General features: G+C 37.1%; 1 protein-coding gene across 1 annotated transcript; it reads left to right on the top strand.

Annotated features, from left to right (window-relative positions):
* Positions 1–19,982: 19,982 nt before the first annotated feature.
* Positions 19,983–45,972, top strand: RBPJ (recombination signal binding protein for immunoglobulin kappa J region). The gene is made up of 10 exons (XM_009586003.1): positions 19,983–20,020; positions 23,427–23,522; positions 32,930–33,095; positions 34,245–34,419; positions 35,945–36,082; positions 36,296–36,408; positions 38,665–38,805; positions 43,639–43,794; positions 44,507–44,610; positions 45,444–45,972. The coding sequence occupies exons 2-10, from the start codon at positions 23,434–23,436 to the stop codon at positions 45,757–45,759; spliced, it is 1,398 nt and encodes a 465-aa protein (XP_009584298.1). The 5' UTR covers positions 19,983–20,020; positions 23,427–23,433; the 3' UTR covers positions 45,760–45,972.
* The last annotated feature ends 15,389 nt before the right edge of the window (positions 45,973–61,361 follow it).

Raw genomic sequence — 61,361 nt, 5'->3', positions numbered from 1 at the left:
TCTATGATTCTATGATTCTAAGATATTTTTGAAGTAGATGTGTAACACTGGTGCACTTTTTCTTTCAACGGTGAGCCTCGTTTACTCTCAGTGATTAAGCTGCTCATGTAGCACTTTGGCTAAAGCACTCCTTCCCCGTTCATTTTGCAACAAAATTTAAAAAGTCAAATAGGCATGTCATTTGGATATCAGAATTGAATAATAGTTCCAGCCAGCAAGGCTCAATGTGTGCAACCTTTCTCCTTTGGTAAAAGGAACCTTCGAACATTCAGTCTTGCAACACTGGACGGGAGAAACAGGAAGCAAACACTTAAGCTTTGTCCCAGATCTTCATTGCTCCTTATGTCCGTGGCCTCTTCCTTTTTTCAGCTGCTTTCTTAGTTTCTGTCTTGGAAGCCAAAAGTAACTTCATGCTGTTCTCCTAAGAGTTGAGTCATCTATCAGCTTCTCCTTTGCCAAATAATCTGTAATGGAATCCACTACATTTTCTTCTGCCGGAGGCCACTTACTGCATTGTCTACTTGCTTTTGCCTTTCTGTCTCAGTCCTCTGGATTCCTTATTCTGTCTGTTTTCTACAGTGTCTACAGTTAATTGTAGTTGTTAGAAACATCTCCTTGAGGACTCCGAGTTCAAAGTGCCCTAAGTCTTGGCACAGTATTGTTCCTGTAAGTAGCCGTAGCCTCTATTCACCTATAACTCTACTGCTTGCAAACTTTATCTGTTGGGTGGCATGCAGGTTCAGGGAGCCCTTTTAACAGGGGCTCTAGCATACCTGAAAGGATGGACTCTGTTGGTTTTCATTACAAAACCAGTCAGGGTAACTGGAGCTCTCGGGATCTCTCTGTACTCCTTGTGTATTGTGAAGAGTGGTGCCCTGATAGTGAGTATACTTTAGGTTTGTGCCAAGGTGTGCTGGCATGGTCGACCAGATCTTGTAACTATTAAAAGTAGCATAGTCCAGCAGCTGCTGGGTGCCTGTCATGGCATTGTTTGTGTAGTTAATGAAGATATATTTCCTAAAGGACATTGTGCTTTGTAGTTGCCAGTCTCCAGGGAAAAACGGAAAATCCTTTCTTTGGGGAAAAAACCCCTTAAATAAACCAAACAAAACAAAACCAAAAAACCCCCACAAAACTCCCCAAAAAACTCAGCTGGATCTGCAGCTTCTTTTTTTGGTCTTTAAAAAAAAGGTCCTATTTTGTTCTCAAAAGTTAGAAACATCTGGTAGCATGGTACCAAAGCAAACTGCTTGGGACCCTCAAATGTAGCAGCTCTATTTTCTTATTTATTTAAATTAGCTTTCTGAAAAGCAAATACATGACTAGTAGAGATTCATTATGCTTTCCCTTACTGTTTGTAGTTAATTTTATTAACAAGCATTTGTATTATCATTCCACACTTGACAGCTGGCTTTCTGTGCATACCTTCGGACAGCTGTGGCATTCTGTCGCAGCGCTCAGGTCAGTGGTGAGCATCTGTGGCTTCTGAGCCATGTGATTTGCAGGCTTTTCCAGTGTCATTCCAATATGAAACTGGCTTGGCTGACGTCTTAAAACTGAATTTTAGTTCTGGGGCGGGGTGACCCTTTGAGGCTGATCATACTGATGATGCCAAGTTGCCTTGGGATTCCCTTGCACATCTAGTGTAGCCCTGTTCTATAGCAGGACTCTCCCTTGGTCTCTTCTCTGCCCCACTGGTCTCCAAAGAACATAGTATGTGTCCTTTACTATCCACAGTACGCTTGGACCATGTGAGGTCCAGTTATTAGTAAAAGCTGTGTTCATTCCTAGCATCAACATTGGGCTCAGAAATCCCCTGAACTGAAAATAGTCATAGACAGGAGAATGTTCAGGGGAAGTACAATTTAGGCTTGTCTGGTTCTTACTCTTCTTCAGCTGTCCATTAATCCTGCTGTTGGAGGTGGACAAATGGGTTTCTGGAGCCTTGGCCTGAATAAGAATAACCTCTGCATCCACTAGCAGTGGGAGCAGAAGGCCCTGCACCTCTGGGTGGACTGTCTTAACTCTGCCCTTCTTCCTCATCATTGCCTCACTTGCTTTACAGCAGCAATAGGGAGTGGAGGGGAACGGATGGACAGTAGTCTGGGGTTGGGGAAGAGAATGAACTCTCTAAATGTGAAGATAGATGATGATATGTGTGTGTGTGTAGGCATCCTAATCTTTTGTCATTTGATTCTCTTGAATTTTCTACTACTGCAAAGACTTTGTTGTCTGAAGAAATTTTGGAGGTGGGAAAATTAGATTTTGCTATCTTAGTGTTGAAGTTTTTGTCTGATTCTTTAAAATTTTTTTGTTAAGGTGTGGAAACATTGAAGACTTTATGGCTTTTGTGTTTTACACATGTTCTTGTATTTAGCTGAAGGGAAGTTGGTCTTTCTCCCCCCGAGGGAGTTTTCTGTGTATATGGAAAAAGTACAAAACAGAAGTGAAAAATACCTCAGGCTTCCAAACCTGCTGCTCACATTTCACTTCTCCCACTACCCTTCTCGTCATAGAAACAGTCCAGCAGTTCTTCCTCTATCCCCATAGCAATACCATCTATTTAAAGAGCTAGACACCATCATAGCTAATATGGTAGGTAACTTGGCACACAAAATTATTACAGCAACCTGTGAACCATTTGGGAAGTAAAAAAAAAAAAATTAAGTTACACAGTGAAATACTTTTCTGGTGTTTATCTTTAATTGCCAGAATGTTTTATTATCTTTCTTCAGGCTAGTAAACATAACATAATTTGATACCTGTTCTAAGAGGTTTATATTCATAAATAAATTTAGTATGCAACTCATGGTTTTTTTATTTAAAAATCCACTTAAGGCAGGGGCCCTAAAATTGTGTGTAACTCAACAGTTAAGTTGCATTTCGTAATTTATTATTGTCATTAGAAATTTTGGAGACCCTCTGCTTATGATCTGACTGTAGGGCTAACAGTTGGTTTCTATATTTCTTATGCCTGGGTGAACAGCATGTAGATAACAAATTAAAAAGACTTGTAAGATGAAATGCTGGTGTTGTATTCTATAAGTGTGAATGCTGTTTTGACAGTATTTAAACTTTCCCATAACCATACAAGAAAATTTAAGCACTTTAAAATTGGCATTCTGAATTTTCTTCATTTGTTTACACTGCATTTTGCATATTCTATTGTCAAGTAACAGGGTTTTTATTGGTCTCCAAGTTGTTCTATAAACAGCAGGACTAAAGAACTATACATTTGTGTCCTCTGCGGTGAGGAAAGTTTACAGGACAGTACCATGAGTTCCTTCATCCCTAATGGGCAAAGTGTAGCTGTAGTATAGCTAAGGCATATGCTTACTATCTATCCAAATGGTATATGCAAAGTGACCAGCTGCGAAACAGTATGTAATTTCCAAGTTCTGCTTGTCTTTTTCAATGACATCAGTACTTTGGAAATGTCTATCCAGCTTCCAGTTTTCATAAAACTCATAGCAATTTAATTGTCTTTATAAACTCTTTTCTTCTTTTTAAACTTCGTTGGAACTGATTTATGGGTTCCAAAGTTATTGCAAGGATGGCTAATCACTTTTATAGCATAAGCTTCAGTTTTTGGTAAACTGGGAAACTAAAGCAATGAAGGAGTATTAGCTGTTAGTAGAATACTAAGCCTGCTCTGTGGACACATTAGTGTGTCCATATTTTCCAGAATGCATTAATGCCTTGGAAGAATAGATACCATCTCTCTAAAATGCTGAATTCTAAGCTGTAACTTTTGATATATGTCATCCCCCAATTTTTTTTAGGATGAGACTTTTTTGTTCATTTATCTTGGCTGCACAGGCTTCTGCATGTTTTAATTCAGTAGTTCAGCTTATCTATCTGATTGCTGAACCTTAATGATCGCATTTGTCCATGATTTTCCCATTTTTCTTGGAGAGCTCAGTCTGCCCTGTTTGAAGCAGCAATAGACAGGAATTGCAGGAAGGAAATCTCCCTATTGATTAGTGTGTTCCACGTACTACACGCTTGGCAGTCCTGTGTTGGCAATCATTCTTAAACCAGTCAAGATACGAGTGAGACAGCAGTAGCTGCTAACTGAAATGACTTCTTAAATTTGGTTGTTCAGTACTTCAAAACAGTTTGACAATTTACTTTCTCTTCTGGCTTGAATGTACTTGAAAGGATGAGACAATGTTTTGAAAGGAGGTTGGGTTCAGAGCTCAGCAGTTGCGAGTCTTCGCAACACTGCTTAGGCATGCTTATCATGCAGTAAAATCCCTACACAAAAATTGGTGCCAGCACAGGCATTATTATGGGAAACTAGTGTTGTAGCAGTCACAGGTTCAAGATCATGCAGAAGTTAAGTGCTGTAAAACTTTCTTTTAAATTACTAGTTCCTTAAACACTTAGAATACCTAGGTCAAGTAAAATTTGTCTCAGAAACATTCTTGTTTTCAAGTTAGCTTCATAGTTTATAGTGTACCTCATTACGATGCAGGGAGAAGTTTTACCAGTAATTTGCATCTGTGTAGAGTTTAAACTTGACAAACCTGAAAAGCAAGCCTCCTTGAATTAAGTATGATTCACACAATTTCCATTTAAAAAAATGGACAATAATAACTGCTTTGCATTTGTGCTCTGCAGATTTTTTTTTCTAATGAAAAATGCCCCGTAGTAGCTATTTGGGCACAATAGGAGCATGTGTAACTACGTAAGAGAACTGCAATATTATAATACCAGAAGAAAGGGTGATAAGGTGTTAGCCTGCTGACATCCCAGACACATAATCTAATCTTTTCATATGGTGATTGTAAATATACTGTGATAAGGAGGAGTAAAAGTGTATTTTTGGAATGTCTGTTTAATTATCTTGTTCAGGGATCATTGACCCATTTACCACAACAGTTATTAAAAGTATTATCGTATTTGATGATAGGCATTGTGGAGATTATATTTCTCTAGCAATTTGTTTCTATACTTGAGTTTTGCAACTGAAAATAGCAGTAATTGAAAGTAACTTCTAGCTTGTATCATTCAAACAGAAATATACTTGTTGTAATACATACCCTATTTTCCTCTTTCTCTTTCAGTAATCAAGTATTGATAAACGGGAGTCTGAATTTCTGTGTCTTTCCTATGTGGGAATGCTCTATTAATTATTGCAGGGCTGTAGCCGAAGTGTAGATTAATCTCTTAGAAACATAGAAATAATTTAACTATGAATCACTTCAACAACAACAACAAAAAATCTTTTAAAACATTTACTATTTTATTAAAACACAGATTTGTAAACTGCAGAGGGAATATCACCTAACTTTGCTGTCTAGTTATGTGACTTTAAAGGTTTAAGAATAATTTGCTTGTATAAAATGCTCCCTAGTTGGAGACCGTTAGCACGACGACAGTGAAAAAGATTGACAATGAAGAATGGCCTCCATATGATTTAGCTGTCTTAGAAAGTTGAAAAAGAGCCTTCTAATTCTCCTTCTTTTCTGGGTTGTGTGTTTATTGCTACTGTTTTTATATTCATGGGATGATGTATTCATAAGCTTAATTACGGAACAATATACTTGAGATTGATTAATTCTAGGATACTGACAGCTCATTTTGCAACTGTGCCCAGTTAATGTTAGTGTAACCATATAATTCCTGGGTGATGCAATAAGAAAACATCTGAAATCTAGGAAAACCTGTAATTTTGTAAAACAGGTTGGTGCCAAATACGGCTTTGTTAAAAAGTATATGTATTCACGGGTTTTGTATCATCATTTTAATCTACTGAAGAGATGAATTTTATTTGCCAGTTTGGACATTAATGTGTGCATGGAAACCTGCTTATGAGCTGATAACCTATTCTCTGCTTACGTACTGGTATAATTTGTGAATTGTTTTACGAGTCTAGAATCAGTGGATGAGACAGTTGCATAGAAGTAAGCTTATATAACTGTAGCAGTTTCCTTTTAATGGATATAAGGACCTGCTTTCATTTGCATTGTGAAGGATTACAGCAGTAGGGAAGTTGGAGGAAGAAAGGGAATGGAAGGAGAGGGTACAGACTGTAAAAATACTGTGTTTCAAAAAAAAAAAAGAAATATTCTAAAATATAAAAAGTTGACTCAACTGACTGAGTTGCTGGAGGAAAGAGATGATAGGGAATTGTCCCCATTTCCTAAAGGTGTTGTTTAGAAGTATAAAAATACAGTAAATATTTTTAAAAATGGCTCTTGAAACTTTTGCTTTGGTTGGCTAAGCACTGTATATACTATTGCTTACAGTTCCTTAAAAAAAAAAAAAATCAGTAAAGGGAATTTATGAATTTTTTTTTTATTATTACATTATTTAAAATACAATGAAGCGGGTCTAAGCTGAAGCTATGGGTGTACCAGATTTCTAATGGTGTGCTGCTACCGAAGTGGGAGGTCACGTTCTCTTCTTGAGTGTTCCTGTTGATGGCATTGTGGTGGCGCTGGCACTCACTGGGTTCGTGACTGAATCAATAAAATTCACTTTCCTTCCTTCCTTTCATCCTCTTCCTCCCCCAAAAGATAGTTTTTGTTCTGGGTTACTGATTTGAATGTATCTGTGGAAAGGTCTGACGAGTGCTGGAGTTTGGTGTAGGGTAGGTCAGTGTAGCCAGGGGGAAGCTGGCAGGCAAGACCTGTGTTTGGTGGTGATAAACAGCTCAGCTGCCTGTGAAGCCACAGTCCAACTGTGAACTGGAGCAGCTGGGACACAGACACGTTTGCTCACCCTGACCTAGCAGAGAGGTGGGAGAGGCATTTGAGACTGTGGTGACTTAAACTGTCACGCAAGACTTGTCAGAGTTGGTCTGCTTAAACCTTGGAGATGTTAGTATACTTAGCTGTCGTTTTGCATTAAGTTCTGACTGCATTTGGGGTGACAGTCTTATAACTATCCTAAGCTAAACTGACTAAGGATGTTAGTCTGCTGGTAAGATCTCTTAATTACGCTTAAGACTTGTTTTTTGCAAGTCATTTTCCTGAAACAAAAGGAAACAACTGACTGAAGTCATTAAAAATTAAAGTAGTATAGTGCATACACTTTTTAAACTTTCTAGGTTACAGAATTCTTCTATGTTTTATTTTCTTACATATCATTCTTTTCCATGAGAGTTACGGGCTCGCTAGAATGTAAGAGAAAACAAGCTTAGCTGCTCCTTCTGTGTAATCTTTTTTGTCTTCTGTTAAAGTTGAATTCGCTGAGGTGACCAAACAGCTTTCTGCAACCAAAACCACTGGTTTCCTTCTCTCTCCTGCTTCCCAGTGTATTAGTGATATGACAGATTGATGGGCTGAGTTGGCTCCCTCTGAAGGTCTGAGCTCTGCAGGTGGTGCCGGGGAAGCTGGTTGAGGAGCTTGGAGCAGGACAGTAAGCCCCTTAGAGACAGATTAATACGTTCTTCATGTTTTTCTGCTGATAGGAAGCAGTTGCTGTAGTAATGAAGCTCCTTTGTTTATGTGGGTATAGAGTAAGAAAAGCACATGGAAAAGTGATTAACCTATTAGTTTAATAAAGCAGTGGTTAGAAATTTTAAGCTGACCAATGACTATCCCTGTCAAGAACCTGTTACCTCTTTAAGAGGTGTTCAAAAGAAATACATATTTGCCTTTATGGTTAATGAGGTTAGGCTGGCCTTTTGCGAATCTTCCTCCTTTGCAAGTTCGGTATGGTTCTTTATGACTTCCTTGCAAAACCATTCACAATTTCTGCTTCTATTATGTATTTTTGGCATTACAGTGAACGGTGGCAATTCAAAGAAAACCATGAACCTGAAGTTTTTGTGCTTCTTTTTTATTCACTTTTTTGTTAAGTTGCCTTCTGCACAGAAGATGAATGCTTATCTTCCAGTTAAGGATGGAAGGTATATTTAAAGAGGGGAAACTGTTCTCTGAACACTGCACGCATTCAATCATTGAAAGCAAGGCTGAGCAAATCCTCAGGCACTATAGTATGGTGGACGGTTCCTATATTGGCAGTAAAGTAGTCTAAAAAGTCTCATCTTGTGTCCAATTTGTGACTTTTGTCAAGTAATCAGGCAACAGAGGCAACAATCAATAAGTTTATTAAAGTTGATTCCTCATGCATCTAAAGAAATCCTTCTTCAGACTAGATCTTATTTTCAATTGTGGGCAGATGGTAACTGTAAAAAGCACTGCTTTATTACTCAATAGCTCTGTTCTTACCATATTTAAAAATTTAATTTCTTAAAAGGTAGCTGCTTGTTTTTTAAAGGCCCATTGGTACTTAAATTATGGTTTAGTAGGGGACATAAAATCACTTTCTTAGGAAATAAAAGTCAAGTTCACTTGTGAAATACGATTCACAGATGATGTGCAAGGTGAGATCCAGGGGGAATTTACTGTGCTAGATGGACAAGAAGAATCCTAATAACCATACACTGAGCAAAGTAGTTGTCACTGGAAGCTGTGAATGTGGGACATTACCTGTGGAAGCATGCTTCAGACTGTTTTTATATATTAGCAGTTTACAATTATTTTAGTAGCCAATTTTGTGAACTACGTGCAGTTGTTATCCTTTTTCCTAGCAGTCACTTTTTTGGTTTGAGTGGATGTAGATAAAATTAATGAGCCTTATATTGCACATTCCCTATGCAGTTACAATAGCTGGGCCAAATTATATTGTGTTTTAGGGACTGAGATTCTGTTGGCATGCTGATTTTTCAAGCTGGTAACTCTTTCAGTTGCTAAGGTAAGCGCATGCAAATCTGCGGTTTCCACTGAACATTCAAGCCAACGTTATTAGGGAGTCAATCAAAAAGAAATAATAGCTTGTGAATATAAAGGAATCTTAATAAATGCAGTAATTTTTGATCATGTTTCTCACATTCTACAGCATTCTAACATTTTAATGGCATACTTAAAATTGATAATATCTAAGTTCTTTAGTATACTTAAGATCTGTGGGCTACTGTAGCTTCTTGCAGCAGGTGCCTGCAGCAAAAAGCAAAAGCAAGGAAAACACATGTCCAGATATATGTTTAGGCACTTTCTTGTTCGTAAATAAGCTGTTATTACTGACTTTCTTGCCTTAGTGTGGCAGAGTTGTGCGAGTTCTATCTGGATCAAAATTATGTCCATTTTGGACTAGACCTTTGATTTTTAGAATCATGTACAAGTATAGTGATTTACTGGATGAAGTTTTTTCCCAAATGTGGGTAGACTAGTATAAAGAAGTGAATTTGTTTACTTCTGTAAGTTTTTTAAAAGTGAGCCTATTTACTGATACAGTGCAAGTTGTATTTAAATTGCAGTTGTGGTTCTGTGATTTTCTTTTTTTGGGGATTGGAAAAGAGAGAGGACAATAATGAAAGCAATGTGGGAGGATGAAAGCGGGTCAGAAAAGGGAGAGGGAGTTTCTAATTGAACCAGTGACTTCCAGTGAGAGGGCGTGACTAAATGAAGCTGAGCTTTTTCTGTTTTATGTCAGTATTATTTGATATAGTTCCAAAAGTGTATATAGTGCTGTACAGTAGAAGACTTGTTTCAAACACGTAACATGTTCCCTGTGCTGGAGGACTTAAATTCTTTAAGTATAGGCTGGAGCAGTACAGGATCATGCAGTACAAAGATGTAATAGTGCATGGTTGGTGGCATTCACCCTGGAGCAGGTGGGTCTTTTTTTTTTTTTTTTTTTTTTCCTCCTTCCTTGGAGAGAGGGAATGTTTTGTGTATCGATCAAAAACTTTCCGGGCTGCTGTGCCCCCTACTTCCAAAGAGCCACAGTGCAGTTCGACCACCCATCATTCGCTCTTTACAGGAGAGGAAAGGACTTTAGGAGTAGGAGAAACGCTAGCATTGTTCATGTCCCTTAGATATTCTTGATTGGTGAGGTTTTAATTAATTTTATCTCCTTTTGTAGGACGGATAAGAAAGAGGGTGTGTTGGGTCAGTGGTATTTTGAAGCAGATTGGCTGAGGTTGGCTCTTTGTACATTATGTGTGGATATGGAAACTGTATTTATTTTTTAAAATGGGTTAGCTTTTAGTTCAACTCCTAATTTTCAGGACAAAGTCTTTATAGCAATATTTATTACAATAGACACCCTAATGAGAGTCAGGGCCTAAGTGCTGCTGGCAGGCGAAAGTGAGAGTGAGTTGATGACTGCGTGTGACTCTGTTAGTGCATGTGTTCATCCTGAATGATGAACCAGTCTGCGGCGTGATGGGTGATCTGGAAACTGTCATTTTGCTGACTTCATCAGCTCTAGAGGATCGTGCTTTTGAACGCAGTTGCACCTGGAGGGAGCAACGGGGGAGATAAGTGTCATTTTTTCAGCAGTTTCCATACCTCAGGTGTGTGATATTATAGAAAGAATAAGAGCCTCTGAAATGCATAATTTATCTGTGTATTTAGTTGCATATGTCGTATTACATAAACTGAAGTATGTTCATAGCAAAAAAAAGAACACTCCTAAGATACATGTATCACTGCAAAGTAATGGATCTACATAATCTTCCGTGTCTTCTGCGCCTTTCATAGAACTGAGTAACGGCTACAGTGGGATTTTTATTGAGGAAGTAGCACAGCAACGACTTCTGTGGTTCGGCTAAGTGAAGGGAAATAGTAGAAGACCATAAAATGTTTAGGGTATTTGTAGTCTAAGGATTTAAAAACTCCTCTTTCTAAGATGCTACGCACATAAAGCCACAGTAGTTAGGGACACTCACAGTATAGGTTGGGTCATATTAGGCTGTATGGCATTAAGTTACAACTATAAAGATCAGTGAAGTGCAAAGAAAAAGTATGTGTGGGACATGGAGGTGCGTAGCCTGAGAAAAGTAAATCTGCTCAGAACTTTGTGAAGAATTAAGGTTGTGTGGAATCATAGGCTGTGGAGTGTAGAGTGGGTGAGAGAAGAATTTCTTCATCACCTGTCCTTTCTTTTGACAATACAAGTTTGTTTATTTTAGTTCTTTCCATTTAGTTTGTGTTTCCAGTGTGCTGTTTGTTTAGCGATGGATGTTACTGGTAGTACAACTAACTGTTTCCCTTAATGATCAGACCTGTGGATACTGAACCCATTTTTATTTTGGAGAAGATGAAATTCTCTTTTGTTTTAGCCATTTGTATGGTTCATTTATTCAATATCCTCATCCATGGAAAAGATAAACGTGAAATGTTCTATTTGAGCGTAAGTAATATTAATTGCTTGTGTTTACTTCCATCTTAACTCAATTCATATATCCAATTATATGTCTTTTGTCTTAATCTCTTAGAAATTGTGTCCTTTAGGTGTTTTGGTTTTTTAATCATGTGTTAAACCTGTAGAACGTGACTTTTTTGAGCTGTGTACTTTTACCATTGGCAAATCATAACAGTGCCCTATTTTCAGCTACATTTAAAAAATAAAGGATATCAGTGTGGAATAAGTTGCACTTATAGAAACCAAATGCATCAGTTATGTCCAACAGCAAACAAATATTAAAAGTGATGTGAATTAACAGCTACATTTAATGTGTATTTCATAGACCAATCATAGCAGAAACCACTGTATGAAATTTTGTGATCTTTTTTTATATGCCAGCTCATGCCGGATCATAAATGGCCATTTTTTTAATATGTAGGAATTCTCTTTGTGTCTGTGAAACCACCAGATGGGATAATGTTTCCTAGTGATAGATGATCTTTTCCCTTGGGAGTTGTGTTCTAAAATGTTTGTAAGAGAATATGGTTGTGTAGGTGAATGCACAGAAATATTTTCAGTATTTGCATCTTGTCTTCACAGAAATCTGTGTGCAGGAAAATATACTTACATTAACAGAAAATTCCTGTGTTTTAAAATGTACATCTGCTGCTTTGCTTTTACTGTTGATGTAACATGTTATTCTAAATGTAGAAATCTGCAAAAGCAAAACAAGGCTGATGTGGAGTAGCTGAGTCTTACCGTGTAGGTTGCAGTATACTGCTTAACCTGTATGAAACGTTTTTAACGAATGGAAGATTAAGGGATAGCTCCTGAGAACTATTAAGTGTGTCCTGTGCGTGGGCACTGTTGTGTATATGTTGGCTTTGATAATTTTAAGCATGTTTAAATTCCATGTGTGTGAACCTTCCTCAGTGCTTCTTCAGTTCCTCACTAACTTTTCTGTGGTAAGCAAATTGAAGCTGGAAATGGGCAGAGGAGAGAGGATTGTAAGAGAGAAGAGTCCCAGCTATCTTTTTCAGCCTTTCTAGATGATGTCTCTGTTAATGGCTGAAAAGGAATACTTCTATATTAATCCTCAAACTTTAAATGTAAAACTAGAAAACGTAGTATTTCACTTTCCAAGATCTTAGATAACCCCAGTAGGCAAACTTAGTGAGCTCACATACTGGTGAGCTTGTAGTACACCACGTTTAATAGGTTTGTGATAACTGATCACATAGCAACTTGAAATGAATTCTTTGAAAATTACATTTGGTTTTTTCAGTAGAAGCAATAGGCCCTGTTATGATGAGGGTCATCTTGTGCTAAAGGCTGAACGTACATTTGAAAGACTTTCTAGCTTTCCAGATATGTAGCAGTTATTTTAAAGTTGAGGGAGAATGATAAAAAATACCTGTAAATAACTTGTCTTATTTTCTTTCTTTAAAATGCTTCACATTTCTTTCACATGGCTATGTAAGAGGTCTAGGAGAAGGTTGCATCTGACAGTTGACTGTCACACTTAATGGCTTTTGGGATACCAGCTATTTGGTAGATACTAGAAATGTTGGAACTTCAACCTCTCACCAAACTTCATTGTCACTTCATACTGTTGGAGAGCAGAGGTTGGAATTTCTTGTGTTCTTTCTTTCTGAATTGCATAGTGTATTCTGAAACTTCTCTAGAGATTATATAAAAATCTGAAATTCTTTTCATTAGACTCCTCCTGTTTCAAGCATTGTTTCCCTCAGACCTCCTCTGAGGAAGTAAAAACTTTCTTTAGTCACTCTATTCTATATTTAATTTAGTATTCTTAATCATCTCTATCCCCTGGTAAGCCTATGCAAAGCACACTGTATTTGTCTCAAAACCCATTTATTTGACAGCTTTGTTTAAGGCAAGTGGGACTTGCCACTCAATCAGTCTCCAGGGTCTTATACTGCCCTGGATTAGCGATTGCCATATCTTATTTCTGACAATGTTGAGAGGTTTGTGCTTCAGGAGAAGGAGCTGGAACGATTGCACTGAACAGTTATGGGATAACTTCCTTCCAGGGAAGTTTCCTTCTGAGCACTTGTCTGGGGATTGTTTCCAGAATCCATACTGAGGTATTACAGTCATCTCTTGTAGCTTATTAAAGAGTTCCTTTAACATGTTCTGCAGCAAGTACTGTGATATGTGCTGTCATATAACTGGACTAATAAAGAATTGGTTTCACTATTCAGGAAAAATGTTAGGCCCTTGCTAGATCAGTCAAAAGCACTAACAAGTATGTAGGTCCAGTTGGAAATGATTTGACAGTGGGACATTTGGGAGTGAAACTTTTCCAGTGAACAGGGACTCTGTGCCTTTTCAAAATCTGGCACTTGCTTCCCATGTAGAAAGCATCCGTTTTTCTTTTGTTTTCTCATTGTACTGCGTCTGGCTGGGATGGAGTTAATTTTCTTCATAGCAGCTGGTATGGTGCTGTGTTCTTTGTGACCAAAACAGTGTTGATAACACTAATGTTTTAGCTCTTGCTGAACAGTTTTGCACAGCCAAGGCCTTCTCTGTTTCTCACTCTGTCCCGTGTCCGTCCCCCCACAGTGATGAGGGGAGTGCACAAGACGTTGGGAGGGGACACAACCAGGCAGATGACCCGAACGAACCAAAAAGATATTCCATGCCATATAATGTCATGCTCAGCAATAAAATGCGGAGGAGGGGGCTTTAGAGAGGTTATCCAGCTTTTGCTTGGGAACTGGCTGGGCATCGGTCTACCCGTGGGAGCTGGTGAGTGATTGGTGAATGTTTCATTTCTCCCTTCTTCCACTTCTCCTTTGTTTGTTAAACAATTTTTATCTTGACCTACAAGTTTTCTTGAAATGTCTTGAAATGTCACAAAAAAAGACGACAGAGAAAACAGTAACTGTAGTGTATTTTTACTAGTCTTTGTGTAATCTGGAATTAATTCTGAATGTTTTGCCTTGCCACAGGCTTTTCTAGTGCCTCATATCCCATGATGTTCTCAGGCCCGTTCTTCTCACCTAGCAAGTCTTAGTTTGCTGCTCATGTCTTCCCGTTCTCACTCCTCACTCTTCCTGCTATTCCCCCCATGTTGGCTGCTCTAACATGTTTGCTTTCTGCTCAGCTGTTATTCCTACTGCATTCAAATTTGACAACTCCCTTTTGCTTTTTGCCTCTCTGGAGAGCATTATTTACAGAAAGATCCATGCTGTTCCTACTAGATGCCAAAATTTGTGTCAGTCTATAGGCCAGGTGAAGATAAAATTCTTAAGGCAAATTGCTAAAGTTTGCCTCTATTTGAATGTTGTGGAAATTTTTTTTTAAGGCTTCTGTGCTCAGTAAATAAAGGTGAATGGACTTTCTCAGGGACTGTAAAAAGGATATTCTTGGCTGAAGGCCAATACCGGAAAATTTGAAGTTCATATTCCAGGCAGGATGATGCTAGAGCAGTTTAGTGACTACAGATCTTCAGTTAAAGTTGAGGATGGGACAGCATGTGATTTTTAATTTCTTTTTTTTTTTAATAATTTTGTTCTTGCAAATGGCAAAACTGTCTTTGTTAATTTTAATTTATTTATTTTTCCTTCCAAAGTAAATGCCGGAAACATGGAAATTCATACTCCTGCAGCCATAGAAAACTATAGTATAGTACGTATTGTATCTGAGCTAGGAATTCCAAATACGATTTGGCATTCTGCTGTTTTCTGAAAACGTTTGAAACTTAGCCTATATGTTGTGTCATGTTTTTACCTAACCTGAGAATATTAAAAGTTTGAGCAAAACTAGTTAGTGTACTTGTTCATTTCCATAGTTACTTGAGGGACAGTAAAGGTAAAAAGAAAAAGAGTAAGTTCACTTCCCATTGTGAATGGGGAAAAAGAAGTTTGAATAAAAGTTTGAATGGCAAACTGAAACTTGCTAAATGAAAAGGATGGACTTGAAAAGAAGAATGATTTGGGACATGATGTGGGAGAAAAGTTATTCCTACAGTGCAAAATGTGGAAGTGAAATTAATTTATGCAAAGCATCAGAAGACAAAATACATTAAATAGTAGCATATGAACTAGTGGTTGGAAAAAATATAGGACTGGGAAAAGAATTATTAGAACAAGTATAACTTGCTGCAACAGCAAGTGATTATGGTATGACTAATGCTCACACTCATGTTTGCAGTGCAGTGTGTTAGGGAAATGCTAATAAAATACAGTTTGCACTGAATTAGTTTTGTGAATTGAAATGGCAATTGACTGGACATTGACTGTATGTCCAGAATTCCAATACAGTACACCTGAAACACCGCTTAGTCTTGTATAGTAAAATAAAAACAGGAAAGGAAAGGAACTTGGTGAGCATTCAGATAGAATGATATTTAACTTATAATTAGGATTTCAAATTAAATATATATTTAGCTTGTATAATAACCACTATAGGAGTAGAACTGTGATACATTTTTAGTTTCCTCTCCTGTATATTTTTGTTATCCATCAATCTGCATATTTTCAAGATGTAAACAAAGAGGAGGAATAGAAATACTGAATAGAAAAAGAAATTCCAGAACAGTGAAACCCAGGGAAAACCTACGCAAGAAAAATGTTGCAGTCCCTGTCATCTCTGACAGGTAACCTTGAAATGTCTGAACTGGCTCATTTTTCAACATGCCAGTCAAACACGAAAGTTTGAAATAGCAGCAATCATAGCTTGTACAATGTCTGTCATTTAGTACAAAACCATAGATAGTGCGTTTCTTGCACTTTCAAATGGGCTGTCTTAACATCAGAAAAATTAAAAAGCCTCAGTCTTTTCTTCTACATGGTAGTTACTGGTAGTTTTTGTACTTCAGGTTGCGTTGTCAATACAGGTATCCTACATCAAGTTGCAAACATATGTAAGGAGTAAACTAGAAGAACCATTAAATGAAATACATGTGATACTTTTTTTTTTTAAATTTTCATGTCTTGTTTGTATATCTTGAGTTTTGCAATGTGATTGAAAATCTGGCATCCTGGATGCAATTGCTGCTGCGGAATGTTATCAGGATCATAGGAGCATACATACTGGACGGTGCCTGCTAGTCATCACTAATGGATGATTAAGGAAAGAATATGAAAGACAGGGTAAATGTAGACTGTTGTTTTTCCTCCTGGTAACTTCTTTGCTGCTGGTAGAACATGGTTTAGGTTTTCCTGAGAACAAGGTTGTAAAAAATAGGTCATTATGCTTAATAGAAGCTAATGGAGTTCTGCACCAGACTTTTGTTTAATCTTTTGAGTCCATTTGTGCTTTCAGCCTCCACAATATCCTCTAGCAATATGTTTCACAACTTAGTTATAACAGTGTTTGTAGAGCAAGGAAAAAATTCTTTATTCTAAAATGAAATTTTCAGAAATTAGATAAAATTCCTAATTCCTTTGTTTGTGAGAGAGAGAGAATAACCATCTCCTTTTCACATTTTGCATATCTTTTATTAGTCTCTTAGGTCTTTGCCTTCGTTTGTCACTTGTCTCTCATGCTCTCACTCTCACTAAAGGCTAAAGAGTTTTAGCCAATTGCATATGAAAACTATTGATCATCCATATTGACTTTTGTGGTATCTTTTATTACTCTGAGATAACTTTTTTCTACTACGTTTTCAGTGAACTTCAGGCAGTTTTCAGAATTGTGGGTGCATGACAGAATAATGCTATGACATGGTAATGTTTGTGTTTTCTATTCCATTCTTAATCATTCTTAAATTCTAACTTCTTTGACTATTGCTATTGAGCTAGGGAGGTTTTTTACTGGATGTGTAAGAATGCAATGTCAATCAACCTTTTTCATGTACATATTGGTCGCTTATTTAAATAATTTGATTTATAGCATTCCTGTACAAGTCACATTAATTTTTCCTAAAATACAGTTACCCCAGTGAAAATGTCTACTAATCTAAGTGGTTTGTAGGTCAAGTCTTAGAGTTCTTAGTTCTGAAGAACATTTATGGGATCTTCGAAATGATTTTGAGATGGTACAGGAAAGTGCTGTTCATTGACACAAAGGCTAGGGTATATAACCATCAATCATCTGCAAAGATGGCATTATTGAGGAAGAAGTAGCTGAATTTTGATTTAGAAACAGTAAAACGTTGGACTTAAAGTAAATAAATATGAATATGTAATTTATTCCTATTCTACCTCTTCCTGTAATGTGTATTGAAAGAATAATAAAAGATCTACCAAATTTAGTTTGCATCATCTCTTTGGAGGGTTCATGTTGCTAAGGGTAGCATTTATGTGTGTTCACAAGTTGATTACAGTGACATCATTAACTTTATTTTGGATGGAGGAGGCTAGGGAAAGCTGGCGTGTGATTTATAAAGGTACTGCACTGAGCATGAGATGATCAGTTTACCCTGTGCATCTCCAGAATGACTCAGTACTTTAGCTCTGCCTCTGAAGAATGGGGATTTTGGTACTTTTTCCTGTGCTGTATATTCAGGATTTGACTAAAGAAAAAGATAGTTTATTTCTTTAAGTAACTGCAACTGGTTTGTGTAGATTCCGTGTTAATAAAGCTCTTTTTAGGCAGCCATAAGCGTGTATGCAAGGGGAATGTATCTGCTGTGTTCAGGAGTTCTGCATGGGTAGATGTTGCCTTAGGGGAGTGTAAGATTTTGTCTGGGAGGTTTCTTTGTGTTAATGCAGTTTCTGATGTACTAGCGTCCTCATTTTGGATTGGATCTGTTGGCCACAGTACAAGCAAGTGTGGTGTGCATAATGCCTCCTTTACTCTGAAATAGGCACCTCTTAATTTTTTTCATGGTGAATTAAAATGTGCAGAGGGATTGAAACAAAGACTGTAGTTCTACTCAGAATCAGGGAGCTAATCTATAGGGATGTTGTTTGTCTGTAGAGTATTGCTTAGAGGTAATCTGTTGTCTAGTCAGTGAGTCACAGACAGGTGAATCCTCTGCCAGATATAATGATCCTAGGTCTTCAGGGGAGAACAGTAACTACATAGATAGAACCTGGGAGGGTGGGGTGCGATACGCACACCTACTCACACTGTTATCCAAGAGAATCAGAGGCACAGGGTGTGCTTAGGAGATGAAGCTAGGGAGATCCTGAAAAGATAAGTGGTAGAAGCAGAAGGCTTTGGGATATAACTTTCCTGCTGCCAAACTCCAAAGCTGTTTGGGTTTTCTAGTTACCTGCCTGCGTTATAAATATGACAATGCAGTGATACATACCACAGAGAAAAATATAAATGAAGTACATGTGCAATACACCTCGAAATTTAAAACATATAAAAACAAATCTTGCACCAAGAATTTTAGTTTCATTGTTTCATTTGAAGTTAAAATAAAGCCAAACATGTGAACAGTATACTAACAACAACGAAGTAAAACATGAAAGGAACTTATGTCTGGTTGGAAAAATAAATTTCAATTTAATTGTTTAAATGGAAAAAAAAAATTTGGCTTCATCTTGTTTATTCAGTTCTTCTACGTAGAGTGGACTAACAGTACTTTAGAAGTCTAATTTCTCAAGTCTTGAAAAATAACTTCAAAATTTGCTGAATGTTCTTGTCACTGTCTTTTCAGGAGAGTGCTATTCTGCTCAACTATATAAATGGCAATAGCTATGTATTTTTACTTTGTACACTTCTAGAATTACTCAAATGAAATTGGAATGTATCACCAGTTGCTGTAGAGTTAGGACAGATCCACTGCACGAACAGGGGAATTTCTTGTCCCATCATTTAATGATCAAGTTCTTGTTGTCCTAGGGAGCCTCCAACACTATTGTAGGGCAGTATTAGGTGAGGGTTTTTTTCACTGTCCAGGAAGCATAAAGGTAAGATATGCCCACTTATCAAAGAGTTTGGCAAGTCAGAGAGATATTTATGAACACTGGCAACAGTAGGACAGTCTCTTATGCTTCAGTTTATTTTTAGATAGAAGGGTGTTAAGCTAAGCCTGCTTTTTTTTTTTTTTTTTTTTCTTCTTTGTCCTCATTTTAGCTTGTGGTTATATTTCCTTACCAGGTTGAGCAGATGTACATTGCAGATGTACGTTGCTGGGTACAGCCTTCCTTTTTTCAGGTCTTTTACCTGACCATTTTGGTTTAATCTGAGGATGTTTTTGTTAATGAAAATGTTTCTGCCCTGTGTAAATTCAGTGTCTTATGTAAATAAAGAGTTTTGTGGAAGGTCTTAACCTAGTGTAAAGAGTATACTTTCTCTCAAGAACAGTGTTAAAGCACTGAAAGAAATACAGCTGTCTCAAAACACTTTATGGCTAAAAAAACGTTAAGTGTATAGCAGGATATTTCTGGATCATGCTTGGCTACATTCCATGAGAGAGATTTTTCTTATAATTCTGTACCGGCATGTATGAAATATGTTGTCATCCTTTTTGTAAGAAGTCATTAAGGAAAAACAGATTTCTGAGAAACTGTCCTGATGGGAAGCATTCTCTGTGATTTGTCAACTCAGAGATAAGTCTGTTAATTTCTGTATGTTGATAATAGCTGCTTTTGTTGGCACTTCTGGTCAATGCTATGGCAAAGATCTCCTAGTTTATTTACATACTTGTGGTATCTGAACTTTTCAAAAGTGATTCAGAGAGAAGGTAAATGTGACTTTAGCAAAGAAAGTTACCTAATTAAAAAAGCCTCTGCTATTGTGGGAAAAGCTGTTGCAAGGAGGTGGTTGATAGTAATCTATCTAGGAGATTACAAAGAAAAGACACCAAATTGCAATACATTTTCAAAAATTGTAAAATTGGGATAGTATTTCACTGTAAAATTATGACTAAACACTTTTGTTTTAAATTAGCAACTTCTTCTTTTTTCAGGAAATTTGGAGAGCGACCTCAACCGAAGCGGCTCACCAGGTAAGCATTGAAGAAATACTGGTTTTAACAATTTTCTAAAGTTACCCTTTTCATTCTCAGGATTTCTAAGTTAAAAAATTGTGGCTTGCTAATCCTAGAATTTTAAATAACAAAGCTTTTCAATTATTGTATGCAGTCAGCAGCCAGACGTAAAATTTTGAACAAGTGGCTTGTTTTTAATGAGATTCTCAAAATGCCTTTTTAGAAATGGTATTGACTTCACCTATCAGTTATTGTAGATTATTCAGTAGGATGTGAATCTGCTTAGTTTTAAATCACCAGGAATAAGCCAGATTACTTTTCTTGAGTAAAAGTGTCTCGTGAGGTCACGTGAAATAACACTTTTTACTGCCAAAACTCAGCTATTACATTACTGCTGTCATGCAGCAGGTAAGAGCAAAATGAACGTGGTGCTGTCAAGGAGTGATCTTAACCCATTTTTGGTGAAACCTAAACAGTCAGAGATAGCATCAAATAGGACCATCAAGTCAATCCATTCTGAAAAGTGTTTAGAGTGACTGGAGTACTGTGCCTGATTTGCTCCTGGTCTGCCTGGGAAGTATTTATACTAGAAGCTCTTAAGTAGTCACCATTTTTTCAAACTGTTGTAACACAGTCTGTGCAAATATTTATTACTCTGTGCCACAAACTGTGCCAATTACAAATAGTTCCCGAGTCTAAAATCCACTGTTTGCTTGAAGTAGAAAAGATGTGCAATTTTTTTATAGTTTTGTGTGCTGCATAAACACATGGAAACCCATTGTCACTCTGGCCTACTTCTGTTTTGAATCAAATTATGATGTCTCATGTAAAGCACGGGGTTGCGGGGAGCATTTACATTTTGTGTTGGGGATATCTGTCTCATTGCATTTCTGGATAAGCTTCAGGTTAGCTTGTGTCATTGTTAAACTTCATTTCAATGCAAAATTGTTCTATACTGACATAAGTAATTGAACAAACATTGCTGTTTCCTGTTGGCCTACCTATTTTCAGATACCAAGTTTTAAGTAATGAACTGTTTTCCATCTTGAGCAGTAACACCTGTTAGTATCACCCTGAAGTTACTGATAGAATTTATCTTCTATGATTTAAAAAGAACAAAAATAATGACTATTCAGTGTAAGGTGTTTTAACGAAGTTGTCTATTAACTATAGTGATTCTAAATTTCATGTGCAGGATTTTAGCTACTAGATGTGCCAGGTACTCTTTCCTGTGAGCACAGGGTAGGCATCTGGGAACTGATAGCCATCCTTCAAAGCAGTAGCTTGTAAACCTTTTCTGTACTGGTAGAGGCTGGAAACAAGCAACCTAACTTTTTTCCTCTGAAGAGAAAAATGCTGAAACGGAAAAACCATCACACAAATTTTTAGGAGTATGATTTGTTTATGTATTGCTAAAAAATTTATAAAGGCATTTAGTTCAATTATTGGAAAATTATTCTGCTTTTTTGTGTAAAGGCAGTCCTGTTTGCCTAATTATCCATTGTCGTGCAAGCTCTAGCGGAACACTACTTTGTTCATACTGTGCTAGTTGGTTTTAGATGTAAACTATAATAGTACTACCTTCGTGGAGAGTTTTAAGATTTAATAATGAAAAATGTCATGTAAGAATTGCAATGGTTGTGTTTTCTTTATCAGTGGGGGGGTTGAAGGGGAACATTCGTACTTCTCCTAGGATCTTGGATTGTACAAGTCCACTGTAGCAACAGACCAGTAGAAAAGGCAGAATTTCTTCCTCATACAATGCTCAATAAACATTAGATAGCACCTAGCATTTATTGCATGGGTTGCTGGTTTTGAGTGGTTTTTTTAATGGTAGTCAAGTCAAAAGTTTTTAGTATGACAGATGTTCTTAATTTAGTATGACAGTACTCTTAATAGAGTATTTCAAATTGTCAGGAAAAAAGTTTTTAAACCACTTGAATGCAGCTAATATATATCATAATGAAATGTGTAATAATAATTTCACAGTGAATTATGTTTTGTGGTTTAAAATACATTCTTAAACAATGGTGGTAAATAAAGTAAGTCTGTGTGCTTTGAGACAGTTCACGGATAAACATCTGTTTTACCAATGTCAAATGTAAATAGATCAAGTTAGTCCAAATTTAAAACAGTAATTCAGGTCTTTGCTCTGCTCTTCTATCCTGCTATTTACACAGAAAATCTACCACGCTGATCACTGTCTTAGCAGGCATGACAAATGCAAGAACTTAGAAAACATCATCAGCAAAGCTGGATTATTGTTGTTGTTGTCCGTCCCCCGCCCCCGCCCCCCCTACTTGCTTTCCTCTGTGAAACTTTATGTGGGGATTTCTTTTGGAAAAAGTTTTGTCAACAAAATACTGCTTTTTATCTTCCATCTTTTTTCACTGGGAATGTTTGGTTTTCTAGATCTGTCCAAAGGGAATTCAACAGTTAGGTGCAGTTCATTTAAAAAAAAAAAAACAAACCCAACAACAAAACAAAACAAAAACCAAAAAGAAAACCAAAATCCCTCTTCTGTAGGGTTTCATCTCTTCATATAACTTCCTGTCAAATTCATAATTTGCTTCTCTGGTTGATGACTTTGAAGATGAGTGCATTGGTGGGCATTCAACCTGCAAAAGCTCCTCCAGGGACTGAAAAGTGTTCCTGTCAGCACTCTGACATAGCTAAACCCTAGGGTGTTGAATTTGGCATGCTGCTTAATGAAGAGTTAGATTATTATACAGAAGAATGATAGGGTATATTGTTCTCTTACTTCTCTCAAGGAATTGCTGTTGGTGTGTTTGAGGTAATTATAGCTTTTATATGACGTCTGTCATTACAGTGATAATCAACAATAGAAAATCTAAATTTTTTTTTTAACCTGATTGTGTGCAGGAAGTAGAGGCTTTCTCTAGAAAACTAGATGAAGAAGCTGAAGAATTTAACTTTTTTTTTTAGTATCTTCACACCAAAAGAAAACTTTTTTATAAACATTGCATGGATTTAGTTAATAGCTTAAACAAAATTTCAGAACAATTTGTCGTTATCATGAGAGATTAAACTGGTTAAGGAGACAATATTGAATTAATAAAGTGTGTTCTAATCAAATATTTGTGGCACGGTACTTTATAGAATTGGGCTTTGAACATGGTGTAGTGATTGGCATTGGTATGATTTTACATCACAAGCATCTTTTTTTCTGGAAAATGTGGTAGTTGTAAATGACCACAGACCCCTACTGCTAGCTTCATGCAAGATAGTTGCTTCTTTTTGCTGTGTAATTGTCTTAAAAAACTCATCTTGACCCTATTAATGGTTTCCTTTTTTGAATTTCAGGTGTTTGGGTTTTTTTTGTCCCAAAGCTGTCTTTGGATTACTATTATTATAAACAAAACCAAAAGAACTTTCAAAGCTTATTTTGTCTTTCAATTTTTAGGGAAGCAATGCGAAATTACCTAAAGGAGAGAGGCGATCAAACAGTGCTAATACTCCATGCGAAAGTTGCGCAGAAATCATACGGAAATGAAAAAAGGTAAGTCTCTATTCTTTCCTGGCTTCCCTTTACAGTTCCCAGCTAGGGAAACTATAGTGTGTAGTCTGGTGCGTGGTACATTGCAGAATTCCTCAGATTGTACTGTAGTCTGAAGAAATGTAAAACAAAATGTGTTCTCGTAAATCATTTAATTATGTAACAAGTGCTGCAAACCTGTGGCATTCAATGTAGTGGTGCCTGTTTCTGCCAATAGGTTCTTTGTGGGTGAAATTTTTCTTCCATTGAACTAAAATGGCTCTAATTTTAAACCTTCCATTTTAAGTCTGGAGTAAACAAGGTGATTAATGGTGACTATTAGTAGAAGAGTTTTTTCCTGAGTAATTTCAAATTAATATGAAAGGGAAATTGCTAGCCTCAGTAAAATACTTTTCTGAATCAGATCTGTGATAGCTTTAAAAAGAATGACAGGTCAGTTATAACCATATTTATGATAAACATTCTCATAAAAATCAATACAGTACATGTTACAATAGTAGGTAGTTCTCTAAGGGACAGGATCTACAGGAAAATGTGAGGACGAATGCTTTTTAGGCAAAGGTGAATTTCCTGCAGTCTTCTCTATGTGATGTTTTTATTGCATGACTAGTAGAAGCAAATAGGATGGTCCTTCATATGCAGATTTCTAGTCCTCTCATGATGAAATAGAAGTATAAATGATACTTTTCTACCTTAAATTTCCCTAAAATAAATAGCGCAGTATTTGGTTAGTTTTCAGGTATTTTGTGTTACTACTATTCGTTCACCGTAAAAGACCACATATTCAGCACATTAATGGTTTTGAAGTTTTAACCTTTTTTTTCACCACTGTTGTGTAAGTCCTGTTACATCATTATGGTTTTTACAGTTTTCTGAGATTTAAGATTTTAACATATTTATGTATGAAAGTGCTAGAAAACAGGAATGTTAGAATTAAGCCTGCAAAGTTCTCAGTTAGTTGCTACCAATCTAAATCACACTGCCTGATGTCTGTGAATCACAGAGATGCAGACTATATTTTCAACTGTTCTTCAGTATTCTGTGCCTGAGTACTTGTCTTTCAATATGTGTTGTCTTTTCTGTTAGCCAGGCTCAAGTCCTTTCTTTTGGGTAGTGTCCAGGTTCTGTAGCTCCATGGAATTGTTTACTCAAAGTGCTTTTTAGATTTTTCTGAAATTCTTGATGAGTCAAATGGGAAGTCAGTGAAAGAGGAAGGAGGAAGGGCACGGAAGCAGACAAGTATGCTATCTGCTATATAACTATACAGCCCTCTTGCTCACTGCCACGCTTAAATGCAAAAGGGTTGCCATGCAAGGCCTTACTAGCAGTAAATGATAACTTTAACACTTTGCAGCAAACTCAACAGCCAAAAAGACCTCTGATTGTTATCTTCTCTTAGTTAACTCATCTCTGCAGATGAGTTAAGCTTACTACTCCCAAAAAATGAGGGGTGTGCCTGCAGATAAGAAAGTGACTTTCTAAACAGTGTGTCTGTAACTTCAGTCAGTTTGTTCTCCTGTATGAGGGCAGGAACATTTTGCAAAGTTGTCCTGTGTATCATTATTTTGGAGAACAAATTGCATCAAAAGAAGGCAGAAAATAAAAAGATAAAGTATGTAATTTTGATTATTAAAAGTTCCATTACTGTTTGGAAAACTTACATAAGTATTCTGAAGAATACAGGACAAAGCTTCAAATTGTTATTTGCTAACAGTTTCTGAAAGCTCCTATGTGCATTTCATAGCGTTGCCATAAATCGCCTTGAATATATGTGTATACTTCACTTGATGCTGTTAAAGTCACTGTGGCACATACATTACTGGTAATGTTTGGTACAGTAGTATTGGTTTCTTACTGCTTGAAACAATTGCTAACTGGAATTAGGCATTCTTTTACCACTTTAGATTTTGTGAGGTGCAGTTCAGTTGCCTATCTCAGTACAACTGCATTTGTTTATGAAAAGTATCTCAGATTCACCTGTAAAAATGGAAGCATGTCAAATGAGTGTAGAGAATTTCAGAGCTTTGCAAAAGACGACTAGGAATGAAAATGGTTGGATGTTTGTTATAAAATAACATGATGATGAAATCATTGCCATTCTGGTATGGGTATGAAACAAAAGTTTGGAATACATACTAAGATTTCATTTTCCAGTTTAAATATTTTAGTTTTTGTTACATTTTAATGCACCATTTAGACTGTCTTTGGTACTGTTCTGCTAGTTCCCAAACTGTTGGCATCAGTAATGATGTCCTGTTGTTATCAGCATAAAGAAAAATGCCAGTTATTAAATCCTTCAATCCGCGTGTGCCATAAGGTACGTAGTGAAACTGGATGATGAATTAGCGGCTTTTTTTTTTTTTTTTTTTTTAATTGCTTCTGTTTTATTCATAGCAGAATGTGCCCGTTGGTGGTTCTTATTACTGGACTGAGTGAAATTAGTAAAGGTTTAAGGCTGCTTTATGCAACTGGTCAATCAAGCTTTCACCATTTTTACATTAAATACCTTTTCTGAAGTGAGTTGTTCTGCATACATCTGCTTTATAGACAGAAATGTATTTCATACCTGTTTTTATGGAGAAATTTTGTTTTCCACGGGACTTCATTATGGCATGGATATAATCTGGTTAATTTTTGATCCATAAAGAAGAAGTTAAATCGCACTATCTTTGTAACTAAGAATTCAAGTTACAAAAGGAATTATTTCTTAAATTTGACATGTCTTTCAAGTAAATATAGAACCTAAAAAAATCCTAAACTAACTTCCACCTTTTGTTCCAATCTTTAAACCTTGTTTGTTGCGAGGTCATGGAAAATATTTATCATTAATAAACTTTGCATAGCATAATTAAAAGGTTACACAATAACTACCTTCCAGTGTTTTGATGAGTCTTCGTGGATGGTGAAATACTCTGTTGAAAACTCACTGTAGTGGGCGCAGATCTCGCATAGTGTGGTCTGGTTTAAAATAGGCCTCACAGAAACACAAATCCAGGTTATTGCCACGTGGATGGAGACTTTCTTGATGCTTGTCCCTAAATAACAGTAATGAAAGGAGGCTTCTTTCTTTTTTGAGTGGACTCTTCTTATTGGCCTTGCTCTTCCCAAAGTTAATGTTGTTTAGTTTAAAGAAGCCAGGAGGTAAGAAGCTCAGGGATGGACTTCAGTTGAATTTAAGACTTTTTGCCTGATGTTTCCTGTTGGATGGCTGTCATCTTTCAACGGTATTCAGCTGATAGAGACTCAGGTGATGTTTAGTCCTGATGAGCGTGGGTGTTTGGGTTGTGCTTCTTGTATTTTTTCCATATTTACCATTCACTGAGACTTCTCTCTTCAGAGTCTGAACAGTGTGAACATTCAACAGTTCAAAGGACTGAAGTGTTTTGCATTCCAAGACATAGTTCATCAAAGACTGTTGGACAGATTGGTATTTGTGGATTACATTCTGTTCTGAGTTTAAACATTATCACTACTGATTAGCCTGAGAATGGTCTAGCTGCTAGTGAAGGAGCTCCTGTAATTTCTGCTCAAATACTTCTCTTCATCAAACTGAGTGTGCCTGCCCTCTGGCTAATGCTGCTGTTATTGAGAGCATAGCCTTTTCCAGGGTTTACCCCGTGGCTCCAATACTTCATCCTTAGCATTCTAGCACCTAATGATTTTTCATTTTGTATTGAATTCTTTAGTGGATGTTGTTAGTTCTTTCAGCTCCTAAGAAGGAGAGAAGACTGCTGCGTAGTTTCATGCTCAGAACAATGCAGGTAATTGACAAACACACCTCCTGCCTTCACCAACTCAGAATTGACCAACAGGTACAAAGGAAAAACTTCCCTGCTAAAGTCACATAAAGAACATAAAGAAAACCAGCTGGTAGATGCTTCTAAATCTTCCTGAAGGCAAAGACTTCTGCAAGATGAACACAGGGATGACTTGGATGATTTGAAAAAGCAAACTTTTGTGAACAGAAGCCAGTGGTTCGAAAAGAGCATTGAGTGCATCAGAACTAGGTAGCAATGACATGAGCTGATTCTGTTTTACTTTCTGTCCCTTGTTTCCTGGCAAGTTCAGTTAGGGTACTTGAAGTACCATGTTTTCTCTGTATTGATTGGCCTGAATTGACTGAAGGGACTGAAGGTATATTGTTCTCTTCATCGGTGATTGTCTGATTTAAAACAATATTCCAGGTGGTGCCAAAGACTCAATCTATTCCACTTTCTGTTGTTGCAGTCAGGACTCAGAAACCACTAGAAATTATCTTGTTCTTTTCTTCAAGTCATTTGGAATAAAGGGGAGCATCCTTTGACAAATCTCAGCTTGGTTTTCTTGCCATGGAAAAAAGTTCAGTTTCCAGTTGGTCTGATGGAACAGATCTGTCAGAGCAAATGAGTAACAGCTTGCTTCTGTTTGCTGTACTGAGTTACTGAGCCTGGAGTCTAACATGAGGTTGGTCTAACGTGAGTCTTTCCTCACTTGCGGCCCATGAAATTATAGCGTAAGCAGGCACTGTGGGGACGCCCTTTAATTTTTGGAGATTGATCCTCTGACCTTTCATGGCTAGTATCAGTCCCAATGTTAGCTTTATTTAAAACTGTCCGTCGTTTTAATTACACTGATCACAAATTCTTGGAAGATGCATAGGAGGAGCATCACAGAGAGCCTCTTCTGAGAAACTAGGAGTCCACAACAAAGTGTTGTAGAAGTTTGTTAAATACATGAAGTATTTGCAGAGACCCAGTATCCCAAAATGTTACAGTCACTGTGCTTTACATCAGCAAGTAGGAAGCACTGAATCTGCATCTCGTCATGCAGCTCTAACAAGTGTGGAATAGGTTTTGTCCAGGAAAGACATTCCTGGTTGTTATACTTCCAGAATGAAAGAGCTCACGGTTGATCCTAACAGATCTCATGTGTTTTTTAGATCAAGTTACTAGGTCTTTACTTCATGGAAGAATGTCCTGTGTTGTTTTACTGCTCATTCAGTGAGGAATTGCCAGTCTGCTCATGGCATAGAGAAGAGGTATTAAGAGAACATGTTACAAATCCAGTGAAGAGATTACATCCTACATGATTTTCCACCATTACTTCTTGTACTGAAAATTCTGAACAAGCTCAGAAGAACCAGCCACAGCTGCCTTTCCCTCCAACATAATTTTCTTTTTACTGTAGGTCAGAAGAATTTTTACCTCCTTCAGAAGGATTTTTACCTCCTACTCAGTCTTACTTCAGTTTTGTGGTTAAAGAAAAAAGAGAGGTAGGCCCTGTAAATCAAAGGTCGAAGGAAGAGTATTTTCATTTGTTCCACCAAACATTGTCCTACCTTATTTCCCATCCATCAGTAATACTGGAAATTACTTTACTGAAATTACTTATTTTGGGGAGGTGATTTTCTTTTTCTCTTTTCCTCTTTATAGTTATCTGAAAGCCAGCCTCTCACATAAACATTTACATTCCTATTTACATCGGAAATGTTTTATTAATGAGAGAACCTGTTTCCAGCAGTTATTTTATACACATCAAAGACACTTTCTTTAATCCTCTGTGAAAATTAGAAATATGAGGATACTCATGGTTTACTCGCACTGTATTGGAAAGAAAATTTATATATACTCTCTTGTATACATGAGTTCCTGGGATTGTAAAAATGAAGTAAAAAGCCCCCAAATTGTACTTGTCTGTATCTGAAGGGTGAGTAAGAGGCTGACACGTAAGAAAACCCATTCAAATTGTGAATGTCCAGACTCCCTTTGTTCTTGTGTGGTAGTTTTAACCAAACTTAAAATTGTCTCAGCTTCAAAAGTTTCTTTCGTCATTCAGTAAGTCATCGTTTTCCAAGGTGTTTCTCTGTGTTCTAATTTAGAAAGAGCACTTTAATTGTTGTGGCCTGTTTTCTCTTCATCAATGGGTTAAAACTTGTTTCTTATAGGTCTTCATTGCCATCTAGTGGCCATAAGTATTCAAAGGACTTGGTTTAGAATAAAGCTGAAATGAAAAAGGATATGAAAAAAGTTTGGGATTTTTTTCTTGTGTTCTAACCAGTAAGATAAATACAAAAGAGTACATGAGGAAGAAAGGTAAATGTGCAATGTTTGTTTTATGGTGTTATACCTACTTGGAATACAAGGGGTTTGGTTTCTTTTTTGCAAAGCATTGCTCCATTAATAAAGGCTGGTATTGATTTTTAGTCTGTATATAATTTCTTTTTTGGAAATAGCTTATAATTGTTGAGAAGAAAATTAGTGGGATACATCCATTAATACTGAAAGGATCTTGTATTGTCATTTGAGTTCAAGAGTTCAGAAGCTGACTAGATACGTGGTGTGCTTTTTCTGGCAATCTGAGCTTGTTTCCAGAAATCAACTCTTGAACAAATGCATCTGGTACTTGAAGTTTCTTGCCCAAAAAATTGCATTTCCTAACATTGGAGTTAGTTCATAACCCTCATTTGAAAAGTATTGTTCATAGAGGACCACCGTCATGTTTCCCCTACCTGGGATGGCAAAGTAGAGTAGGCCTCCTAAACAGTGCTTGGGCATGATCATTGCCCTCGCTTGACCCCTTGTCAGTCTAATAAAAATGTGACTCTTTCTTATCTTCTTGCTTCCTTCCCACCCACATATGTATCTGTGTATATCTTACATAGTTTTTAAAATGTGATCACAGTTGTCTACAGTAGAAATTTTCTCAGTGTAATGCTAAAGCTTATTTCTTGCTTTGTTTTGGTATTGTTTTCCTAAAACATGCTGAAAGTTGCAGCAACCAGTAGATGAGCCTCAGAATAGATTTTTAACAACAATTACAGTATTTACATCTAGATGTGGGGAGATATAGGGCATATAAATTAGACTGGTCACGTAGAAAGTAAATGTACACCTTGTACTTTAATATGAATTTTATGATCTTGACCATTGTCATTGGACTGTCTCCCTCACAAACATAAGTCCTCTTAAGATCATTTTTCCTTTACAGTAGAGAAGCATTTGAGGGAAATTAGGTCATGTCATCCTGTGCTGTTTGAAATAACTGCAATGGAAAAGAAGGAAGTGCATTCCTGGTTTTGAGATCAAAAATTTGTAGTAGGAAGGGGAGGATTTAATTGGCATGTAACAGAAACTCATGGTGTTCTTAAACATACCCCTACTGCATCATTCAGCATCTTCATGAAGAAAGCTGGAACAGAGGTCAGGTAGCAGAAGGTAAGAAGCAAAAGGCATAATAGCAAGCAAAAAGAGCATACACAGTGTGTGCTGCTTGATAACATTTATTACTGCTTACTCTTTCTATTCATGGTGATTTTCAAATTTCAGAACTTCTGTTCTTACAGCAATAAAGTTATAATAACCCATTCTAATGGCAGATAACTATAAATTTCAGCTTTAAGATTAATAGCTGGGCTAGTGGAAGTATTCTCTTGTGCTGCTACTGTGAAAGTGTTAATTTTACTTTTAAGGTAGTTTATTGTGTAGTTTCTCAAGTTGACAGTTCCATCAGGAAACATCTGCTTTGCAAATTGGCAAATTTCTACCTGTTGCCTTGGTTCTCTGTGTTTTGCATTTTCAATTGGAAGAAAAGAATTCCAGAGCCTTTGTATGACCCATAATTACCCCAAAGAACAAAATACAAATAATTAAAACTGGTGCAATAAGCACATGAAAAAATGTTAGTTGTTAAACTTTGCGTAGTTTGCTTCTACAAGTGGCTTTCTGTTAATTCATAATTCCATATTTATCAAAATTTCTATACTTCAGAACAGTGTGAAGGCAATAAAAGGAGCAAATAATTGCATTTCTTTCTATTTCTTTAGAATTTTTAAGTTTAAAAAGTAATCTGTAGGAGCAGTTTCCCAAATTAATTTAATGGGCTTCTCAAACATGCAGATCTTTTGATGTCACATAGCGAGCTACTTTCTACAAATTCTCTTTTGTAGGCAGTCTTTTTTCAAACCAGAGCATGATGCTTTTGAAAGATATTCATAGATATTTAAGCTGTATGCATATTGGTATATCATTAGTTTTGTTGTGTTTTTTAAAAAAGCTAAAGTAAGTGAAAAATTTTCACTGTGAATTTATTGGCAGGATAGAAAGTTTGATTCCCCCCCCCCGCAGGGGGTAATTTTTGCTCATTATCATAACCACTGAGACATTTTGAATTGCAGTAAAACTTAAAATTTGGTTGGTTGTTTGTCTAACAAAGGATATACATTAATTGTGTGTATTGACTGAAATGATTACAAATCTTTGCATTTATATGGATTCTTAATATTTAAAATTCATTATTATGTGATTATTAACTCAGGACATGGGTTTCATCTATTAAGAATTCTGTTACTTAGGAAAGCATTTTATATCTGTTAAAGAAAGGTAATTTTGCTGAATAGGTGAGACAAAGAAGTGTATTAGACTTGCTTTTCCTACTAAAGCTGACTTCCGCTAATCGAGGTTTATATGGCATTTAATGGAGATAATCCATTAATTCAGTTGTCCCAAGCCAAATTTTAAACAAAAAATCCTACCTACCTACCTATATAAGGTAGGAGTTGTCTTTGCATTTCAGAAGTGCCACGTTAAGCACTACTCTCCAATTTGAAATAAATAGAATAATTAAAAACTTTTTCAGTTATCTCTCCCTTCATGCCTCTTTTGCTACCTCACAACTGGGTGTACTCATTCTGCTTTTTTAACTTTGATCCTAACTGAACAAAACACTGCAGCTGTTGGCTAAGCTAAAACCAAAAGTGATTAGGATTTGCATTTTAACAATTTGCAGAAACTTCAAGACCAATGCATTGTATTATAATGCTGTATTTAATTTTGAACATGTTGCTGTAAGTAGCATCTAGGCTGATTTCAGTCAGTGCTGCTGAAGACTAGATCATATCTTACAGTTATTGATGAAGATGTAAAATCATCTATTCCATTTAAAAACTGAAGAGAGATTTATGCTTGGATGGAATAGACTCCCTCCTTGCTAATGATGAAACACTAAATGTTTAGGAATTGTAGTCAGCAGTTGTCCATTGAATTAGTTTGTGGAACTGTTCTGTGTGTATTAATTGCTGCATCATGTTAAGCAAAACACTGTCATCACTTTCAAGGCCTTTTTACTTTCTTTGAGAATCTCTTCTTTGTAAGGGTAGAAAGTGTTTTAATTTTATAGAGATGCAGACTGTTACATATAATATATTGAACTGGAAAGATACTCAGTGACAGTGCATCTAATGCTGATTTTCCTTGCTTTTTCTCTTTTTTTGATTTGCATTTTAGAAAATCTTCAAGGCAAATGAAGGGCGTGCATGTATAAACTCAAATGCAAAGTGTGAATGGGCTGAGAAAGCTTGGGGTACACAACAGTTTCTGTCTCAAGAATTTTCTTGAAAGCTGCGTGTAATCTCATAATGCATTTTTCATTTTCAGGTTCTTTTGTCCTCCTCCATGTGTGTATCTTATGGGCAGTGGATGGAAGAAAAAAAAAGAGCAAATGGAACGGGATGGTTGCACTGAGCAAGAGTCACAACCTTGCGCCTTCATTGGAATAGGAAACAGCGACCAAGAAATGCAGCAGCTGAACTTGGAAGGAAAGGTAGAAGAGTTGTAATAAACCACTCAGATTACTGCAAAGGATATTACAGCTACATGGTGCATATTTCAAGGAATACCCTTGCTTGTTTTTGATAACTTTTGTTATACTGTAGCAGATACTACGTAAGTGGTTTAAAAAAATCCCTCAAAAATATGTAGGACAATTGAATAGGTGGATTTAGTTCATGGGATCATAGCAGGGTACTAACCTTTCATTTGTAGGTTGTTGATTCAGAGTCAGTAAACTGTTAGGTTATTTGGTAGGCATCAATGGTTAACTGAGGTAAGCTTTCTGGCCCAAACTCCGTGTCCCTCTCCCTGGCTTGCATGAACGGATAATCTCATCAAGGAAGTATCTTAACAACATATGCTGCTAGAAGTGGTCTTTAAGTCCCTTTGCATAAAAAATACAATTAAAATAGCATCTTAATAAATATAGTAGATTTTTTTTTACAGTGATACAAATTGCTACAAGATTTTTTTAAAGATATTTGTGATGACTTAAACAGTTGGAATAGAACTGGCAGCACGAGAGTGCTCATTTTAGCTGGTTGTCTTATTAAGCAATATTTTATAGCTACTTAGTATTACCAGCACAGTGTAGTTAGGAATGCTTCATATGTTGCTTCTTAGGAAAAGAATAATAAAACTTTGTTTTGAGATTTTTTTTTTTAAACCCCTGTTGTCACCTAGCGTAAATATTTAGCCGAAAGTAACTTTCTAGTGTTTTAAAACCCAAGCATCTCCTATCCTTTCAAGAAGAGTTTGGCTCAACACATTTTCTGTACAGGCAGCCTCTTGTGCATGCCCAGTGCACTGCCTGTATAGCTCTACTCAAATGTAATTTTTAGTAGTGCTCTTAGCCACTTGGAGATGGCTTTGACACAGCTATAGCCTCTAATCATCTGTTTTCCAGTCTTGGTAAGAGTCTTTAGAAAGACACTAAAGTACTGAAATCGGGTGCTAAACTTCACAAAGCTAAACAGTAGTCATAAAAGATACCCATATGGAAGAGATGGAAAAAAGCAGTTTCTGATCTGTTTTAGAAACTGTTGCATCAGTTTTCCTATTTTGTTCATAATTAAATATACATAGTTTCTTGAACTGGGTTGACTTGAAAGAAGAAACAACAGTATGTTTTCACCTACAGAATTATTGCACTGCCAAAACATTATACATATCAGATTCAGACAAGAGAAAGCACTTCATGTTATCGGTAAAAATGTTCTATGGCAATAGTGATGACATCGGTGTGTTCCTCAGTAAACGGATCAAAGTCATCTCCAAACCTTCTAAAAAGAAACAGTCACTGAAAAATGCAGACTGTAAGTATTTTACAGTTCTCTCCTTTATGTAGCAATTCCTTTTGCCTTCTGCTAATTTTTCCTTATGTATTCGGGGTCTGACTACAAAGTAAATACAATGAAATTTTCAATTTCTTTTTTTTTCTAATGTATTTCAGAACCGTACACATCAGTGTATTTTAAAGTATTCCAATATAGATAAGTTACACTGTTGAGTTTTAGGCAGTCACAGTTAATTATTTAGTAAATATAAAAGGTCCAACAAAAAAACTTTATTCAGAGGAGTGAATCCTTGTAAACGAATGCATAAAGAATGCTCTACCTCAGCTTCCTAAGCTGTTGGATCTCTTAAGCTGCCACGATCTGGTGCATAGGATGTTTTGATCAGTATCAGAGATAGCTTTCAGATTGTGATAAATGAGGAGCATCATGTTACCTAAACTGCACTTCGTCACGCCACAGCCACCTTCTTACTATCTCATGCCATTTTCATGTTGTTTTTATTTTTAATATCTTTTGCATGGTTCCTTTTAAGCAATTGGTTAAGAAATCTGTATGGTGATATTTCACCCAGATTTATTTGCTTACCGTGTTTTTCAACTAAAGATATCTCTGGTGCTAATGTATAATTGGGAGCATTTTTGCTTTTCCTCCGAAGTTTTTGCCTGCATACCACTGGAGCACCTCAAGAGATACCCTTTTTTGTTTGTTTGTTTTTCTCTCTCTCTTCACTAGTGCTTTAAAAGGCTCTTCCATCTGTGTTGGGCTGGAACCCATTCACCTATGGAATGTGGATCTCGGGGCCGCTAGCTTGCCACATGACTAAAGGCAATCTGTTGCTGTGCAGTTCACGCCCGTGGGCTCAGAGTATGCACTGTTGACTTTGTTTTCAGACAGATAGTTTTGATGGACAGTGAATATGAACCAAGCATTCTTCGATAGTAAATATGAACCAAGTAGAAGAAACATGCCCGTTTTGATGGCAAAACGCTAGTTGCTGGGTTTTTTTAGGGGAGCAGACTTAGCATTTCTCTCTTGAATGATAAGTAAGTTCAGATCTGAGAAAATGTCAAGTTGCATGGTTACAATCTTAACATATTATGTCTGTCTTCCTTTCAATTGATTGTGATTTGTAAGAATAATTTTTCTTTATACTTCAAATAGACTTCAAATGATCACTGAAAGTTGTCTAAGTACTTCACAAGGGCAAGCTAAAGCTTCTGCTCAAATAATCAGTTGCTGGAGAACTATGAACAGAAGGAGTTTTCAGCTGGCAAGCACTGGCCCATTTGGCTAAGTGGCAAAATTCTGTGAACTAGCATGCCTTTGGAGAACAGCCACTATGTATGTTATGGCACTTGTAATTTTGTGATTGTTTTTGGTGTGTCACAAATATAAATATTTTCTAAATTAACCAATAGTTGAGAATTACTTCTTGATTTCCAGTATTCATCAGTTTATTCTACTGTATTTGTGACTTTTTGTTACTTTTCTATGTAATAATGAAATAATTTTATAATCTCGAGTCTCTATGTGTTCCTTGCAGTATGTATTGCGTCAGGGACAAAAGTGGCACTATTTAATAGACTTCGATCCCAAACAGTTAGCACCAGATATTTGCACGTAGAAGGTGGTAATTTCCATGCCAGTTCACAACAGTGGGGAGCATTTTACATTCACCTCTGTAAGTAAAAATGAAGCAATATATTTTTTCACCTCCCTCCCTCCATCCCCACAAAAAGGAGTCCTGCATTTTTTCCTCCATATTAATTAAGCATATGCAGATTTGTTTTGTTACTGAGTGTGTATTTGATGTAATAGTGTGATGTTAAATGTCCCTGCTCTTGAGGCAAACAGTGATGAAAACAAATAATGTGAAAATTCCTGTTTCATGCAGTGGATGATGATGAATCGGAAGGAGAAGAATTCACAGTGAGAGACGGCTACATTCATTATGGGCAGACTGTCAAACTTGTATGCTCAGTTACTGGCATGGCACTCCCAAGACTGGTACAGTTTAATTTCTCCAATGCTGTAATTAATTTGTAGATAGCTACTTAGTGTAATTGCATAGTTGGGTTTGCATTGTTTACAATTTTTGGCTTAGTATGTTTCCTTTTGGTAATACATATTTTGTATGGAAAATGGCATTCATTTTAATAAAAGCGTATTTTTATATCTGCAGATTAATTCTGTAAGCAAAGAACAGCTTGTAAAATAAGCATAGGGAATTTTTCAGAATTCACACTTGCCAAAGTAGGTTAATCTGCAAGCTGTCCTTAAGAAAATGGCTATTTTAAAAACAGTAATGTAGGTCCCAGTGTAGCAAACTACTTTAAATATTGATATTGAATAGATGAGTAAAGTCTTTGCAGCCAGTAGGACTATTCCACTTGTTGAGTTCAGGACAGCTTTAAAAATGCTCTACTGACTTGAATCTAAAAGCACTTCTGTGTACTTCTAAGGATACATAATTATACCAATATCAGCTTGCAAAAGCATTTTGGACATTTATTAATACTGTCTGTTTTAAATAGGAAGTATTGGAAATGCCTTTGGAATAACTTTTTTTTTAGAAAGAGACAATTTCGGCCTTTGTCTCTGTCACAGATACAAAATTGATTATAATCAGTTAAGGTTTGTGAACCAAAAAAATTACTTTATTGCTGGATACAAAGTAATGGTTTTTATAAATAAATTTAAGTATAATTATAGAATTTTTTCTCCTGTTTTATGCACTTAATGCCAGCCTAAGTGGAATTTTATGTGACTGATAATAAACAATGCTTCATCTGAGATCTTTTGTGAAATTGTGGTTTGTCAGCCCATTACGAATTTCATACAAGGCTTTGGTAACTCCACTTCTAACTGGAAACAATTTTTAGAATGCGCCAATGTAAAACCAACCTTCCCTGCAGGCAGGTTTTTGCTCCCCTTCCCCTAAAAAAAGACTTATTTTACTAGGACTGTAATGAGAAATTCTCTCCCAATATCAAACTTAGCTAAAAAAGAAGATAGCCTGCTCAGAGTAAATGGTATAAAATTATCATGTAAATAGCTCTTCTTTTTTTTTTTTTTTTTTTTTAAATCACATTATTTGACAGAAAAATCCAGACTTGGTTACTACTGATCTGGTTCAGTGCACATGAAATTCCGTAAGAGGATCTCACTTTATTTGTGGGCTTCATATTAATATTTTCTTATTGCCGAAAGGAGATGCCATCATTTATGATTCCAGAAACCTTATTTGTAGGTGGAAATAGATTAAAACAAATTAGGCTAAAGGTTCCTGTTTTGTTTGCTATTGGGAACATTTGTCATGCTGCCTTGCAAGATTGATTAAAGGTGAAGCGATTAAAAGGTAACTTGCAGACGTTTTACAGGTTAATGCAAAGAACTTTGAAGAAACAAGTTAACCTTGAAACTTATATTGCTAATAATGCCATTTATTATCATTAGAAATCCCAGAGGACATGGTTGGCTTTCTGATTGTCGGCTTAGAAATCTTCAAGCGCTTTGGCTGCTGCTTCTGCTGATGTTGCATAAAATGAAGTATTAAACTTTTTTCTAGAAGTTGAGTTAAAATTCCAAGCCACAGATTTCCACTGTCTGTAAGGGAATAACTTTTTTAATTTTTAAAAATAAATCAGTATAACAGCTCTGAATTAAGTCAGCAGATATTTTTTCACTGAACTGCCAGATATAAGGAACAATTGTTCTTTGCAGTTGTCTTTAAGTAATATTTAATGACCAACTATTGTTAAGATATGCTATGATTGTTGTGTTTGCAAAACTGTACTTAAGGACATCTCAGTACCTTTAAAGTAAATCCTTATTTTCAACTGTTCTCGTTCAGCAGCCAGTCTGCCACAGAATGTTGTTGATGCTATCAATTGTGGAAGCTTCTGTAGAAGTCTATTAATACTTGACCTACTGTTCTTTTGTACCAGGAAATGGATCAAAAGTAGATTTTGCTGAAGCGTCAAGTTTTTTCCCCACTCTCGCAGCAAAAAAGATAAAATACATATGCATGCAGCACATTGAAGCTGTAGTTCTGAGTGTCACTTCAATGTTGTGTTCTTGTTTCAAAAGCATTGGGAATTATGACTCTAATGTTGGTATTAAAACAGGAGGCATGGAAATTAAAAAAAAAAAAAAAAAAAAAGACGACCTTTACTTCCTTTACTAATAGTACATATGTAATCTCCAATGTAATGAAGTATAGAAATTGTCCTAAATATATATATGTACAATTTTCATTCACAGATAATTCGAAAAGTAGATAAACAAACGGCGTTATTGGATGCAGATGATCCAGTATCGCAGCTCCATAAATGTGCATTTTACCTTAAAGACACTGAGAGAATGTATTTGTGCCTTTCCCAGGAGAGAATTATCCAATTTCAAGTGAGTTGTTTAAAACTATTTCAATAGATGAGAAGCATGGTTGCAAAGTTTTCCCAAATATTCCCAAAATATGTATGACTGCCAGTTTTGCAGTTGGTTTTGAATGCGAGTCTAATATTTTGTTTTGAAAAAACAGAGGATGGAAAGCAACAAACTTCATCTGTCCTTTTCCAAACCTGTTTTTCTTTCCTCATAACCTTCTTCCGTGTCTGTCTAAACAATGAATTCTATTTTCTCCAGTGGAGGAAATGGAAACACAGTAGGAACTTGTGCATGCAATCATGATACTGTGGCTTACATGTTGACATATGCCAGTGGAGTTGCACCACTTCCTTGTGTGTTCATTTCTAGATTACAGCAAATAGGAAATGATACAGTTCGTGATAGTCTTATTTCATGGTGAACTTAGCAGAATTGCATTGTCTTGCTCTTGGCTAAAAGCATAAACATAGACAGCTATGGCAGTTGACCACAGTAATTAGTAAAGCCACAGAAATTTGATTTGTCTGTAAAGAATGTAGCTGTCTCATCCTTCAAGTATTTATTTCTCCAGCAGGTGTAGAAAAAAATATCCCTAGCAAGTTAACTGTAACAGGAATGAACCCCTAAGGAGAGCTGTAAAAAAGTACCACAGTGTAGAATTGTTCTGACAACTTATACAATATGCTAACAAATTGTGGTTTTTAGTCTCGTGTAAGTTAGCATGCTTTTAGCAGACTTTCAGCATGGTAATTCCCATCAGAGTAACAAGACTATGACCAAGTTCAGGCCTAACCAAGTATTGCAATTTTCTTTAAACATCCAGGGCAGCTCAAATAGCAAAGGGTGTTGAGAGATAATGCTGTGCTCCAGGAAGATGGCCACACTCGGGAAAGACTCGGGACTTCCTTAGGAGAACAGCTGTAGCTTCTTGGGTAAGAAAGGTAGAGGTAGGAAAGGGGGAAGCTAACTTTTTAAAGATTTCCCTTAATTTAAGGAAAGGGACAAGAAGGATTGGTAAAGGCTCAGTTGAATTCTATCCTGAGTTGGGACAGTGGAAAGAGAACATGAGAAGCTTTGTTCATATTTCAGGAAACATATTCATGACTTGTGGATCAGAAGGGACCAGATCTATTGGTTCTACCCACAGCACATAGCAGAGAGATACCTATCAATGTACTTTCTTGTAAAGCAGAATGGACCTTCGTGAAGAAGAAGAGAAAGCTATGAAATGGGAGTTGCAATAATTCAGGATCAGCCTTGATATATGATTTCTCAAAGTACTTTATGGGAAGGGCTGAATGAAGAAGCAACTCCTGCTTCTCTGACAGCTGCCCTAGTTCAACATCCTGGAATGGCCTGTGGGACTACCAGGACTCTTCCGTTTCTGCAGCACTCATGGAGCCCCATCTGATAAGAGCTCTGAACTTTCCACATGGGTAGGGCTTAGATAAAAGGAGAACCCACTGTTCTGAATTCTTTTAGTGGAGTAGGTACCTGCTGCTTCTACTTGTTGAATAAAACCTGTTAACTTGCACATCGGGCTCTTATCACTCTGTGGTGAGTGAAATCACTATGGAAGATAAACTCTTTCTACCAGTGGCAGGAGAGAAATCCCGTTTTAACTGTTTTTTCCTTTGGACCAGAAGACCAAGACCAGAGAAACAGGCACGTGTAGCATCTTTCACCTACCTGCTCTTAAGCATTTACTGTTGAATACAGTTCCTACAGAAGGAGCCTAGACAGACTGTGGACATTGTAAAAAAAGAAAAAAAAAAAAACAACCAAAAACCCCCCAAACTTTACTTTAGGATAACAAGTCTCTCCTGTGTGAATGGAAATAGTCCTTAGAGGCTTAAAGCAGAGAGGCTGTAAAAAGTTAGCAGGTCAGCACGAACCCACAAAAACTTTGAAATTCAGTTGCTGAAGTACCAGCAGATCCGTCTTAAAGGATGTCCATGTGTTCTGGAGAATACAGAAAGAATATAAATAATGCCTTACTGGATCAGAGCATAGTCTGTATCTATGTCTAACAGCAGCAATAGGACATGGTTGCTTTATGCAGTCCAATGCAGTTGTACTTCACCAGCATCCACACTTTTTGTATTAAGGGTTGTTAAAGGCTGCATCCCTAACTCTTATCTTTTAGTATCATTTTGTAGATGTGTTGTCCATCAGTTTGATTCCTTTTGAATGTGCTGATGCTCTCTTTTTCTGCAGTATTCTGTGGCAGAAAGTTCAAGAGGTTTCCTGTCCTCCGTGTAGTAAACCTTTGCTGTATTTGTTTTGAATGATCTAGTAGTTTCTGTGAGTGATTCCTAGTTCCAGTTTTGCAGGATTTAGTGAGCAACAGTTCTGCATTCACCTTACCCATCAACATCTTAATTTCTTCTCTCCAAATTGGAGAGTCACAGTCTTTTCAATTTCTTCTCATAAGGTCAGCAGCTCCTTGGTGATTTTACTTGCCCCTTCTGTACCTTCTCTTTTTTCACCATGGCTTTCGTAGATGGGAAGAACAGAACTGCACACAGTATTCCAGAATTAGGTGAACAAAGGATTTACACTGGCAAAATAATACCTGATACCTTGTTCTCAATATTTTTTTCTGATGGGTGTCCAACATTGTGTTGTCACTTGTGGCTGCTGCTGCACGTTGAGCTGGTGATTTCAGAAAACTGTCAGTGGTGACTCCAGGATCCTGAGTTGTAACTACTAGTTCCGAATTCAGTATTTTATGGGCATCATTTAAAGAATTTTTCTTTGGAAACCTCACTTTTATCTAAATTGCAGCTCATTACCACTTTTTTGTGTCTATGTTCATTTTTATGTCTTTCTGGACATAAAATCCTTGCAGTTATAACAGCATTTAACTACCTGAAAAACTTAGGATCATGCAGAAGTTTGAAGATTTGAGTTTACCAGCACACTGGGGAGGACATTGAATAAAACTGATCGCAACACCAGTCTCAGGGAGGGGACTGCGCTGTTGGCCTTTGTGCATTTTGAAAGGAGAATGACTGTTAAGTTCTACCTTTTACTTTTTGCTTTCCTTTAATTAGCTTTTTTTTTAAAAAAAAAAACTACAACTTTTTCTCATCCATTATAATTTCATTTCTTTAATATCCTTTGATATAGAGCTTTCTTGAGAGTTTTTGTGGGGGGAGGGGTTAGTGGTGTTTGGTTGGTTGTTGTTTTTTTTAAATCCAAATGTATTATATTCCTTGGATTCCTTTTGTCTGTGTCCTTGTGTTTACCAGTTCTTGGGGAATTCTGTCCTTTATCCGTTAATGTTATGCAATTGTTTGTTTCCCATCCTGTTTCCACGTGAAGCCAGTCAATACATGAGGTACTAAGCATGGTATTAAGGCATTTCAATCTTTCAGTGCCACCTGTTGAGAAAGTTTAGTTACAAAAGGAAAGGAAAGAGGGGGGGGAAAGTGCCTGGAGGTAAACTGCTGTATTTGGAAGTGACAAGGAGGAATGCTTCTCTAGAAGAGGAATCATAATCTTTCAAGGATTTCTGTGACAGAAGGAGTAATGTGTTCCTGAAATGATTCTTGACATAGCAGGACTTCCAGAACAAATTCTGTAGCATTTGCCTTCCACTTTGTGGCAGGGGTTTGGCAGATTTGAAGAAGCCAGTTAAGGATCTTGTACAGGGTCATTCGTTTTTGATATCCATGGTTTTATTTGTCATGAGTTGAAGTACGTCAGTCCATGCCAACAGGAATTGTAGTCAAGCTTTTTTGTAGGAAAAATGTCATCATCGAAACAGTATACAACAGTTTCTTTTTTGAAGTTGGGCTAGTAGTTTAGAAGCTCCATATGTTTCTAATAAAAATATCAGTTGGTCTTGAGCTTGGAAGGATCTGTGGTTACTATTGTTGTTGCACACTTCCCTTGCAAGCTGTTTTCAGTGCTTTTTTACATGATCATACCAGAATGAAGAGACCACATGAGATGCAGCTTTGATCTTAACTTCCTTTCATCTGAACTGTTAAAATGAAGTTTATCTAACAGTTTTGAAGAGTGAAGGTTATGGTTACATACCTAGATATCCTTAAAGCTTAATGGAAGAAAACAGAATTTAGGTATTAAAATCAGAATTTCTGAGTCCCATTTTTTTTCTGTGCCTGTGTTTAACCTATACGTAATTTCCTTATTGGTTGCTAGATGATGGAATTGTTCTGAGAGGCTTTTGTTGCCATAAAAAATAGTTGTCAGTGTAATTTCTATGTATATATGTATGTATACTAATCTAGTAATGTTTAGTAGTATTTACAAGGAGATAGTGAAAGTTTCTGACTAATTTGCAAGGTTGTCATTGCGGCTTCTCTCCCATGTCTTTGCACAAACACTGAAATACAAGCTTGTGTTTTCCATCATTTTGTGGATGGTGAAGAACTTTCTAAAAAGGAAAAAAAAAATCTTGGCCAGATGTAAATCATAACTAATCGAAAGTATTCCACTTCAGTCTGTTGCTGTTTTAGTCACTTTGCATTAATAAAACAAGATCTATTTTAAAGTAGCTACTTCTAGTTGCTGTAGTTTGTTGGTTAATGGCTATTGAATAACGTTAAAACTTAGAAAGCTGAACTAAAATAAAACCCAATAATAAATGGAAGGTTGGAGAGGTGACATAGGTGAGAGTTACAGTGTTTTCACAAGTTTTAGTTTTATAGTAGTTTTGCTGAAATGTATGTGACTGTTTCTCTTGGTCATTTTGTTAGAGGAAAAACATAAGGAAACGTGTTTTTGCAATAATAGACATTGTTAACTGGCTGAGTTGGTTTTTAGCTTGGACTTGGCAAACGAGTCTACAGGTTAGATTTAAAACTTTTCTTTCTTTCTAAGGCCACTCCATGCCCGAAAGAACCAAATAAAGAAATGATTAATGATGGAGCTTCTTGGACAATCATTAGCACAGATAAAGCAGAATACACATTTTATGAGGGGATGGGACCGGTCCATGCTCCAGTGACGCCTGTGCCTGTTGTAGAAAGTCTTCAAGTAAGTTTATTTTTATTGAATAAACTCTTCTATGTGAGATTATTTTTGTCATACTGATTTAACCTTCATGGTACCTTTGTGGAATACTGTAGGAAAACATTCTTACTAGCTTTATAAATAGGAAAATTACTTTATGTTGCAATAATTTTTTGTACTTACATTTCAGAATACATGAGCCTATATGTAACAGGAATAATATTAATATCGTTCTATACATTAAGAATTTTATGTCTTAAAATACTATGGTAGTGATATCCTTAGGACTTCTGTTTGATTATTTAGAAATCGATTTTGGCTCTTAAAACAGCCAATTATAGATCAAAGAGAGCTGGACTGAAACCTTATTAAGAAAATCAGCATTCTCCTGTGGAAAAACTTGAAGCTTTCCTAACACGTTCTCTGAAAGATTCTTTGTTCTTTGTTTTCGAAGCCTTGTTGACTACTATTCTAAGTGGCCACTACCAAAACTTAGAAGTTCCTTCAGGATATCAAATTAATTGGCAGTATCTTTTAGATGTGTTACTTTACAGTTCAGTTGCGTAGGTGTGTTTCTTTCGGTTTTATCCAGCTGATAGAAACAGCACTGTTTATGGTTCTTGTATGCATGTGAAGAATTTTTTTCTGTTTTTTTTCTGAGAGGGGGGTGTTTGTTTTTATTAATACATGCTTTTTTGTGGATTTTCATCTTTTTTTCTATTCACTGCCTTTCCAGTTGAATGGTGGTGGGGATGTAGCAATGTTGGAACTTACAGGACAGAACTTCACTCCAAATTTACGTGTCTGGTTTGGGGATGTGGAAGCTGAAACCATGTACAGGTACAGTATTTCTAACTACTTTTATGGTGATTACATTTTGCTGGATGCTTTGAAGAGTGTATACTAGTGTGTATACACTCAAGTGTATACTTTCTGCCCTGCAGAAAAGGATCTGGGAGTGCTGGTTGACAGCAGGCTCAATAGGAGTCAGCAGTGTGCCCTGGCACAAGGGGGCAAACCGCATCCAGCCCAGGCAAGAGGGCAAACCGCATCCAGCCGGTCAGAAGAAGTGATTATCCTGCTGTATTCAGTGTTGGTGCAGCCTCACCTTGAGTACTGCGTGCAGTTCTGGGCTCTACAATTTAAGAAGGATGTGAAGGTCCTTGAATGCCTCCAGACGAGGGCAACAAAGCTGGTGAAAGGGCTGGAAGGCGTGTCCTATGATGAGTGGCTTGGGTTTGTCTAGTTTGGAGAAAAGGAGGCTGAGAGGTGACCTCATTGCTCTCTACAGCTTCCTGAGGAGGGGAAGTGGAGAGAAAGGTGCTGATCTCTTCTCCCTGGTATCCAGTGATAGGACGCGTGGGAATGGTTCAAAGCTGCATAAGAGGAGGTTCAGACTTGACATTAGGAAACATTTCTTTACCGAGAGGGTGGTTAAACACTGGAAGAAGCTTCCTAGAGAGGTGGTCGATGCCCCATGTCTGTCAGTGTTTAAGAGGCATTTGGGCAATGCCCTTAATAATATGCTTTAACTTTTGGTCAGCCCTGAAGTGGTCAGGCAGTTGCACAAGATGATTGTTGTAGGTCCCTTCCAACTGAACTATTCTCTTTTGTTCTATTCTCTTCTTTATGCTTAAGTTTTATTATGCTCAGTTGACTCTCCTGTTTTTCAGATGCGCAGAGAGCATGCTATGTGTTGTTCCAGACATTTCTGCATTTCGAGAGGGTTGGAGGTGGGTCCGTCAGCCAGTCCAGGTTCCAGTAACTTTGGTCCGTAATGATGGCATAATTTACTCCACCAGCCTTACCTTTACATACACACCGGAACCAGGGCCACGACCACACTGCAGTGCTGCTGGAGCAATCCTCAGAGCCAACTCAAGCCTCATGGCTTCCAGTGAAACAAGTACAAACAGCGAGGGAAGTTACACAAACGTCAGCACAAATCCAACCAATGTCACATCATCTACAGCAACTGTAGTTTCCTAACTACTGTTGTTTGTCTGGACTTTAACTGACTTTAAAGTGCTACATTCAAGAGAACTGAACAATTTTTGTGGTTTCATGGGAAAACACCTTTCATTTTAGGTGATATTATTTGAACCTTGTTACCTGCAAGTGCTGATCTTAAATATAGAAGCCACAATAAAAAAAAAACCATCATCCGAAACGTAAGAACTTTATTGAAAATCTATTTTTCAGCTGTTTTTTTTAATGGGCAAGAAACAAAAAATGTGGCTGGGATACATGTTGAGCAAACTAGAAAACATGAACACAACATAGTTTTTATGGACCAAGGAACTTGTATAAGCTTTAGTATAAAAGGTACATTTTCACCATACCTTTTTTGTATCACAACATATAGTACACTTTTGTTACCAAATAGTTTATATTTTTTTTTCCTCTGAGCTTTTGCTCTGAAGTATATTCAGGTTCCAAGCCTGACCATGCTTGTATAATCTAATTACCATACTCTTCCAGTTTTAAAAAAATATATATATTTTTGGTCTGTGGCTGGAACTGTTCCTTTTTTTAAACTGAAGTCTTGTGACTTTTTATGAACTGAAATTGTTTTTATTTCAGCAAGTAGAACCTTGTAAAGGCCAGCATATTTTTTTTAAGATTATATGAAGTCTGTGCAAAAGCTTTAAAAAATGCCTCTGCCTTGCCTGCAATACATGCAATGTATGTTAACTTTAGTGCTCTGTTTTCAGTCATTGTTAATAGTTATTTCTGTTTTCCTTTTTTAAATATGTATTTATAGTGATAATTCATGAGGTTCTAACGTTACATGAGTTTTTTTTAAAGTGGCATCTCAAGCAGTCGTATTAATGATTGTTCATGTCACAGGCATTCATTGGTGTTTTTGAAGGGTTGTTACTGGGTTACACCCCCTCTTCCTTGCTCAGTCATATTGCATCTGAAAATGTTTCAGGATCTGTTCAGGTTTTTCTAATCTTGTACATAATTTGTATTAAGTGTAAGTTAAATGTTTTATTTCGAAAGTGGAATGTTCCCAATAACTTCATTTGGCAGCATGTCTTCTGTCTTGTTGGCATGTAACTAAAATACCATGAGAAGTATGTGCTACAAATGGGATTGGTAGGTGATGCCCTTCATCACTTGAGAATCACAACAAGCATGTTTTTCTTCAGACTGTTCAGTAAATTAGGCCAGACTTTGGTGTAACACTTGTATTGAGAACGTGCTTTCATTGTGAAGTGATCATACCATAATAACTAGAAGTAAATTTTATTACTTAGAAATGGGCAAATAGAAAATTGTAAAAGCACTATGAAGATGTCAACTCCTCCCATCCTTATTTCCTGTGGGTTTCTTTTTCCCTGCCAACAGCTTGTGCAACATTCAAGTCTTCTCTCCATCATAAATTCAAGGCTCATTTGCACTTTGACTTTGTTGGTTGTTGCATTTGTTTTTCACTTTGACTTTGCCATGTTTTGTCCCTCCTTGTAGACCTGCCTGCTTCATTTGTATTTGAAAGTATACCCCAGTAGTTCATTGTAGTCACAGAACTAGACATAGACTCATAGGACAAGTTCGGGTAGTGATCTTCCTCTTTAAAAGCCAAAATACAAATTTTATGGTGTGTTCAGCCTTTTCTATACCCTGAAGCAAAAGCCACAACTGCTGTGTAAATGTGAACCTGTGGCTTCCTACAGTGCATTGCTTGCAAGCTTATCTGTTGACCATTTTCATAGGTTTTTTATTTCTGACCACTTATTCCAGTTTCAACACGCACCACCGTTTTAAAGCATTGTCTGTGCACCGTATTTGTGTACTCTGACGCTCCATTCTATTTGTTTGCTTTAGTGCTCCATTGTGTGTGTGAAAACAATGTGGTTAAAGGAAGAAATCGGTTATAAAGCATATTTAGCTAATAGTAAAATCAGTGCCACTGTCCTTTTAAAATGTGCTTGTATTCTACCACAGGCCTTCATATTTGCTATTCTGTATTATGAAACTTATTCCCATGACATAGTCGCAATGCTGGTTCTTAGCACTAGTGAATACTGCCTCACCTCATCTCTGTTTCAGTGACCAAGGGCAGAATTCATTGTGGCCTTATCTCTGTTTTAAACTGTTTACTAGCATTTACTTGCAAATCTGTTTACCTTTGTATGTGCTGTAAAATTTTGTTTTAATTGTGTTGTGGCAGGAATCATTTCACAGTGGTTTTGTTAGAAGCACATAAGTATCTTACAGTACGGCTTAATTCAAGAGCCACAGATTTTCATCACTAATTAGACTGAGAATTAAAATAAGCGAGATATATATCAGATAAGGAGGATATTCAAGAACAGACCATGATATACACGCAGTAGGCAAACCATAACAAGCCTTTTAACCTTCAAAGACTAAAATAGCTTTTCGGAACTTGACACCTGCTTTTGTACTCATTATTTTAAAATTTTTACGTATAAATGCAATACTTTTTATATTCAGTTTCTTGACTTGCAATAATTTTGCCCAGTAGATATAATATTCCTTGACTTGTAAAGAACCTAATGACTTAGCCTAATTTCTGCTGTTGTACACACTACAGCCAAGTGGGTGAAAAAGAGAGACTATTAAGTTCTGCTTACAAGACCATTTTAAACCCCATTTTTCCCTTGGGCTTGTGGCTCCATTGTTACCAGTAGTTATTCTGTAGTACAGAAATGGTCTTCCAGGTCCTTACTGTTGTTAAGATGTCCAGTTGTTCAGATATATTATCTTCCTGAACTTTTTCCTGTGGGGTGATATTGTTACATTTATTGGCCTTGTGAGCTGTTAATCAATTTTCATTATATTAACAATATCTCAAGATTTTGATAAAACTACTTTTAGAATGTTTCAGTATGAAACTCTTATAACTGTTCAAGTCTAGCTGTTAAGTCTGCTGTTAATTCTATATACATAGAAATTGAGTCTGTGTTCAGAATGTTGTTATAGTTCCAACTATAGGAAGAAAAAGCAAATTAAGTGCTCAAATTTAGCTATGCCTTTTCTTGTTTTCTTTTGTTTGGAACTGCATTTCAGAATTCAACACTAGCGTAGTCTTTAATAATCTGCTGCTGCTGTTTTTCCTAATTACTTGCCCTGAGGGCATCCCACAACTGTGTTAATAATGGTATTCTGTACTTCTTTTCATTGCACAGACTTGTAAGATCAGAATGGTTACCTGAAAAGCCATGAACTCAAGACATAAATCAGTGAATTCCCCATATACAAAATATTAATGCCAAGTGAAACAAATTGTCTATTAGAAGTAAGCTACCCACTTGTAGATTAACGACTCCATAGAGGTGTCCATCTTGAAACTAAGATGCTTTTCAATTATTAACCATATTATTTACTTTCTTTCAAAAGCAGCTGTGTTTATGAGTACTGAACAAATGTGTATACTTCCCTGTGCCAGACTTTTGACTTTGTTTTCAAGCACTGTACTGTGGGATTGAGTGGCAGCTTTGTTAGAAAAAGGAGTATATTAGGGTTTCAACTTAACCCTTTTAGGACTGAACAATTTCTTCCCTTTAGAAGCTGTAAAATAAATGAGCAGTTCTAACTTTGTAAACATTCTGTCTGTGTTCAGCACTGCATTTGCCCCATCTGGAGGTGCTATGCTAATGTCATTTTTTTAAAATCCTGTAGCATGTGTATACATTCAGTCTTAAAAGGGTTATTTTTACAAACTGTGCACCTGTAAAGTTTCTTAGCAATAAGGTAGAAAAATGAGCAAGTTTTTACCATAATTTTGTAGAATTAATTGCTCAGTTCCATATTTCATCAAGAAAAACCCTGCAATATGGGCAGTTTTGAGGATTAAATAAAAGTGAAATGTAAACCACATAAAAGTGTTTTTGTCAAGTGTACTCTGTGTGTGTATGCATATACTATCGGCTTTCATTTTTTTTCTAAAAGGCTAAAGATAAAATGCCATGTTACTGTTGATGTGACAAACGTTAATTGAACATCTTTATGATGAGATCATAAAAGCAGTTATGATTTGATCAGGTGTTGAAACTTGCCATGTTTTTGTGGATTTTTTTTCAATGTTAACCAAGGAATATGATTTTTTTGTTTTGTTTTGTTTGCGAATGAACAGTGAGGTCATCTATGGAACCAGAACAACACAAAAGAAGACCAACCCCAGGAGTGGAAAAGTCATCAGTAGTTGTGAGGCTATGCACACTGGACTCCACTTAAACAGGATATGGAATGTCCACCCAAAAATCTAAATTGGTTTCATCATTGCTTGTATTATTGCTGGAGTTAGATAAGAAACTGTTTTTTCCAATAATGTAAAAAAAACCCCAAACCAACCAACCAAACAAAAAAAAAAAACACAACAAAAAACTCCACAAAAACCGGTTCACTTTTTTATATTATTTATTAAATAAGAAAAAATGAACTGTGTTTAATTGTTTAACTTTAGCAACTTTATTAATGCAACTAGTATACCTGACTTATTTTCATCCCTTTTTTAGTTGCAGACTGTCTGATATTTCTTTCAGTTGGTTAATAATTTGAGCTAGAAATTTAGCAAGCTAGCTTATTTCTTGCTTTGACAGAATACTCTAGTAGGGCCATAAGGAACAACTAGAAATTATGCACTCTTTTCGTTTGCAAGCACAAGTGATGCAGTCACTTGAAAAAAGTTTCTGAGATGGTAAGTGGACATGGCAGAGAGAGAATTTGGAGTGGCAGAAACCTACCAGTACTAGTTTTGTATTAAACTAATACAAGAACTATTAGTTTATCCATAAGATTGCAAAGGAGCCAGAAGTGGTTAAGAAGGTGTGACAAGAGCAAGAGAGAGAGAGATTTCATTGGAAAAAATAGATCACTTGACTGTAAGGAAGCATTACAGATTTTTATTGAAACACCTGTAAAGGTGAATGCCATTGTTCATAAAATAGCACACATAAAATAGCCAGAAACTCAACCCTGGTAGAGCTTCTGCTGTTTGAAATAGGGACAGTATGGGCAGATTACATTTCAAAATTATTTTAAAGTCTCTTGCAGTATGTTTCTGGAATGATAAATTGATCCTTCTGGAACAGAATAGAAATCAGATCTGATGTTCTGGCAAAGAGAACAGTCACTTGCTAAACTTTAGTGTTGGTATGGTTGGAAGAAACTGCGTGGGATGGTGCTGGTCTTAGATGAAGAACTACAGATATAAAAAAAAATCTCTTCATCTAAACCTTGGCAATTAGCTATATAGATAGTCTCAGTAATAAATTCTGTTAAAATCCAGATTAGAGGATTAAAAGGAGAATGGTGTGAAATTATTTGGCTAGAGGAAAGGATTCATTTGGAGGATTACATCCAATATATGCCATTTCAGAACATTCAGAATTACAGAACTGGGACAGGTAGTTTACCTTTCACAGTGCCCTATTTAGATCGGAGTTGCATGCTTCTGAGAAGGGTAGAAAAAACCTGTATGTGCTCAATTAGTGTGTCCGTAAAGGATATTTATTTTTGATATCCAGTAGCACATGCTTAGTGTGAAGCCAAAAGCATGAAGAGTTACAGCCCACATTATTTGTTTAAAAATACATTTGTATTGAATATCAACATTAATTATGTATGCCAAAGAGAAATAAGTTGAGGAAGTCTTGATTCTCTGTAGAAGTAAACTTGCAAGCTAACTGCTGTCTGAAAAATACCTGATAAAGCCTTCTGAATTTGACATCTTTCAGGTTCTGCATCTCCTTCAAGTATGGAAAAGGATGGTTAAAAGTTTGCTGTCGTCTTTTCCATGTGCTATTGCCTTTGTATTCTAGTCTTAGTTCCCTTACTTTTCATGTGTAATTTTCCAGATCCTTAATTAGTTCACAGTTTTTCTCAGAATGTGTAAATTTTGCTGCATAATTTAGGAGAGAGGAGTCGGTGTTAAGTAAGGTGAACTATAACTTCTGACACTACATGCTGTCATCTCTCTGTGCTATTTCTACTGTTGTGCTGTGGGGTGGGGGAGAAAGAAATGTTAGTAGGTTGTTTTTTAAGCTGCTTGTAGGGACATTGAATGGAAGTTTCTACAGACCTGGCCTTAATGATCTGCAGGTCTTTATCTGAAGATGACACATGTAATTTGGAACCATACAAAGGTGTCTGTGAATCTTTATCTGAATTTAGAAATTCTTTGCTTATTACTCATCTTTTAATTATATTTGCTGTCATGTTGCCCCTCATCTATGTTCATTAAAACCTTAAATCTTCTCTGCTTTTAACTAAAATATATTTATTCTATTTGCTGATTTGTTCACTGGGAAATTTGTCCATTTCCTCCTCTGCGAATGCCCACAGATGTGTTTCGCAGGCAAGATGGGACCTTGTGCCATTCGAGTTGCTTCTGTGCCCTACCTCCATCTCTTACTTTCTACTTTAGCTTCTCCTGAGTGACTTGACGTTGAGGCCTTTGACATATAAATAATAGCAACTGCATTCATTTGTTCATTGCTATACTAATACATTAAGATATTTCTAATAAATTGCTATCCATTGGCCGTCCTTTACAGAAGGAAGGATTTTGTTACAGGATCTGCAGCCTTACAGACCATATCATCAGAATCTTTTTAAGAACTTCATAGTTTTCAACAATCGTATAAAAGATAGAAGCACATGTCTATACATACTATGTTTTCTGTCTTGAAATTGTCTGTTTTAATAGCCAACTGGTCACAAACATATAATTAGTTCTTAAAATCTCTGAGTGAGTTTAATTCTGTTTTGAGCCCAGTGACTTTTTTTTTTTTGAGTGAGCCAGTTTGTTCTAGTGTTTCTTCTTGATTTTTGACAATTCTGATAGAATTGTAGATAATCTGTTCAGAGCTAATCCAGCCAAGGTGTCTGTGCTGTGAAATGGGATGTGATCCTGAGATCCACGTTGGTGTGTTCATTACACATGGCAAATGTGACAGCAGTGACTTCAAACTTGTTTTTTTGGTCTCTATCCAAGACAACTTTACATGATACTCCTGTATGTGCATGTAGTTGCTGAGTTTAGTTCAGTGTGAACTCTAAATTTGCATAAACATCTCATGCAGCACCATATAGATACACAGACTCCAAAAAAAAAACCCCAAAGACACAAATGGTTTGTATCTTGTTAGCTTCCATGGTTCCCTTTCGTTTCCAGTAATCTATTACTATAATGTGTTAAATCATGTCTTTTTCCTATTCTTGTACTTTTTTTCTGTTTGTTCTCAATTTGGTGTGCTTCAAATTCCATTTCAGTTTTCTCGCTGCCCACAATTTTACTTTGTGGAAATTGGGAAAGGGCAGATAGAGGATTCATGGTGATTGAATTTACTGCCTTGAAAAACATAATTGGGAATTCCCAAAAAATGTGAGAGAGAGATTCAGCAACATTATTGGATTTTAACATGAAAAAAATCATTAGGATAGGAAATGGTATATCTGATTTTTTTTTTAATGTACTCATACCTTGGTCTTAACGAAAGGTGTTTCTGTGCTTTGCCTTTGAAAGCAAGAATTTTAAATTTCTCACACTGTTTAACATAATTCTGTGGAATTCTTTATTTGTAAGATTGAGAAAACAAGCACCTCAACATTACAGAGAAGGCAACTGCAGATTGTCAAGGCAACTGCAACCTCTTGATGTCAATTCGGTTTCTAATACAGTATCTACTTACTTCTTTTGAGGGAAGAAAGTAAGCGGTCCCATTGTTTCTTCATCCTGCTCGGATTTTATAGGTGTTGCAGCCTGATTTGTGTAACAGTCATTTCAAGCATTGTGACTAAGTATAGTTGCTAAGGTGGCACAGTCTGGCAGTCTGCAGTAATACAAAGCAGAATGCCATACGAAACCATTAAAAAAAAAGAAGTGTTAAATCTTGCATTGACAAAGTAGGCAACCAACACAAAATTCTTGATGAACTAGGAGTTTGGTTTGTTTTCTTTACAAATGAAAATGTCTTGTGGCAGCGCTATGCAGATTACTTATTAGTTATTACAAATTTCATAATAGAGTTCCAAGCAAATTGAATTATTTCTGAAGGGCCTGACGTGGATTAACCTTTGTGTGGGCATGTGTATCTGGTTTGATAGTCCTTTTGCCACTCCATACTGGTTTTTACAGCATGTCTGGGTTTAAGGAGCCATCTGGGGTTTGGACTCCGCTTGATGTGATGACCTCAGTTGTAAGACTGATGTTTATGTCATATTCCCAGTTTCACACATTCAGAAAGTTTTGGACTTCTAAACCAATTTTTGGTAAACAGCTTTACCCTGGAGATTTAATAGACATACAAATCGAAGAATGGTCTGAAAAAATGGTTTATTCTTTATTTAATTTACAAGTTGTGTTGATAAGGAAAATTCTTTTCCTTATTTTGGGAGGATAAATGCAATCGGTGAGTGTTTAAGCTTTCAAATACATCTGCGCTTTGTACCAAGTGGTTCATTTTTCAAGTTAATAATGCTTTATTTATTTATGCTATTCATTCAAAGAAAAAATGTGATGTGATTTTTATTGTTGTTTTGTATTTCTACCTTCAGGTACCTTGTTCTTTATCTGAGCTGCCATGAGCCAAGTGTGTTTCATCCTAAAACTTATGCTCTGGGTGTCTTTATATCCTGGACTTCTTCGAAATTCAGAGCTTGAAATGATAAATTTTGATAAAATTCTACTTTTGCACAACTTTTTTTTACTATCAGCTTACAGGTAAACTTACAGAAAACAGATATCAGCTACCAATATAAATGTGTTAAATTAGAAAACAAAAAAAATCTGTCTCCTCTCACTGGATATTGGGATGGCAAAACAGTAAACTAGGCTTACTACCTGCATGGGATTATCTTCACAGCAAGGAGAAAATTTAAATACATCATGCGGTCATAGCTTTTAAAAATCACATGTGAATCTCTGTTTGCAGCTTGTTCTTCTAGCTACCTTGAAGAATACAGTTACGAAACATGGGTAGAGTTTTGCCGTTCATCTGCCAGGATCTGAGAAAAGTTTATTAACCAGTTTCACATTGTATTACAATCTAACTTCTCTTTCACCTGTACTTTCATCCTGTTTTAACAAGTAAGTTCTTTGCAGCTGGTCATATTAGAGAGAACACTAACAATATTGATGTTTATCTTGTTTTTCAATTAATTCAGTATTTATGTGCCTATGAAAATGTTCCTTTCTTTTAAAAATTATGTTTAAATGCTCGTCACCTTGTGAAGTGTTTTCTGCAAAAGCACTATGGCAATGGTCAATGCAAATTGAACTGTTTTCATTATTCTGATGCAGGAAGTTCACAGTCCCAATACAGTAATACCCTGATGCAAAGGACATTTGTCCAGGCCCCCGGTGGAGTTTAGACCTTAAGTTAAACGTAAGCACCGCCAAATTATTACATAAGATGGAAGGAAAGAGGTAACAGCAAAGGTGAACGCTAGTTTTTAAGCCAAACTGCTGGAAATTTCAGGGCTGATGGGAGTTATGAATCACGTAATGGATGCAATCATTAAAGTCTGAGTGTTACTTGTCATATAGGCCACGAGGAGATGCTGTTTGTTAGGGTTTTTTTCCACTGGCCAACAGTGATATTGGCTCAGAAGGTCGAATGATCACACGTGAAACCCCTCTGTCAAGTAGCAGTTAAGGTGTCACCTTGATGGCCAGATAAGCTCTCACTGATGACAACAGAATCTGCAAAATTATTTGCAGCAGCTGCTGTTTGGCAACAAACAGGATTGGATGGGACTGACCCCAGACTGGGTTTGAAGCAGAACTAGCTAATGAAGTATACGAGGTTTCCAAGTCGTCAGCAGCACCTCAGGTGTTCTGCACCTTTATTTAGACCATTTCTTGCAAGATTTATCCCTTTCTGAAGATTTCTGTTGCAGGTGTAAACTACCTCATCCACTCACCCAGGCCAAAAGACACTTAAATGTCTACATTTTAAACTAATTTCCTCTTATTTCCATACAGACATAATCTACGTACTCGTTCAGTGGCCTGAAAATGCTGCTGCTATTTTACCAGGTGCCAAAAATTTTAATCCACTCTTGCCTTGCTGCCCAAACCTCCACCTCCCTTAACAATACATATATATGTTCTGTCTGTCCTTAAAATGTCTTGCAAAGAGTGAAATCTAGAAAACCATCTGTGCCTCCCCTTATTTTCAGTGCCGTTGGTAGGCCACTCCGTAAGAGGTAGAGTTGTCACATACCGCTTCAGGCAACAGAAAGGGCTCAAGGGCCCAAATGCAAGAAACCAAAATGTGCAAGATGGTCCAACATTTCTGAAAGTCAGCTTGTCAGAGAGGACATGGAAATCCTGAAATATTAATAAAATTAATCTCAGAGTTTGATGAAGCCAACCAAAATGCATCAGGAGGAGCAATCAAAAATTGCTTTAATTTTCTGGATGCAAAACAACTATAGTTTTGTTGGTGGCCTGTGTGTGAGAGTATAGGATCTGACACACTCCACATGGAAAAGGGGAATTGCCAGAATTAGAGATCAGTCATAGGAGGTGAAAGAGAAAGGCTTATAATAAATCTACGAAAAAAGTAAAGGGAACTCAAGCCAGATATGAAATTTTGCAGTATTTAAAAAAAAAAAAAAAAGTGGATGTAAAGTTACTTGATTGTGTAACTAAAAAGCAGGTGTTTTCAAGTATCTTTTCTTCAAAAGCCCTCCCGACTGCTATCTACGATAACTGATCACACAGGTGGAGAGAGTCTCACAGACACAGGAAAGTACTCAAAAGCACTTGCACAAATATGTTCCTCCAGAGAGGACCAAGGACAAATGTAAGTAAATAACAATTCTTGGCTCAGAAGCAGAGCCTGAAGTTGCGCAGATGGCTACATTTGAGCCCGCAGGCGTATGGAAATAATATCAAAGTTCTTCAGTTTGTTTTATGTAGTAGTAGATTAGAAAACATTATTCAAACTAAATTTGGAAGAAGCACAGACGCAACATGAATCAGTTATAAAATTGCATTTTGGTAAGTTTATATTAATTTAGAAACGTTGCTCTTGGTGGAGTTAGGAGAATAATTGAATGTACAAGGCATTGTAGTCTAAGCAGACACGTAGATTTGGAAATTATTACGTAGCGAAGCCAACTGGTAGCACCGAGATGCAGAACAGACTGCTGCTGTCAGTCGTCAGAATGAGGACAGAGGAGCTCTGCGGTGAAAAAGAGCTTTAGCAAAAGTGAGCTGGAGCTGGGGCAGGAGAGGCAATACCTATTTCCTCCCAGCAGAGAGTACTGCTCTTTGTAAGTTCCTTTACAGGATGCTAGTGGAGAGCAGACTGTTTCAATTACTGGTAACTATTAAATGCAAGCACCGCAGTTTGGGGAGGGAGGAAGGGGTTGGTTGTGGGCGGTTTTTGGTTTCTTTTTTAAAAAATCCCTTGCTTATTCAGGTACTTGTTTTTCTACTTACTTGACTGCAACTGGGTTTTATGGTTTCTGAAACCTTTGTCGCTTCTAGCGCTCTCTGATGGAATGCAGGGTCCCTATGGGCTGCCTGCCAGTGGTAGCAGAGGTGAGGTCTGTGTTGGCCGGTGGACGAGACGTGGAGGTGCAGCTCTCAATAGGTCCCACGGATGCACAGTGTTCTGGGGTATTAGGCTTTGGGGACAGAAGGACATAGCGTTACATTCTCTGAACCTGTCAGCTAGACTGGAACATAACAATATTGTGGCAGTGTGGTTTGAAGTCCTCACATGAGAGATGCCTGACTCGTACGGGCATAATACAGCGTGCTCTGCCTGCTAGCAGTACTGTGTAGGCAGCAGGTTCTCCGTGGCCCTGACAGCACTTCTCCTTCTGGCTTCCCTGCTTGGAGCACACTGCAGAGACCCCCAGCTCCGCTTGCCTGGTCTGTCCTGCTGTCAGAATCCTGTCAGCAGCAAAACCCTATGCAAAGCCTGTAGAAAAGAAATTCATTACAGAGTAGTTGTTTTCTTTTCAAATCTCCACTTTCAACCTTGCCTACAAGCAATGCTTTCGTACCCCAGATGAAGTTTGATTTTCCTTCCATCCTGTTGCCTAAGGAAACTTTTTTCTGCCCCCCACGTGCCTCCTTCACTTACAGGGCACAGCTGCCTTTTCTCTTGCTCTCAAGAGGGTCTTGACAATCCAAAACCAGAGAGTGTTTGCAATGATTTTCTCTCTCCGCAGATCAGAGCACATTGTCCTTTCCTCCTGATTATAATTTTTTTTCCCCTGCTCAACAAGGCCGAAATGTTTCCCATTCACCTTCCCTTCTGTTCCTCCCCGAGTCCTGCATTTGGGCTCTGCAGAACCATGTTTCCAGCTGCAAGTGCATCAGACTCAGCTTTGGCTTCAGTCACCGTCTTTCTAAATATTCGCTCTTCTACCAGTCTCATTAATCTCTTACAAATCTCACAAAAGCAATATAGGAGAAAGCTGTACACCTGCAGCTTGCTCTTTCTCGCTCTTCCTCTCCCTCTCTACGCAGCCTCTGTCATTGGAGGCTTGTCAGTCCTTGCTTCAGTGTGTAGCAAAGAAAGTCTATCCCGGTTTTAATAAATATTTGACAAATTAGTGCAGCGGAGGAGTCACATTGGCTGGTAATAAATATTTGATGTCTCATGGAAAACCTTGCATTTCAATAAGTTCAAGTTTTTTTGAACTTCCACCAGCTTTTCCTTTTCACTGCTTGAAAAAAGGAAGGGAATAAATACAAAAGGAAAAAAATGCTTGAAAAATACCAGGGAACACACAGCTATGCCTGACAGTCTCTCCTGGACTGTATTGTTTTGCTTCAGTCAGTTGACACTATTTAAACAGGTTTCCTATTTAATAAACACAAGGGTGCTGAGATACGTTTTCTGGATCCTTCTCCTAGATCTGCAATCCCAGTGAAGCAAGGACTTTGATGTTAGCAGAACTTCCTTCTAGTTAAAAATCCCGTGTGAGAACCAGTCTTATAGCCGAAAGTTTGCTTTAGTCACTACTGATTTGCTTGTAACTCAGTTGAGCACTGACCACATCTGCACTGCCGATTAAAAAAAAAAAAAAAAAAAAAAGCTCTTTGTCTTCAAGACAGGTCAGCCCCCTCATCCTGTGATGACCTCTATCCTTCCCCACCAGATGACCAGAGGTATGTTAAATGGTCATAGCACCTGGGAAGCTGGAAGGGACGTGAGGTTGGGTTTTCAGCAGAAGCAGCAGCTGTGCCCTCTCTGATACAATGAATTCGTTTCAGTGCCATAACCTAAGCATTATTTTTCCTATTTGCATGTGGACTGTGGCAGGACCATCTTTTGGGAAGCCGCCAGAAAAAGCAATTCCAAAGACAGAGGGTCTTGGATGACATTACTATCCTTTATATCCCTTTACAATAATAGCAAGCCAGTCACAGCAACGCTGCCAGATGCCACCACAGGGATGAGGACTGAGTTTTGAGCCAGTTTCAGAGCAAGGAAGCAGCTCTGGTTACTCCGCATCTACCTTCAGTTTATCTATGAAATCCTGATGATCTCGGGTGTTAGAAGGCCCACAGCAGGTTTGTAAGAGTCAATGCAGCGTTCCCAGCTGCTGGCCAGTTCGCTCTTGGGTATTGTCATCTGTTCATTGCGGTTGCCCCTGTGGTTTCACCTCTGTGTGTCATTCTTCACTTGGTCATGAATGAAGCCTCTTATCAGTTGCTAAATATTCTCAGAACAAGGCCCTGAGCCACGGTCTGTTCAATAATAAAAAAAAATTGGCTCTGACAGCAAGCCAAGAGCATGAGCAACCCCTCGTCTTTCCTACGGACTTGGGTTCTGTACGTGTGACTGTTCTTCTTGTTGTGTAGCACTGGTATTTGTATGATGTTCACAGGAGCTATGCAGTGATTTCTCCACTGTTTTAAATCAAACTCAGTATACAAGTTGCATTTCTTCATTCTATCAGGAGATATTTTTTAAATTTTTAATAACTGCCAAAATAGCAGGAAATCAATTAAATGGTGTTTACCCCATAGGGGATGATTCCTACTTGATGTTTGCTACCTGCTGATGCTAATGAAGATGTTTTGTTATCATCTAACAGTACACTGGACCACTGACATCTCACTAGCTCAAAATTAGTGCTTTTTGGACACAACTGGGAGCGGAAGCCAAAGAAAACTCTTCATGCCGTAATTATCTGTAGAGATGCAGACAAAAAACTCCTAGCAGGGATGATTTGCCATTAGGCAAGCAAAGCAGGAGCTTTACAATTCACGAACATTTCCTTTGCATTTTTTTTCTTTGGTAAGTACCCAAAGCAGCCTAATAAGCGTTGCAGGAGGAAAAAATAAAAAGGAAATGGTAGAAATGGGTCTTTTCATAAAACACATAGACAGAAATTCTGGCATCTTTAAGGCACATATTATTACTATGATGTGGATGTAACTGATGAGAGAAGAGCCAGGGATGGATTGTGCATAAAAAGCTGGAGCTGTTTAACAGAAATTAATAATGCATATAGAAAAATGGATATGAAAACTATGGTCACAAGGCGAGTAAATTGCTGACCTACAAGCACACCTGGGTGAGGTGTGATTTAGTGGGTCTGTGTCATATTTTAAATGGAAGAGCAAGACATTTTGTTAAAAAAAAAAATCCAAAAAACCAACCCAAAAAATCCCGACCTTTTTTTTATACTCTCTACCACCCTGTCTCTGATGCTGTAATAAAAAGATTACAGCTTCTCCTTTCATACAATCCCTACCCAAACTCCTTAAGTTTTATCTTTCTTCACTTTCCTCTTGAGAATAGGCATCTTTTGCCACTAGGAACCCTAAGTTTAGCTCAACATCATTCAATTTAGACTGAGAAAAAAGAAGAGGCATGTTTAGCAAAGTCCTGAGAAATGGAAGAGGAGTAAGTACAGTCCTTGAATCTGAAGACACTCTTAGTTTGTGTATCTGGATTAGTATAAAAAATCATCAGCTATGGAAAATTGGGCATCTGAGAAAATAAAGGGGATGAGTAGCTATTAAAATCCTCTCAGCACCTAAATGAATACGTCCAAGACTAATGCTTCATGAGGAAAAAACATTTTAAAAACTGCATTCACCATTGCAATCATAAGATTACAAGATGGTTTGACTGCAGTCAGTAAATGCCCACCACATTCTGCTCTGTGCATAGTGTGAGTGTATCTGACCGTAGATTAGCTTTGATTCAGAAGCATTGGCAGTGTTATACCCTGCGCTATATGGTTGTTCATCCAGATCTTCCTGGCAGCCTCTCTCCGTGCGGTCCCGCGGAAGGCAGCTATCTTCAGGTCAGCCTTCTGCCCTAGCACGGTTGTGCGTGTGGTCTGAGCAAGGGCCTGCTTTTAAGGGGAATCCTGCTAACTGCTCTTAGAAACTGTGTGAGCATGTGTTTATTTGCTATGCTTTGGCTGCAATATTTCTGTATTGTATTATATTATTTCAGTACCGTCCGATCCTGAAATAATCTATTCCAAGCCAGGAAAGCGTCGTGACGAGCCACGATGCGTGAACGCGGGTTGCACCATCCCTGGGCTCGGAGGCAGGAGGAGCAGGAGGGGATGGAGGAGCTGCGGGACCCCGGGCAGCCTCACCACCTCGCCAAGAAGGGCCTGGC

Source organism: Fulmarus glacialis, unplaced genomic scaffold (genome assembly GCF_000690835.1).
Source record: "Fulmarus glacialis isolate BGI_N327 unplaced genomic scaffold, ASM69083v1 scaffold16379, whole genome shotgun sequence".
In the NCBI taxonomy this organism is placed as follows: domain Eukaryota; kingdom Metazoa; phylum Chordata; class Aves; order Procellariiformes; family Procellariidae; genus Fulmarus; species Fulmarus glacialis.
The sequence above is the reverse complement of the archived record's forward strand: the minus strand, read 5'-3'. Positions and strand labels throughout refer to the sequence as shown.

Bases quoted from the DNA above. Each gene is read 5' to 3' on its own strand.
- RBPJ (XM_009586003.1), top strand. From the start codon at position 23,434: ATGCGAAATTACCTAAAGGAGAGAGGCGATCAAACAGTGCTAATACTC. The intron at 34,420-35,944 runs GTAAGTATTTTA...TGTTCCTTGCAG, and splicing joins GTCACTGAAAAATGCAGACT to TATGTATTGCGTCAGGGACA. The intron at 44,611-45,443 runs GTACAGTATTTC...CCTGTTTTTCAG, and splicing joins GAAGCTGAAACCATGTACAG to ATGCGCAGAGAGCATGCTAT.